This window comes from Budorcas taxicolor, chromosome 8 (assembly GCF_023091745.1).
Source record: "Budorcas taxicolor isolate Tak-1 chromosome 8, Takin1.1, whole genome shotgun sequence".
Taxonomy (NCBI): Eukaryota; Metazoa; Chordata; class Mammalia; order Artiodactyla; family Bovidae; genus Budorcas; species Budorcas taxicolor.
The window spans coordinates 35,676,514-35,748,602 of NC_068917.1; positions in this window are offsets into that span (position 1 = coordinate 35,676,514).

Sequence of the window (72,089 nt, forward strand, 5' to 3'; positions counted from 1 at the left end):
GTCTGTAAAGCTTTTGATTTCTCCTTCATATTTGAATGAGATCCTTGCTGGGTACAGTAATCTGGGCTGTAGGTTATTTTCTTTTGTCACTTTAAGTATGTCCTGCCATTCCCTCCTGGCCTGAAGAGTTTCTGTTGAAAGATCAGCTATTATCCTTATGGGAATCCCCTTGTGTGTTATTTGTTGTTTTTCCCTTGCTGCTTTTAATATTTGTTGTTTGTGTTTGATCTTTGTTAATTTGATTAATATGTGTCTTGGGGTGTTTCACCGTGTGTTTATCTTGTTTGGGACTCTCTGGTTTGGACTTGGGTGATTATTTCCTTCCCCATTTCAGGGAATTTTTCAACTATTATCTCCTCAAGTATTTTCTCATGGTCTTTCTTTTTGTCTTCTTCTTCTGGGACTCCTATGATTAGAATGTTGGGGCACTTAACACTGTCCTGGAGGTTTCTGAGATTGTCCTCATTTCTTTTAATTCATTTTTCTTTTTTCCTCTCTGGTTCATTGATTTCTACTATTCTATCTTCTACTTGACTCCTTTATTCTACTATTTGTTGCCTCCAGTGTGTTTTTGATCTCATTTATTGCATTATTCATTATATACTGACACTTTTTTATTTCTTCTAGGTCCTTGTTAAACCTTTCTTGCATCTTCTCAATCCTTGTCTCCAGGCTATTTATCTGTGATTCCATTTTGGTTTCAAGATTTTGGATCATTTTCACTATCATTATTCAGAATTTTTTATCAAGTAGATTCCCTATCTCTTCCTCTTTTGTTTGGTTTGATTGGCTTTTATCCTGTTCCTTTACCTGCTGGGTATTCCTCTGTCTCTTCATCTTGTTTATATTGCTGAGTTGGGGGTGGCCTTTCTGTATTCTGGCAGTTTGTGGATTTCTCTTTATTGTGGAGTTTCCTCACTGTGGGTGGGGTTGTACAAGTGGCTTATCAAGGTTTCCTGGTTTTGGAAGCTTGTGTCAGTGTTCTGGTGGGTGGAGCTGGATTTCTTCTTGCTGGAGTGCAATGAATTTTCCAGTAATGAGTAATGAGCTCTCACTGGGTTTGGAGTGACTTTGGGCAGCCTGTATATTGAAGCTCAGGGCTGTGTTCCTGTGTTGCTGGCAAATTTGCATGGTATGTATTGCTCTGGAACTTGTTGGCCCTTGGGTGGTACTTGGTTTCAGTGTAAGTATGGAGGCATTTGATGAGCTCCTATGGATTAATGTTCCCTGGAGTCAGGAGTTCTCTTGTGTTCTCAGGATTTGGACTTAAGCCTCCTGCTTCTAGTTTTCAGTCTTATTTTTACAGTAGCCTCAAGACTTCTCCATCTCCTTTTGAAAACAACGGGCTGCTTTTCTGGGTGCCTGATGTCCTCTGCCAGCATTCAGAAGTTCTTTTGTGCAATTTACTCTGTGATTAAATGTTCTTTTGTTGAATATGTTGGGGAAAAAGTGGTTTCCCCGTCCTATTCCTCTGCCATCTTCACATGGATTCAAACGAATGTTAACTAAGATATAAGAATAAGTTCTGACTCTTTGAACTAGCTAAACCTCATAGTTGAGAACTCCTAAAATATGAAATTTACCATTGTTTATTTCTAAAAATAAGTATTACAAAGATGCTCTAGCACTCTCAAATAAATTAAGGAAGAATAGCAAATAAATCAATTCTCAACTCCATTCCATGAATACTTTTATAGAGTACTTCTGAGGTTTTAAAACACACAAAAAAATAATAAGACAAATATTCCCACAATTTTGATGGTTGTAAAGTATTAATATAGCATGAAATATTATGTAGAAGTTAAATTTAGTTCAGAAAAAGATGGTCTATAGGAATTCCACATTAGATGAATAATAGCACTACTATGCATACACCCTGAAGAAGCCATAATTGAAAAAGACACATGTACTCCAGTGTTCACTGTAACATTATTTACAATAGCTGGGACAGGCAAGCAACCTAGATGTCCTTAGAGAGATGAATGGAAACAGACACTGTGGTACACATATACAATGGAATATTCAGTCAGTCAGTCAGTTCAGTAGATTAGTCATGTCCAACTCTTTGCAACCCCAAGAATCGCAGCACACCAGGCCTCCCTGTCTATCACCAACTCCCGGAGTTCACTCAGATTCATGTCCATCGACTCAGTGATGCCATCCAGATATCTCATTCTATCGTCCCCTTCTCCTCCTGCCCCCAATCCCTCCAGCATCAAAGTCTTTTCCAATGAGTCAACTCTTCGCATGAGGTGGCCAAAGTACTGGAGTTTCAGCTTTAGCATCATTCCTTCCGAAGAAATCCCAGGGTTGACCTTCTTCAGAATGGACTGGTTGGATCTCCTTGCAGTCCAAGACTCTCAAGAGTCTTCTCCAGCAGCACAGTTCAAACACATCAATTCTTCAGCACTCAGCCTTCTTCACAGTCCAACTGTGACATCCATATATGACCAATGGAAAAACCATAGCCTTGACTAGACGGACCTTTGTTGGCAAAGTAATGTCTCTGCTTTTCAATATGCTATCTAGGTTGGTCATAACTTTTCTTCCAAGGAGGAAGCGTCTTTTAATTTCATGGCTGCAATCACCATCTGCAGTGTTTTGGAGTGCAAAAAAAAATAAAGTTTGACACTGTTTGCACCGTTTCCCCATCTATTTCCCATGAAGTGATAGGAACAGATGCAATGATCTTCGTTTTCTGAATGTTGAGCTTTAAGCCAACTTTTTCACTCTCCTCTTTCACTTTCATCAAGAGGCTTTTTAGTTCCTCTTCAATTTCTGCCATAAGGGTGGTGTCATCTGCATATCTGAGCTTATTGATATTTCTCCCGGCAATCTTGATTCCAGCTTATGTTTCTTCCAGTCCAGTGTTTCTCATGATGTACTCTGCATATAAGTTAAATAAGTAGGGTGACTATATACAGCCTTGATGTACTCCTTTTCCTATTTGGAACCAGTCTGTTGTTCCATATCCAGTTCTAACTGTTGCTTCCTGACCTGCATACAGGTTTCTCAAGAGGCAGGTGAGGTGGTCTGGTATTCCCATCTCTCTCAGAATTTTCCACAGTTTATTGGAATCCACACAGTCAAAGGTTTTGGGATAGTCAATAAAGCAGAAGTAGATATTTTTCTGGAACTCTCTTGCTTTTTCCAAGATCCAGCGGATGTTGGCAATTTGATCTCTGTTTCCTCTGCCTTTTCTAAAACCAGCTTGAACATCAGGAAGTTCACAGTTCACGTATTGCTGAAGCCTGGCTAGGAGAATTATGAGCATTACTTTACTAGCATGTGAGATGAGTGCAATTGTGCAATAGTTTGAGCATTCTTTGGCATTGCCTTTCCTTGGGATTGGAATGAAAACTGATCTTTTCCAGTCCTGTGGCCACTGCTGAGTTTTCCAAATGTGCTGGCATATTGAGTGCAGCACTTTCACAGCATCATCTTTCAGGATTTGAAATAGCTCAACTGGAATTCCCTCATCTCCACTAGCTTTGTTCATAGTGATGCTTTCTAAGGCCCACTCGACTTCACCTTCCAGGATGTCTGGATCTAGATTAGTGATCACACCATTCAGGTATGACCTAAATCAAATCCCTTATGATTATACAGTGGAAGTGAGAAAAAGTTTTAAGCGCCTAGATGTGATAGATAGAGTGCCTGATGAACTATGGAATGAGGTTCATGACATTGTACAAGAGACAGGGATTAAGACCATCCCCATGGAAAAGAAATGCAAAACAGCAAAATGGCTGTCTAGGGGGCCTTACAAATAGCTGTGAAAAGAAGAGAGGCGAAAAGCAAAGAAGCAAAGGAAAGATATAAGCATCTGAATGCAGAGTTCCAGAGAATAGCAAGAAGAGATAAGAAAACCTTCTTCAGCGATCAATGAAAAGAAATAGAGGAAAAGAGCAGAATGGGAAAGACTAGAGATCTCTTCAAGAAAATTAGAGATACCAAGGGACCATTTCATGCAAAGATGGTCTTGATAAAGGACAGAAATAGTATGGAACTAACAGAAGCAGAAGATATTAAGAAGAGGTGGCAAGAATACACAGAAGAACAGTACAAAAAAGATCTTCACGACCTGGGTAATCACAATGGTGTGATCACTCATCTAGAGTCAGACAATGGAATATAACTCAGCTACAAAAAGAAATACATTTGAATTGGTTCTAACGAGGTAGATGAACTTCGAGCCTATTATTCAGAGTGAAGTAGTTCAGACAGAGGAAAAACAAATAATGCATATTAACACATATGTATGGAATCTAGAAAATGGGTGCTGATGAATCTATTTGCAGAGCAGCAATGGAGATGCAGGCACAGAGAATAGACATGTGGACACGATGGGGAAAGGAGAGGGAGGGTCAAATTGAGACAGTAGCATTGAAACATATACACTGCCATACGTCAAGTTGATAGCCAATGGGAATTTGGTTTATAACACAGGGAGCTCAAACCTGGTGCTCTGTGACAACCTAGAGGGTTGGGATGGGCTGGTATATGGGAGGAAATATACCTATGGCTGATCAGTATACCTATGGCTGATTCATGCTGATCATGGCAGAAACCAACACAATATTGTAGAGCAATGAAAACTAAACTTTTTAAAATTTGGAAAATAATAATTATGGGTGTCAGGAAAAACTTGATATGTGAAAAAGAAACCAAAGGGAGAAACCTGACAGGAGCTTAGAAAGGAAGAAAGAAATAAGAAGATATTTCAAAAATTTTACAGTGGTGAGGGAGAGCGAACTTACTTGAAAAGATAACAACACTTGATAATTGAAAAGTCACTAAAGAACATAGTCTATACAAAATAATTTTGGATATAATGAGAAATATTATGTGGAAAGACTTAAATGTTGATTATGGAACTAACACAGGAATTTTTATATGATACTAGATGCTTTGAAGGGTAAATTATTTCACCAGAGTTAACAATGAAAAAAAAAATGATGAACTTTGGAAGAATTATTAACTCTTCAGTTCAGTTCCGTTGTTCAGCGGGGTCTGACTCTTTGCAACTCCATGCACTGCAGCACACCGGGCCTCCCTGTCCATCACCAACTCCTGGAGTTTACTCAAACTCATGTCCATTAAGCTGGTGATGCCATACAACCATCTCATCCTCTGTCATCTCCTTCTCCCCTGCCCTCAATCCTTCTCAGCATCAGGGTCTTTTCAAATGAGTCAACTCTTCGCATCAGGTGACCAAAGTACTGAGTTTCAGCTTCAACATCAGTCCTTCCAATGAACATCCAGTACTGATCTTCTTTAGGATGGACTGGTTGGATCTCCTTGCAGTCCAAGGAACTTTCAAGAGTTGTCTCCAACACCACAGTTCAAAAGCATCAATTCTTCAGGACTCAGCTTTTCTTATAGTCCAACTCTCACATTCCTACATGACTACTGGAAAAAAAAAAAAAAAAAATGCCTTGACTAGACGGAAGGGAAAGTAATGTCTCTGCTCTTTAATATGCTGTCTAGTTTGGTCATAACTTTTCTTCGAAAGAGCAAGCATCTTTTTATTTCATGGCTGCAATCACCATCTGCAGTGATTTGGGAGCCAAGAAAATAAAGTTTGCAACTGTTTCCACTGCTTCTCCATCTATTTGCATGAAGTGATGGGACCGGATGCCAAGATTTTTGTTTTCTGAATGTTGAGCTTTAGGCCAACATTGTCACTCTCCTCTTTCACTTTCATCAAGAGGCTTGTTAGTTCTTCACTTTCTGACATAAGGGTGGTATCATGTGCACATCTGTGGTTATTGATATTTCTCCCAGCAATCTTCCATGTCCAGTTCTAACTGTTGCTTCTTGACCTGCATACAGATTTCTCAAGAGGCAGGTCAGGTGGTCTGGTATTCCCATCTCTTGAAGAATTTTCCATAGTTTATTGTGATCCACACAGTCAAAGGCTTTGGCACAGTCAATAAAAAGAAATAAATGTTTTTCTGAAACTCTTACTTTTTCGATGATCCTGCAGATGTTGGCATTTGATCTCTGGTTCCTCTGCCTTTTCTAAAACCAGCTTGAACAACTGGAAGTTCATGGTTCATGTATTGCTGAAGACTCTCTTGGAAATATTTGAGCATTAGTTTGCTAGCATGTAAAATAAGTGCAACTGTGTGGTAGTCTGAGCATTCTCTGCCATTGCCTTTCTTAGAGATTTGTATGAAAACTGACCTTTTCCAGTTCCGTGGGCACTGCTGAGTTTTCCAAATTTGTTGGCATATGAGTGCAGCACTTTCACAGCATCATCTTTTAAGATTTGATATAGCTCAGCAGGAATTCCATCACCTACACTAGCTTTGTTCATAGCGATGGTTCCTAATGACTTCACATTCTAGGATGTCTAGCTCTAGTAGAGTAATCATATTATCATGATTATCTGGGTCACGAAGATCTTTTTTTCTACAGTTCTTTGTGTATTTTTGCCACCTCTTCTTAATATATTCTGCTTCTGTTGGGTCCATACCATTTCTGTCCTTTATTGAGCCCATCTTTGCATGAAATGTTCCCTTGGTATCTCTAATTTTCTTGAAGAGATCTCGAAACTTTCCTATTCTATTGTTTTCCTCTATTTCTTTGCAATGATCACCGAGGAAGGCTTTCTTATCTCTTATTGTTATTCTTTGGAACTCTGCATTCAGATGCTTATATTTTTCCTTTCTTCCTTTGCTTTTGGCTTCTCTTTTCACAGCTATTTGTAAGGCCTCCTCCGACAGCCATTTTGCTTTTTTGCACTTCTTTTTCTTAGGGATGGTCTTGATCACTGTCTCATGTACAATGTCACAAATGTCTGTCCATAGTACATCAGGCACTCTTTCTATTAGATCTAGTCCCTTAAATCTATTTCTCACTTCCACTGTACAATCATTAGGGATTTGATTTAGGTCATACCTGAATGATCTTTGGCTCCATCCCTTCATTCTATCTGGAGTTATTTCTCCACTGATCTCCAGGAGCATATTGGGCACCTAATGACCTGGGAGTTAGGAACCTAGAATGTCAGGCCCATGAATCAAGGCAAATTGGAAGTGGTCAAACAAGAGATGGCAAGGGTGAACGTCGACATTCTAGGGATCAGCGAATTAAAATGGACGGAAATGGGTGAATTTAACTCAGATGACCATTATATCTACTACTGCGGGCAGGAATTCATCAGAAGAAATGGAGTAGCCATTACGGTCAACAAAAGAGTCTGAAATGCAGTACTTGGATGCAATCTCAAAGACGACAGAATGATCTCTGTTCGTCTCCAAGGCAAACCATTCAACATCACAGTTATCCAAGTCTATGCCCCAACCAGTAATGCTGAAGAAGCTGAAGTTGAATGATTTTATGAAGACCTACAAGACCTTTTATAACTAACACCCAAAAAAAGATGTCCTTTTCATTATAGGGGAATGGAATGCAAAAGTAGGAAGTCAAGAAACACCTGGAGTAACAGGCAAATTTGGCCTTGGGATGCAGAATGAAGCAGAGCAAAGACTAATAGAGTTTTGCCAAGAAAATGCACTGGTCATAGCAAACACCCTCTTCCAACAACACAAGAGAAGACTCTACACATGGACTTCACCAGATGGTCAATACTAAAATCAGATTGATTATATTCTTTGCAGCCAAAGATGGAGAAGCTCTATACAGTCAACATAAAGAAGACCAAGAGCTGTTAGTGGCTCAGATCATAAACTCCTTATTACCAAATTCAGACTCAAATTGAAGAAAGTAGGGAAAACTGCTAGACCATTCAGGTATGACCTAAATCAAATCCCTTATGATTATACAGTGGAAGTGAGAAATAGATTAAAGGGCCTAGATCTGATAGATAGAGTGCCTGATGAACTATGGAATGAGGTTTGTGACATTGTACAGGTGACAGGGATTAAGACCATCCCCGTGGAAAAGAAATGCAAAAAAGCAAAATGGCTGTCTGGGGAGGCCTTACAAATAGCTGTGAAAAGAAGAGAGACAAAAAGCAAAGGAGGAAAGGAAAGATAGAAGCATCTGAATGCAGAGTTCCAGAGAATAGCAAGAAAAGATAAGAAAGCCTTCTTCAGTGATCAATGCAAAGAAATAGAGGAAAAGAACAGAATGGGAAAGACTAGAGATCTCTTCAAGAAAATTAGAGATACCAAGGGAACATTTCATGCAAAGATGGGCTCAATAAAGGACAGAAATGGTATGAACCTAACAGAAGCAGAGAATATTAAGAGGAGGTGGCAAGAATACATGGAAGAACTGTACAAAAAAGATCTTCACGACCCAGATAATCATGATGATGTGATCACTCATCTAGAGCCAGACATCCTGGAATGTGAAGTCAAGTGGGCCTTAGAAAGCATCACTACGAACAAAGCTAGTGGAGGTGATGGAATTCTAGTTGAGCTGTTTCAAATCCTGAAAGATGATGCTGTGAAAGTGCTGCACTCAATATGCCAGCAAATTTGGAAAACTCAGCAGTGGCCACAGGACTGGAAAAGATCAGTTTTCATTCCAATCCCAAAGAAAGGCAATACCAAAGAATGCTCGAACTATCGCACAGTTGCACTCATCTCACATGCTAGTAAAGTAATGCTCAAAATTCTCCAAGCCAGGCTTCAGCAATACGTGAACCATGAGCTTCTTATTAATTCTTAGCTACCTTATTAATCTTATTAATCCTTAGCTAACTTAAAATACTATATATTTACTCATATTAAAATTACTTTTAATCCCAAGGAGGAACACACTGAGACACATAATAACCAAACTGACAGAAATAAAAAGACAGAGATAAAATATTCAAAGCAACAAGGGGAAAATGACAAATAACATACAAGGGAACTCCCATCAGGCTATCATCTGATTTCTCAACCGAAACTCCTCAAGCTAGAAGGGAATGGCATGATATATTTAAATTGATGAAAAGGAAGAACCTAGGACCAAAAATACTCTACCCAGACGGTACTCCATCAGATTTGATGGCGCAATCAAAATCTTTCTAGACAAGCAAATGAGAATTCAGCACAATCAAACCAGCTTCACAACAAATGCTAAATTAAATTATCTAGGCAGGAAACAAGAGAAAGACCTAGCTACAGAAAATAAACCCAAAACAACTGAGAGAATAGTAATAGTATCATACATATCAATGATTAGCTTAAATGTAAATGGGTTAAATGCACCAAGGAAAAGACATAGCCTGGCTGAGCAGATGAAAATGTATATGTATGCGCTTCCATTTACCATGTCACTCTGCTTGACTCACCCAAACTAAATGCAATTATTTAATATTGTTCCTATATATTTTATCTTATTCCACTCATGTTCCCATTATGGCTTCCTCTGGCTATTGATTGTGAAAACTGATAAACACCTTTCATTATTGTGATTATGTAACTATTACTCACTTAATATCATTGTATCATGATTAGGCAACAGAAATAATTCTACATCTCTAAAACTACCATTTAATAGAAAACCATGTTATCACTTTTTAAAATCCAGATGCATATCAGAGTTATCTTGGAACTTATTTTTTGAAAAATAAAAATGCCCAGATATTGCTTTTGTTTTACCAGAACTCAAGATATAATTCTAATGAACAGCCATGTTTAAAAACAACTGGACTATATGAGCATCTTTTACTTTTATCTAGTTTGTTTCACTCTTTCTATTTCATATTCAGTGCTCCCATGTCATCCAGTTTATTTTTTGATTTTCTTTCTCAAGCCTTTTATCAAGCGTAGTAGAAAATCTCTTGTACATATATCAGTCCAATTCAGTTCAGTCGCTCAGTCGTGTCCAATGCTTTGCGACCCCATGAATCGCAGCACGCCAGGCCTCCCTGTCTATCACCAACTCCCGGAGTTCACTCAGACTCACGTCCATTGAGTCGGTGATGCCATCCAGCCATCTCATCCTCTGTCGTCCCCTTCTCCTCCTGCGCCCAATCCCTCCCAGCATCAGAATCTTTTCAAATGAGTCAACTCTTCACATGAGGTGGCCAAAGTACTGGAGTTTCAGCTGTAGCATCATTCCCTCCAAAGAAATCCCAGGGCATATATAAATATGTGTAATACATATATTTTAGAAAACTTATGAATTTTTGCCTAAAAATAGTATGACATTCTGATTCTATTTGAGTTCATATAAGTAGAATGCTAGATTTCTAACTTAAAAGAAAAAGATACCCAACAAGCAACAAAGGTTTACTGTTTAGCACAGGGATAGTCAATATCTTGAAAAAACCTAGAATAGATAATAATTTCAAAAATAATATGTGTTTATGTATAACTGAATGATAAAAAGAAATTTAGTAATGTTTATCTTTTTGCCAGTTTTCCTCAGTGTCCTATGGGTATCTGATAACATTTGAGATATAAAATTTTAAATATATTTTTGTAGGATATATAATAGAAATTTATTATATTTAAATTATTAATGACATCAATTCAAGATGCTTCTATTATTTTTTCTGCACTTGATATCCTCAAAGAACTGTTAATATGTCTCACTATGATTATATATTTTTTCTTTCCCCTTATATTGCTTCTGATTTTTGCTTTATGTATCTTTGTTTCCTTGTTGCTAAGCATGAGTTGTTTTATGATGTCTATCTTCTTTGTCAATTGTAACTTTTATCAGTAAAAATATTCATCTTTGTTTCATTTATTAAAAGCTATTCCCTTTTTCTGAGAATGACCCATTGCAAACTGAGATTTGTAATACTTAATCCTGTGTACTGAAGCTTTGGTAAGAGAAAAACTATTAATAGATTTAGAAGGCTCATTACTTGTCAGTGTAGTTGCAATTTGGTGGAAAAGATGACCCATTTGTATGAGAGAAGCAAACTTGTAAATGATCTAGAGTTAAGCAGCAAATGAACAGGAAAAAATAATATTTTTAACATTCTCTTCTTCAGCTGCAGAAATTTAGAATGAGTTCATATTTACAGTAAATGCTCTAGTTATATTGACAAAAGCAAAGTATTAGACAAGAAGATCAATTTGACATAAGAAAAATTGTTGAAGGCACAGATTTCCTTTCACCTTGCATTTCTACAGTTCATTAAGTTTAAACACTAAACAAATCTCAGATTTTAATATAAATGTTATTTCTGCACGTAGTCTTTCAAAGTTATATCATGCATTACATTTAAAATGCTTTCAATTTGACTGTAATTGGTTTACTTAGACACAGCTGAGCACGTAAAGCTCTAAGTTTTTTTCTCAATCAGTTGACGGAAGCTTTGTTCCCATTTCTTGTATTATATAGCTGGTTTGCAATATGTCTTAAACTTACATGTACAGGACATAATTAAAACATGAATAAGAGAAAATCTACCATAATAATATGAATAGAGCCAGTTGCTTACGTTTCTTAAAATTTAATACTTAGTATTAGGAATATTTAGAATTAGGGATGTTCATCTTTTGGCAAAATATGATTGGTCTGTAAAATTTTAATATATTATACAGCATAACTCTCCTTAGACACCAAGTAATTTTTAAATGAGAATTTCTTCTACAAGAGGATGCTAAACATGCTGTCAGTGACTTGATGTGATTTTTAAAAAACAGGGAATTTTTATTCTTCCATTTTTCCATATTTTTAGGAAAGTTTCCCATTTTCCTTAAAAAAAAAAAATCACTATTTAAACTATATTTAAATTAACAAGTTCTTGGTAAAAATGAGAGCAGTTGTTACCTTTCCAATGTTTACTATTAGCTGATGCAGTTAAATATTAATGAGAACTTTGCTGTTCCTGAAATATATATTCCATATCAAAAGAGCAAACAGTTATATAAAATGGTTAGTAAAATTTGAGAACAAAAATAATACATTCCAAAATACAGTAACTCTGTGAAAATATTTGTTTTATATGAAATTAAATTCAAACCTCAGTATGTATTTGTCCCTAATTATCAACTGCAAGGGGCTTCCCTCATAGCTCAGTTGGTAAAGAATCCACCTGCATTCAGGAGACCATGGTTCCATTCCTGAGTCAGGAAGATTCACTGGAGAAGGGACAGGCTACCCATTCCATCATTCTTGGGCTTCCCTTGTGGCTCAACTGGTAAAGAATCTGCCTGCAATGCTGGAGACCTGGGTTTGATCCCTGGATTGGGAAGATTCCCCTGGAGAAGGGAAAAGCTGCCCATTCCAGTATTCTGGCCTGGACAATTCCATGGACTGTATAGTTCACTTTAATTATTTATAGAGTATATTCATTGCTTTTTTTTCCACTGTTAAAATTCTTTTGTTACTTCATTAATGTTTAGGTGAAAGACTATTAATTTTACTTGCAAAGAGTTTTACAAAAAATAGAATTACGTTTTTCCAGTTAAGAAAATTAATGTTATTTATAGTCTTACAGATACTTAGAAAATAAAAGTCTCCCAAAATGGGTCTGTACTTATGCTCTGATTTCTGAGTTTACTTATTTCATATGTTAAAGTCAATATCAATTATGCTAATACAAGTTTTAGCACTCCCTTCTGTGTTTTACATACTTCAGCACTCACCCTGACTACACTGACATTTTCTCCATCACAAGGAACTATGCATTACTGAATAAAACCTTTTCCTGATGAAGCTTTAAATTTTTTTTTTTTCTATTTGGATATTTTACCCTCAGTTGTAGACAAAAAGAACAATCTTAAAAAGTTGCTTGAGAATAAGCTGTAGCATTTTTAAATTTATTTTATTAAAACTATAATTTTGGAAAAAATAAAATAAAACTATAATTTTGGAAATGTGTGCTGATGTCCCATTTGTATCATCTGGATCACTGATGTTTCAAATTTTCTAAATGAGTAACTCTCACTCTGAAAGTAATTACCATAACTTTCCTCTTTGACAAATCACTTTCTTAAATTTCACCAATTCTTATGTGCTGTACAGGCAGATTTAAATGTGAATGTGGGACACATGTTCACCAACCTTTGACAAATGTTCAGCTCTATATTACAGCTTGCATTTTGATGGTCAAGTCTGTATCCAAGGTGAACTACCTTGGATCTCCTTGACCTTGGCTCTTCAGAGTGACAGAAGACAAAGACCTTAGATGTGAAAGTGGAGAATCTGTCAAAAGTAATGCCTATTTTGTTTTGCATTCATATTGTGATAGTAAACCATGGAGTGAAAAATGTACCCTCACTTGTGCTCATAATTCATCAGATTCCTAAATTATAGATCTCAGCATAGAAAAGGCTAAATAAAATATTGTTTCCACAGTTTTATATGACAGAAATTATGATTTGCTAACTGCTTCTCTAAAATATAATTTGTTTATATTCATTTTATTATAAAATAGTCATAAAAGTATAAGGATAAGAAAAATTCAGTATCATTCTTATCATGAAGATTTCCTATCGTTAAAAATATGTATCAAAAATTTAAATACAAACATGTAATGGAAATTACTTGATTTTATAGTGAACTGGTTTAAAAGGTTATGATACATTCATACAATATAATAAAGTGGGTATTTGACAGCATGAGAAATAGAATTATTTTTACGTGTAAAATACTATCATTAAGTGACAATATTGACATAGGAAATAAAGTATTTACATGAACATTAATATATTTTTAAATAATGAATACAAGAAATTTAATATGCTCACATTTGAGGAAAGGATGTTGGAGGAAAGAAGACTTTTTAATTTCATTCTAAGCATCTCTATTTTGCTATGAATTTTAAGAGACATGTAAATATCACTTATTAAGAAAACTGAAAGATTACACCTAAAACATTAGGATAAGATAAATTTTGTTTTACTTTTTAAATATTCTAAATTTAAATATCAATACACACCCTACAATATATAGTAAATTAAAAATTAAACAACCTCATGTCTTTTCATTTGTCATTAAAAAAGTAAAATTTTAATGTAACATTGCCACTAGCAATGTTATTTTAGTTTACTAAAGATTTTGTTTTAATGATAAATCCTGTTTCTGGAAAAAATATAATTGAATCATTTACTATAATATCTGTTGTAGATGTAGCAAACAAAACAATAAGATAATATCTTCGTGAACTGTAGGTTATTTGCCCTTTTCATAGTTTTCTCTATATATACATGAAATGGAAGGAGACCTTTTACATAAAAATTGTACTAGAAAATGGTTAAAGCTATTGTATATAAAGTTTTAATGTCAGATGGCACCAGTGGTAAAAACCCGAGCTGCCGCTACAGGAGATGGAAGAGATGTGGGTTCAATCCCTGGGTCGGGAAGATCCCCTGGAGGAGCGTATGTTAACCTACACCAGTATTCTTGCCTGGAGAATCTTATGGACAGAGGATCCTGGTGGGCTCTGTTCTAAAGAGTTGCAAAGAGTTGAACATGATTGAAGTGACTTAGTACATGTATAAATTAGGGTATTGATTTTTACTAGTGACAGTTTTAAATATAATGCTGAAAGTAAAACTTTTCAAAACTTAAAATTTTTAGTTGTAGAATTGTAGGTACTGTGACATAATATGGCCAAAATCCTACACTTAAATAGATGCCTTTTATTTTTTAATAAAAACTTATGTTAAATGTACAAGTTGATGAAACATTTTGGTGTGCAAGGTAACGTATTTATAAACTGTCCTTGTCTAACATTAACTTATTTACTAATACAGGATAAATTGAGAGAATAAAATACAATTTTCTTGAATTCAATAATTTAAAAATGACAACACAATGACAATAATGACATCTAACACTAAGTACTTCAATATGCCAACTTCTAACTGTGGAAAATTCAGAAAGAGATGGGAATACCAGACCACCTGGCCTGCCTCTTGAGAAACCTGCATGAAGGTCAGGAAGCAACAAGTAGCACTGCACATGGAACAACAGACTGGTTCCAAATAGTAAAAGGAATACGACAAGGCTGTATACTGTCACCCTGCTTATTTAACCTATATGCAGAATACATCATGAGAAACGCTGGGCTGAAAGAAGCACAAGCTGGAATCAAGATTGCTGGGAGAAATATCAATAATCTCAGATATGCAGATGACATCACCCTTATGGCAGAAAGTGAAGAACTAAAGAGTCTCTTGATGAAAGTGGAAGAGGAGAGTGAAAAAAATTGACTTAAAGCTCAAATTTCAGAAAACTAAGATCATGGCATCTGGTCCCATCACTTCATGGGAAATAGATGGGGAAACAATGCAAATAGTGACAGACTTTATTTTGGGGGGCTCCAAAATCACTGGAGATGGTGACTGCAGCCATGAAAGTAAAAGACGCTTACTCCTTGGAAGAAAAGTTATGACCAACCTAGGCAGCATATTGAAAAGTGGAGACATTACTTTGCCAACAAAGGTCCATCTAGTCAAGGCTATGGTTTTTCCAGTGGTCATGTATGGATGTGAGAGTTGGATTGTGAAGAAAGCTGAGCACCAAAGAACTGATGCTTTTGAACTGTGGTGTTGGAGAAGACTCTTGAGAGTCCCTTGGACTGCGAGGAGATCCAACCAGTCCATCCTAAGGGAGATCCGTCCTGGGTGTTCATTGGAAGGACTGATGTTGAAGCTGAAGCTCCAATACTTTGATAACTTGATGCGAAGAGCTGACTCATTTGAAAAGACCCTGATGCTGGGAAGGATTGTGGGCAGGAGGAGAAAGGGACAACAGAGGATGAGATGGTTGGATGGCATCACTGAATCAATGGACATGGGTTTGGGTGAACTCTGGCAGTTGGTGATGGATAAGGAGGCCTAGCATGCTGCAGTTCACGGGGTCACAAAAAGTCAGACATGACTGAGCAACTGAACTGAAGTGTTGTGTGTGGATTAATCTATTTAACTGCCAAAATCTCAAGATGATTCTAGGAGTTAGATACCTTTTTTATATTTGCGCCTCATTGAGATTAGTTTCTCTGTATTTTTATTTTTTACAGCAGATAAAGAAAATAAGTCCCAAGTAGTTAAATTAATTTCTAATTAATTCCAAAAGAAAAGTAGCAATCATAATACAAGTATAGTTCAAAAATACATGTCCTTTACTAAACTGTACTGAAATGCAAAAAACATAAATCATGTTGCATTTTCAAAATAGAACCTATAAAGAAGTCTAACTTCAGTATAGTGTATTTTTTTTCTAAATTCCAATTTTCTACTGTCCTTAATTCAGATCAGTTCAGTTCAGTCACTTGGTCATGTCTGACTCTTTGTGACCCCATGGATCACAGCACACCAGGCCTCCTGTACATCACCAACTCCCAGAGTTCACTCAAACTCATGTCCATCGAGTCGGTGATGCCACCCAGCCATCCTCTCCTCTGTCATCCCCATCTCCTCCTGCCCCCAATCCCTCCCAGCATCAGAGTCTTTTCCAATGAGTCAACTCTTTGCATGAGGTGGCCAAAGTACTGAGTTTCAGCCTCAGCATCAGTCCTTCCAATGAACACCCAAGACTGATCTCCTGAACACCCAGTTCTGATCTCCTTTAGAATGGACCAGTTGGATCTCCTTGCAGTCCAAGGGACTCTCAAGAGTCTTCTCCACTATAGTTCAAAAGCATCAATTCTTCAGCGCTCAGCTTTCTTCACAGTCCAACTCTCACATCCATACATGACCACTGGAAGAACCATAGGCTTGACTAGACGGACCTTTGTTGGCAAAGTAATGTCTCTGCTTTTCAATATGCAATCTAGGATGGTAATAACTTTCCTTCCAAGGAGTAAGCATCTTTTAATTTCATGGCTGCAATCACCATCTGCAGTGATTTTGGAGCCCAAAAAAATAAAGTCTGACACCGCTTCCACAGTTTCCCCATCTATTTCCCATGAAGTGATGGGACCAGATGCTATGATCTTCGTTTTCTGAATGTTGAGCTTTAAGCCAACTTTTTCACTCTCCTCTTTCACTTTCATCAAGAGGCTTTTTAGTACTTCACTTTCTGCTATAAGGGTGGTGTCATCTGGATATCTGAGGTTATTGATATTTCTCCTGGCAATCTTGATTCCAGCTTGTGCTTCTTCCAGCCCAGCGTTTCTCATGATGTACTCTTCATATAAGTTAAATAAGCAGGGTGACAATATACAGCCCTGACGTACTCCTTTTCCTATTTAGAACCAGTCTGCTGTTCCATGTCCAGTTCTAACTGTTGCTTCCTGACCTACATATAGGTTTCTCAAGAGGCAGGTCAGGTGGTCTGGTATTCCCATCTTTCTCAGAATTTTCCACAGTTTATTGTGATCCACACAGTCAAAGGCTTTGGCATAGTCAATAAAGTAGAAATAGATGTTTTTTTCTGGAACTCTCTTGCTTTTTCCATAATCCAGCGGATGTTGGCAATTTGATCTCTGTTTGCTCTGCCTTTTCTAAAACCAGCTTGAACATCTGGAAGTTCACAGTTCACATATTGCTGAAGCCTGGCTTGGAGAATTTTGTGCATTACTTTACTAGCGTGTGAGATGAGTGCAATTGTGCAGTAGTTTGAGCATTCCTTGGCATTGCCCTTCTTTGGGATTGGAATGACAACTGACAGTTTCCAGTCCTGTGGCCACTGCTGAGTTTTCTAAATTTGCTGGCATATTGAGTGCAGCAATTTCACAGCATCATCTTTCAGGATTTGAAATAGCTCAACTGGAATTCTATCACCTTCACTAGCTTTGTTCGTAGTGATGCTTTCTAAGACCCACTTGACTTCAAAGTCCAGGATGTCTGGCTCTAGATGAGTGATCACACCATCGTGATTACCTGGGTCGTGAAGATCTTTTTTTGTACAGTTTTCCATGCATTCTTGCCACCTCTTCTTAATATCTTCTGCTTCTGTTCTATTCACATTATGTATTTTGTTTTTTATAGTCTTCCCTGCTACTGCTACTGCTTCTCAGTCACTTCAGTCATGTCCGACTCTGTGTGACCCAATAGACGGCAGCCCACAAGGCTTCCTCGTCCCTGGGATTCTCCAGGCAAGAACACTGGAGTGGGTTGCCATTTTCTTCTCCAATGCATGAAAGTGAAAGGTGAAGGTGAAGTTGCTCAGTCGTGTCCGATTCTTAGCGACCCCATGGACTGCAGCCTACCAGGCTCCTCCATCCATGGGATTTTCCAGGAAAGATTACTGGAGTGGGGTGCCATTGCCTTCTCCGAAACTTCCCTAGAATTACCTTTAATATAAAACACCTTTTCACCTATATCAAGTGCAGATCAGAAATAATTGCTGTTTCTTTTTAAAATGCCACTATTATAGTGTCTATTTTATCAGATAGGCATTTTTAAAGTTCTACTTTAGCTGTTTTTGCAGGGATTTTTGAATTGGAAAGGCAGGAGAAGAAAGCCCTGGTATGGTAACCAGAAAGAGGTAATAGTAACATGAACTATGTTAGTGTCAGTGATAGCACAAATGATGTAACTGTAAAGGGTGGCATAGGGACTTCCCTGGAATTCTACTGGTTAAGACTCTGTGCTTCCACTACAGGGGGCACAGGTCAGATCCCTGGTCAGGGAACTATGATCCCACATGCCACATGGTGCAGCCAAAGAATAAATAAAAATTGATGCAAAGAAAATCCAGATGAATAAAAATAAATTAAAGGAATGGCATAGATGACTGGTTTTGGGTAACATTCATGTAATCAGAGCACAAAAAATAGGTGACAAGGCCACCGGTCAGTGATGAATATTATTTTGTGAATATGCATCAGACCTTCATGAACAAGTGACCACTCTAAAGATAATACAAGATTGGAGACTTAGGAGTGAGTTTATGTGATAGATTTAGGAGTGGCAAGAGACAATATTCAAATGAGTGGCAAGAGACAATATTCAGGTGGATTATACTGGCAAGAAAATAGACTCAAGAAGAAAAAGATGGCTTTATAAAGATATGAGTGCCAGCAATATTTAAAGGCTATCATATAGAATTGTGTACCTTATGAAATTATCCTTTGAAAGTGAAGGAAAAATAAACATTTTCTGAAGCAAATATTGATCGTATTGTCACTTGACCTGCCTTACAAGGCATGTTAAAAGTGCATTCTTTAAAGAGAAGGAATATATTAGAGGTCAAAAATCTGGTTCTACATAAAAAAGGAATATTGAAGAATTCAATTCCTTCAAAAAATTGAAGGAATATGTACAAGTTCTATAAAGCTTTAATATTTTTCTTATTAATTGAAAAGCTCTCAGGCAACCATGGAAGTAAAGTAGAAAGCCTTAACAGAAAGACAACTTGCAAATCCCCAAATATATGGAGGGTAAACAACATACTTCTAAATTAACATCTGTCAAAAATAAGTTTCAAGAGAAATTTTAGAACACATTGAAATAAAAGTAAATGAATATATTATTTATCAAGATTTATAGAATTTAGGAAAAAAGCAGTTCTTATGGGGAAATTTTTACTATTGAATGCACAGTATCAGGAAAGAAGAAAGATACAGTAATCAAAATTTCTAACTTAAAACTAGAAAAACAAATAAAAAATAAGCATGGGAAAATTAATAAGAATTAGAATAGAAATCAATGAAACTGAAAACAGTGAGTCAAAACAGAAAAATCAACAAAGCAAATCTTATTCTATAAAAAGATGAATAAAATGAATAATTATTTTCAGATAGATTTTTAGAAAAGGATTTAGAATATTAAAATAAGAAATGAAAACGGGCAAATAACTATAGGTCCTATCATGAATAAAATGACAGCAATAATCCTGTGAACAGGGCTATGTTCATCAATTTGATAACCTACAAGAAATGGACTAATTCCTTGGAGAAAAATTTGCTGAAACTCACAGAATAATTAGGCAACTTGAATTGCAGCCTACTATCTACTGAAAAAGTTCAGTCAAAACCAACTTTCCAAATGAAAAGCAACAGACCACCCATATTGGTTCACTGGTGATTTCTAACAAAATTTTAGGGAAGTATTTATACTAATTGTCCACAATCTCTTTTAGAAGATAGGTGCAGATATAATACTTCCTATCTCATTCAACAAGGCCAGTACTATTCTAATACAGAAACACACTCCCCCCAAAAATTACAAGAAAAGATTATTATAGACCATTGTCTCTCTTCATGAGATGAAAAAAATTGACAAAAGTGCGATGCAACAAAATATTAGCAGATGAAATCTAAAAAGAGATAAAAATAATTATACACCAAAACCAACCAGGATTTATCAAGCTATGCAAAGTTGGTTCAACATTTGAACATAAATCAATCTAATCTTTTATACAACAGAATATAAAAATCACATTATATTAACAGAAAAAAATTTGCAAAAATAATAAAATTTATAGTAGAAACTATCAGTGAAATAAAAATAGAGTGAAACATTCACATCTTGATAAAGACTAGTCTCAAAAAAAACATGGTGTGAAACTCAAAGCTTTTCCACTAAGATCAGATACAACATGCTTTCTCTTACCACTCCTTTTCAGCGTCATACTGGAAGTCCTTCAGTATAATACAATAAGGCAAGATAAGAAAACATATATATATACTGAGAAGGAAGTATATATATATACTGAGAAGGAAGACAAAGTTGTCTTATTTGTAGGTGACATGATTTTCTACATATAAAACATTTCTTTCTTTTAGACAAAGAAACTCTTGGAATTAATAAATGATTATTACAAAGTCGAAGAAATAGATGGTTAATATATGAAAATGAATTGCTTTCCTATATATTAACAGTGAACAAGCAGAAATTGAAAGGATAAGTTTTTTTACATAAGCACTCATCAGTCGTGCCCGACTCTCTGTGACCCTATGGATAGTAGCCTACACCAAGCTCCTCTGTCCATGGGATTTTCAAGGCAAGAGAACTGAAATGGGTTGCCATTTCCTTCTCTATGGAATCTTTCCAACCCAGGGAGTGAACTCAGGTCTCTCACATTGTAGACAGATGCTTTATCATCTGAGCCACCAGGGAAGTCCCAAAAATAGCACACTTAAGGATAAAACAAAATATATAGAAGTTTTCTGTGAAAGAAACTGTAAAATGGTGATGAATGCTATCAAATATATAAATGGAGAGATACTCTATGCTCACAAGTAGGAAGATTCCAAGTTATCAAGATGTCAACTCTTTCCAGATTGATATATATAGATCGTTGCAATCCCAATCAAAATCACTGCGTGTTATTATATGGATATCGACAAACTATTTCTAAAGTTTATATGAAAATGCAAAAGACCCTGAATAGCTAATACAATTTCGAATGAATAGAACAAAATTAGAAGAATGATACTACCCAATATTAAGACTTACTAGGAAGTTCATCAAGACCGAATGGTATTTACAAATGAATAGACAAATAGATCAATTAATAAAATAGCTCCAAAATAGACTCACATATAGTCAAGTGATCTTTGACAAATGGGCAAAGGTAATACATAGCAAAAGACAGCATCTTCAACAAATAGAACAACTGAATATTCACATGTGAAATGAAGAATTCAGACATAGACCTTACACCTTTCAAAAATTAACTCATAATGGAAAATCTATATAAAACAGAGACTTAAATTGAAAATGCAAAACGACAGACTTTTAGATGATAACACAGGAGAAAAGTAGATGGCTTTGAGTATGATGACAGTCTTAGATATATCTGAGACAAAATTCATGGGGGAAATGCTGATAAGCTCTACCTCATTATAACTAAAGGCTTTTTCCTCTGCAAAAGATGGTATTAAAAGAATGAGAAGACAAGACACAGAATGGGAGAAAATATTTGCAAAGACACATCTGATACAGGACACTATCCAAAACACACCAAGAACTCATAAAGTTCTCAACAATAAGAAAACAATCTGATTAAAAAATGGGCCCCAAACCTAAAATAACTCAAACAATATATGAAGCTGGCAAATAAACATATGAAAAGATGCTGCACCTATGACAACTGGAAATATACATTAAAGCAACACTAAGACACCATTATGTAAACTTCAGAATGGCCAAAATGTGGAAACCTGACTTCACAGAAGGCTGGTGAGGATGTGACATGATAGGAACTGTCACTCATTACTGATGAAAATGCAAAATTGCACAGCCACTTTGGAAGACAGTTTAGTGGTTTCTTATAAAACTAAATGTACAAATACTATATGACATAGCAGTAGTTCCCCTTGGTATTTACACAAAGGAATTATGCCTATGCATATGGCTGTGAAAGCATGTTTATAAACAGCTATTTTGGATAATTGCCAAAACTGTAAAGCAAACAAGATGTACTTCTCTAGGTGTATGGATAAACTAGTACATCTAGACAATGGCCTGTTACTCAGTGCTAAAAAGTAAGGAGCTATAGAGCCATGAAAAGGCAAGGAAGAACCATTAATACTTGTTAATAAGTGAAAGAAGCAAATTTGAAGGTTACATATTATATGATTCCAACTATATAGCATTTTGGAAAAGGCAAAACTATAAAATGACCAGTGGTTACCATGGGTCAGGGAAGAGGGAATAAATGACTTGGCATAGCAGAGAAGATTAGAGCAGTGCAAATATTCTATGATATTATATTGATGAACATATGTCATTATACTTTTGAACAAATTTATTGAATGTACAATAAAAGTAAATATTTAGGTAAAGTATAGACTTAGGTTGATTCTGATGTGTCAATATAAGTTCATCTTTGGTGAAAAATGTTTCATTCTGGTGGGTGATTTTGATAATTGGAGTATCTCTGCAAATATAAAGGTAGAGAGCATATGAGAATACTCTTTATGCTCCATTGTTTTATTGTAAACTAAAACCATTGTATAAAGATTTTTAAAAGCTGCTTAATATATTGGAACATTTTGCTTGATCAGAGTTTTAAAATAAAGAAATAACAGGCCCAAAGTGTCCACCACAATAGCACATTCATAAAATTATTTGCAGTTTTCAAACCCTTCTAAGAAAATGAACTTTAAACAATCTGCAGTTTCCTGAGTTGCACTATAAGGTAATCTGCAGATAAAACCCATGCGAGTTCCATTCTCCTTTAAAAGAAGTTGTCCTAGTGTAAAATAACCCTGTGTTTTCTTTTGATAATATGTTCTTTCTATAAAAATCTTTCATTTAGTATAGCCCCTCAGAGCACCCCTCTAGTTACCAGACAGGATACTGCTGGATTCATAAATTACCTAATAAAGCAAACTACTTCTTCAAATTTACTCAGCAGAATTTTGCTTTTTAGACAATAGCTACAAGATAAATATCTGTAAAACTTAAAACTATAAGATGTAAGCTCTATACCAAAACTATAAAAAAATCATATAAGAAATGTACCTAATATAAAAAACTAAAACGATTGACGTAAATTGTGTAAAAAGACATGTGATCCCAAAGAACAACCAATATGAATCTGATATAATTATATTACTATCAGTCAAGTATGTCTTAAGGCAAAAACAAAACCAAAACTTTGAAGATAATCACAATGTAATAATAAAGTTTCTATGGAATCAAAGATTTGATCATTTCAAAATACTATGTCACTAAGGCCTTATATAGAATGAAAACTTCATAGAAATATAAGGAGAAATTGATAAATTTACCAACAGTAATATACTAAACTGAAAAATAAGAAAAGAGAGACAATGAATAGAAAGTTAGCAATAAATGTTAGATACACTTTTCATGGAAAAATCCAAAGAATGAAATTATCCTAAAGAATATAAAATAAATTGATTATAAAAATAAGTATGTTTTTGGATTAATGAATCCAAATCTCTATTGATTCAATTAAATTTCAAACAAATTTCAGTTTTTTCTTAGTCTTATAGAATATTAGGAAGGTAAATTTACCTGTCCAGATATAGTGACATATCCAAAGCTATGGCAATTAACATGCTACGATATACACCTTAGACCCATATATCAAAACAGAAATGTGTTTATGTAGCTAAAGTAGATAAAAATTTAAACCTAAAAGCAGTCCTTTAAATTGTCTGAAGACAATATAAAGAATTATATTTGTGACTTTGAAGAAAGGATAACAGATTTATCATGATTTATTTAAAATTTTATTGATAACATTTTAAAAAGAGGAAAAAAAACCCATCCAAAGCTACATGTTGGTATGATTTTTCTACACACTTAGCTAGAAAAAATTAGTGTCCAGAAAATACAGTAAACTCCAAGTGAACATTAAATGATAAATATTATCATTCTTTACCCAAAAACATACTTTTTGGCCAATCCATTGGAAAAAAGGGCTAAATTCATGACAAGCACTGGAAACAAGAGTATCCTTGCTATTAGCAAGTCAGGAAAATGCAAACTGAAAGAATAAGTTTAAATATTGTATTTCTTATAGATATGAAAATTTCAGTATATATTAAGAACTGACAAGATTGCAGAGATAAGTTAATCCATTCTTAATGTTAAAGGCCAACCTTTCTGGAAAACTGCTTGGACTTGCTTAGTAAAATTTATCCTATTCATAACCTCAGTTCAGTTCAGTCACTCAGGCATGTCCGACTCTTTGTGACCCCATGGACTGCAGCACGCCAGGATTCCCTGTCCATCATCAACTCCCAGAGCTTGCTCAAACTCATGTCCTTCAAGCTGGGGATGCCATCCAACCATCTTATCCTCTGCCGTCCCCTTCTCCTCCTGCCTTCAGTCTTTCCCAGCATCAGGGTCTTTTCCAATGAGTCAGTTCTTCCTTGATGTCCTTGCAGTCCAAGGGACTCTCATATCCTAAACTTGCCTTATTTCTAATGGGATTGTTTGTAATAACCAGAAATTCTAAAATAAAAAGAAATTCTAAAAACCTACTAATAGTTATTAAGGGTGGAAAGGAAACATAGTTGTTAGACACATTCTAAGCTAGCAAAATAAAAAAAAAGTGAAATACCTGTAAGCATGAATACATCTAAAAATATAAGAAAAAGGAACTCAAAGTATACTATAGCATGCTCTGTATGTAAAGTTCATAAAATTGTAACTAATAAATAACAGCCTTTTTAGGAATGCAAACATGGTGATAAGAACTCCAAACTTCTTAAATTAATTTTTTTTTTTAATAATACAGGACTTCCCTGGTGGTTAAGAACCTGTTAGCCAATCCTGGGGCCACTGGTTTGATCCCTGTTCCGGGAAGATTCCACATGCAGCAGAGCAACTAAGCCCATGAGCCACAACTACTGAAGCCTGCCTAGAGCCTGTGCTCTGAACAAGAGAAGCCACCACAATGAGAAGCTTGTGCACCACAAAGAAGAGTCGCCCTCACTCTCTGCAACTAGACAAAGCCTTTGCACAATCAAACATAATAAATAAAATAGTATAAATAGAAGTCTTGACCATATCTAAAAACAAATCCTGACCTATCTTATATCAGTGAAATATGAAAATTGATACAGTAAGCTTAGAATTTTCAGTGTGGCAATTTTGAATTGTACTTTGCTTCAAAAGTTTTTTGGGAACTTATAGATCCTTTCTATGCATCAACATTGGTAACTGCATAATTGGAGCCACAATCAAATTATATTACACTGGAGAGGTAAAGATTTCACATATAGTAAGGAACATATTTGTCATTCAGGATATCATACATAGCCAAATTATCACTCATGAGTAAAGAAAGGTCTTTTGTTTTCTAATTCTCTGACTTTCCTTATGTTGTTTTAATCCTTAGTTGAACTCAGCCAAAATATCTTAAGATCAATAAGTATCCTACTGAACCTGAACATTAGATGACTGGACCAAGATTCTACAGTGGATTCAATAATGTTTAAGCCCTGAATCTACTTTTAATCCCTAGCAATAATAAATCAAATATTAATAGGAAAAAAATCATTTAAAATAAATACTGCATCAGTAAAATATACACAAAATTATATAAACTACTGATAGACACATGACTAGGCTAGTTTCACATACAGGCAGTGAGACCTAAAATTAAGATTCTTTTAAGACACAGATCATTATAGTATTGCCACACATAAAAGAATAATTCCCATATCTTTCACAGATTACAAATGGAATCCAAATGAACCAAGAATTAAAGTAATTGTTATAGGTTTAGGGAGGTAATAAGACATATACACCTTATGACAACTAACGAGGCCCAATACCATATTTAATGCTACTATTTAAATATGACATAAAGATATACATTTAGACTTATCATTTTATCTATACTAAAACTAAAAACTATATACCCATACAAAAAATTGTGAGAAGAGTCAACTTACATGGTATTCGATGATATTGCAAATTATTATCTATGTGCTGTGCTTCGTCACTCAGTCATGTCCAACTCTTTGCAACCCCATGGACTGTAACCCGCAGGCTGCTCTGTCCATGGAGATTCTCCAGTCAAGAATACTGGAGTGGGTTGCCATGCCTTACTCCAGCAGGTCTTCCCAACCCAGGGACTGAACCCAGGTCTGCTGCATCACAGGTGTATTCCTTGCCATCTGAGCCACCAGGGAAACCCTTATTATCTATAATAAGTAACAAACTCAAAAGGAAAAAAGCAAATAACAGAATAAGCACTTCACAAAAGTTGAGTATCTAGTCACTAAATATATGAAGATATATTCAACTTCATTTGTCATCAAGAAAATGCCAATTTTTATGATTATACTGCTAAATGTCAACCAAAGATTACATGAAAAAAAAACCAATATAAATCTGGTGAGGACGTAGACAAACTGAAGCCACTGCTTTGCAGCAAATATTGATATTAATGCTGAACTAACGTGAGTTTGAGTGAACTCCAGGAGTTGGTGATGGACAGGGAGGCCTGGCGTGCTGCAATTTATGGGGTCGCAAAGAGTCGGACACGACAGAGAGACTGAACTGAACTGAACGCTACCTCATGACTCAGCTTCCATTTCTAAATATATAAACAAAAATGTGTATGTATGTTCACCAATGCATATGTACAAGAATGTTCATGGAATCATGATTCATAATTACTAAAATCTGGAAACTATGGATATGCTTCTCAACAAGGGAATGGATAGATAAGTTGTGGCATATTCACAATGGAATAGCCAACAGGAATAACAATCTTTATATTTACACAAAAAACAAACAAAATATCTCATTGTCATATCTTAAACAACAAAAATGAATTTTCTTATAATTCTGGTGGCTAGAAAGTAAAAAATCAAAGTTCTGGCCGGGCTTGGTACCTAGTGGTAATCTGCTACTTCATTACAGATGACTGCTTTCTTGCTGTGTCCTTAAGTGGCTGAGACGAAGTAAGCACTTTTTAGAAGAACAGTAGTCTGATAGGATAAGAGCCTCACCTTTATGATCTCATTTAATCATAATTATCTTCTAAAAGACTGTTTCCAAATATTGTTATTTAAGGTTTCAACGTATGGCTTTTGGGATATACATACTGTTCATATGGTGCTGGAGAAGAATATTGAGAGCCCATTGGACAGTAAGGAGAACAAAACAGTCAATCCTAAAGGATATCAATCCTGAAATATTTATTGGAAGGATTGATGCTGAAGCTACAATCCTTTGGCCATCTGATGCAAAGAGTCAACTCAGTGGAAAAGACCCTGATGCTAGGAAAGACTGAAGGCAAAAGGAGAATGGGCAGCAGAGGATGAGGTGGTTGGATGGCATAACCAACTCAATGGACATGAGTTTGATCAAACTCTGGGAGATGGTGAAGGACAGAGAAGCCTGGTGTGCTACAGTCCATGGGGTCACAAAGAGTCAACAATACAGGCCATAACATGGATGCATCTCACAAAGTTCACATTTGTTAACAGAAGCAAAAGATAAGAGTATACACTGGTTGATTTTATTGATTCAGTTCAGTTCAATTCATTTCAGTCGCTCCATCCTCTCCTACCTACCCTTTGCAACCCCATGAACTGCAGCACGTCAGGCCTCCGTGTCCACAACCTGATTAAAAAATACTAAATATAGGAAGAGAAATTTATGTTATTTGAAGTCAGGGTAGTGGAGGTACTCAGTAAAGAGCTGGCCTTGACTAGCAGGAACATGAGTCTTGTTTCTGTAGCTGATAATATCTGATGTCTTAACCTGGGTTCTGGTTGCACAAGTGTGGTTGTTCAGTGACAACTGATCGAGTTACCAGTTATGCTATATGCAGATTCATTATGTATTTACTTCAGTAAAATGATTATAAACCTATTTAAGCATCTTAGTTATTTGGTGGAATAAACATATTATATATTTTAAATAAAGATATATATATATAAACATGGACACTGAAGACCGCCATTGAATAAATGGGCTTTCCTGATGGCTCAATGGGTAAATAATCTGCCTGCAATGCAGGAGCTGCAGGAGACATGGGTTTTATCCCTGCGTCAGGAAGATCCCCTTGAAGAGGAAATGGCAACCCACTCCAGTACTCTCACCTGAAAAATCCTTACCTTTATAATATGAAAAATGTAGAGGTTGAAAATGTATGAGAATAGAATTAAATAAATACAAAAATAAGGCTAATGTAGCAATTTTAATGTTAAGCAGAATGGAATAAAATGATGTAAGTATCAGTTCAGTTCAGTTGCTCAGTCATGTCCGACTCTTTGCGACCCCATGAATCGCAGCACACCAGGCCTCCCTGTCCATCACCAACTCCTGGAGTTCACTCAAACTCACATCCGTCGAGCTGGTGATGCCATCCAGCCGTCTCATCCTCTGTCGTCCCCTTCTCCTCCTGCCCTCAATCCCTTCCAGCATCAGAGTCTTTTCCAATGAGTCAACTCTTCACATGAGGTGGCCAAAGTACTGGAGTTTCAGCTTTAGCATCAATCCTTCCAATGAACACCCAGGACTGATCTCCTTTAGGATGGAACGGTTGGATCTCCTTGCAGTCCAAGGACTCTCAGGAGTCTTCTCCAACACCACAGTTCAAAAGCATCAGTTTTTCAGTGCTCAACTTTCTTCACAGTCCAACTCTCACATCCACGCATGACCACTGGAAAAACCATAGCCTTGACTAAACGGACCTTTGTTGGCAAAGTAATGTCTCTGCTTTTTAATATGATATCTAGGTTGGTCATAACTTTCCTTCCAAGGAATAAGCATCTTTTAATTTCATGGCTGCAGTCACCATCTGCAGTGATTTTGGAGCCCGGAAAAATAAAGTCAGCCACTGTTTTCATTGTTTCCCCATCTATTTGCCATGAAGTGACAGGACCAGATGCCATGATCTTAGTTTTCTGAATGTTGAGCTTTAAGCCAACTTTTTCACTCTCCTCTTTCACTTTTTGCAAGAGTATAAGTAACCATAAAAAACAGGAATATTGTTTTATATATAGCAATATATAGAGAACTTTCTTTATTTTCTACAGTTGTGATTGGAAAGCTAGAGAAGAAATTTTAATTTTTATAATCTTATTATAAAACTAACAAAATTATCTTAAAATGGTCAAATCCACTGTAGATGAATAAGAATGTAACCAAGTTATTTGACTAAATTAAATTTCAGATTGGACCTATAACTCTTGGCTTGTTAAGGACTGAAAAATAATTATTCAAGTAACTTTACTATCAACATTAATGAGATTATGCTTGCATTAGATACTAAATGTTGACTTTATGCTGCAGAACCAAGATGCTGAAAAAGTAATACCAAATACACTTTTTTAAAGTGAGGAAAAACTATTACATTCCATAAAGAAACAGAGGAAAATACATACACTTTGATTTTAGAGGAGTTTCTTTGGAAAAACTCTGAAAAAGGAAATGCTAAAGAGAACTACTCTATCAGGGACTAAGAACAGATACTTTTCTTGAGAAGGAGAAAGTCTCCTACAAATATATTCATAAGTTTTTATTCGTGAAGAATAAAAACTTGTTGGTTTTGCTATTCCAAAATCAATAAAAGTTCTTTTCAGATAATTTCATATGTCACAGAGAGTGACAGATGTAAATTTAATAGTGTTTAAAATTGTGACGTTAGCAAAGTCTGATTATTCATTTTATCAAGCTTTGGTCATAAATACATTGCATCAAATATGTAAATTTTATATATTTTTATATATGTGTGTGTGTTTACTAGATAAAGATGAGTATTTGACACAATAAAATTATTATCTAGTCTGATTAATGAAAGCTAGACATTATGAGATGTTTTTCATATTTCATAGTTTATGCACCATAGGGGCTTCCCTGGTAGCTCAGCTGGTAAAGAATCTGCCTGCAATGCAGGAGACCCCGGTTCAAGTACTGGTCCAGAAGATCCCCTGGAGAAGAGTTAGGCTACCCACTCCAGTATTCTTGGGCTTCCCTGGTGGCTCAGTCTGTAAAGAAACTACCAGCAATGCAGGAGATTCTGGTTTGTTCCCGGATGGGGAGGATCCCCTTGAGAAAGGAATGACAACCCCCTCTAGTATTCTTGCCTGGAGAATCCCCATGCACAGAGAAGCCTGCCTGGCAGGTTACAGTCTATGGTGTTGCAAAGAGTTGGACACTAGTGAGTGACTAAGCACAGCACACATACCATATACCTAAATACCTAATATATTTATGTATATAATTTTTCCAAGGGACATTTTAAATTCTTTAAAACACAATTATTTTTGTTTCAGATTTGACTTTAGCATTTTATTTCATAAATACAATGATAGTTATACCAAACAAACATTCACAGACATAGATATTCCTTCATCTGTGCCAAGGCTCTTCTGTGCATGCTTTGGTTTCATTCATAATTATTTTAACAGGATTGCAGTTGTGTATATATGTTGAATTTTAGTCAGTGAAGAGTGTTACAATTTCATCTTTAGCTGGGGCAAGTGCCTAGAAAAATGGTTAAATCTAAAATATAAGGATTAAAGTATACATGTGTTATCTAGTGATAAAGATATTTACCAAAAGAAGTATTTAGAGAGTTAACCTTTGGGATATAGGTGTATATAGAAGGGAAGCAAGAGCAATGGTAAAACTTAACGTCTCTATACTTTTGGCACAATAAAAGTTAATTTGAAGTAACACGAGGAAACAAATCTATATCAATTATAAGATGTATGTTACATCTTTGTTGATTTGTGAGTCAAATATTATGATCATAATAAATAAATGTTGATGAACAAAGCCATAACGTGTGAAGAGCTCATCTTCTATTACCTCAACTTACCTTCATGAGTATTCTAAATAGTTTCATTTTGTCACAAGTTTGTATTTTTTCCTTTTCTTATGGCCAAGATGTGTTTTATTTTTTAAATTTGCTAAGAAAGTAGATCTTAAATATTTTTTTAGCAAACAAATGTCTTAGTCAAGCTGTATACATTAGACTTACACAAATTTGTATGTCAATTATACCTCAGTAAAGCTTGAAAAAGAAAAATAAAGACAGTAGACTGGGAAAAAATGCATTTTTTCTTATATGTACACTGATGCTGATCAGATCATGGGAGACTTGATTTTGTTAGCCAAAATAAAGAAATTTGATGAATTACACAGTTGACCTTTGAACAACACATGGATCCACTTACAAGCAGATTTTCCCCCACTACTGAATACTATATTATTGCACAATCTTTGGTTGCTTGAGTTTAGGATGCAGAACTTCAATTAAAGAGGAACTGTATACTGAAAGGGTGAACAATAAATTATACACAAATTTTCAACTTCATGGAGTTTCAGGGCCCATAACTCCCATGTTGTTCAAGGGTTAACTGTATTTTTAATAGAAGTCAGTCAAGATAGCAGACAATCAATATGTAATATAGATAATCTGTCCTATATGTGAGGTCTACTCTTTCAGGAAGGAAAATATGTGCAATATACCTACAGATCCTGCAGAACCAGTGTGATATTCTGTTTCTCCCAGTTTTTCTTCTGACAACTTCCCCTTTTGTTTCAGTGATTATGATCAAGTTAGGATGATTTTGAAGTTCCCCTTCTTATAAGATAGTGCTGCATCTCTTTTTTAGGTTAATACTCAGAAAGCAAAAATTTCAAATTTTTTTTTTTTTTTTTTTTTAATGGGAGTTTAGGGCTTCCCTAGTGGCTCACTGGCAAAGAATCCACCTGCCAGTGCTGGAAACATGGGTTCAATCCCTGGTCCAGGAGGATCCCACATGCCACAGAGCAGCTAAGTCCATGAAGCACAACTACTGAGAGTGTGCTCTAAAGCCCAGAACCTCAACTACTGAGCCCACGTGCTGCAGCTACTGGAGCCCACTGCACTCTGGAGCCCAATGTCTGCAACAAAAGAAGCTACTGTAACAAGAAACCCTCCCCACTGGAACGAACAGAAGCCCCCACTCTACAACTACAGAAAAGCACACGCAGCGACAAAGACCTGATACAGCCAAAATAAACATAAATAAATAAAATGTAAAAACATGGCAGTTTCCTTACTGAGCCTTATAGAATCATTAATAAGTTATTGTCACTTTTCTCAATTAGCTATCACTCTGGATTCAGTTTTCATCATTTACAAACAAATCTCACTATTTTTCAATTTAATTTTTTTTTTTTATAAAATTCTCATGCCTGGCTTTATTTCAGTAGTTTTATTCTTTGTGATTTTATTAATGCCTATGCACCCTCTCTATTTATGTTAATACTTCTTAATGACATTTTAAGTAATTTCCAACAAAACTCAGGACATCATTGTCAGCTCAGGCCTCTCTGGTTCAGTGAAAAATATACTTACTAATTTTGGGGGGGAAGAAAACACAAATAATTATACCACAGCTTGATGTACCACCTGTTCTTAATTAACTTCAGTCAGTTCAGTTCAGTTGCTCAGTCGTGTCCAACTCTTCACGACCCCATGAATTGCAGCACGCCAGGCCTCCCTGTCCATCACCAACTACTGGAGTTCACTCAGACTCACATCCAAGTCAGTGATGCCATCCAGCCATCTCATCCTCAGTCGTCCCCTTCTCCTCCTGCCCCCAATCCCTCCCAGCATCAGAGTCTTCTCCAATGAGTCAACTCTTCGCATGAGGTGGTTAAATTACTGGAGTTTCAGCTTTAGCATCATTCCTTCCAAAGAAATCCCAGGGCTGATCTCCTTCAGAATGGACTGGTTGGATCTCCTTGCAGTCCAAGGGACTCTCAAGAGTCTTCTCCAACACCACAGTTCAAAAGCATCAATTCTTCGGCGCTCAGCCTTCTTCACAGTCCGACTCTCACATCCATACATGACTACTGGAAAAACCATATCCTTGACAAGATGGACCATAGTTGGCAAAGTAATGTCTCTGCTTTTGAATATGCTATCTAGGTTGGCCATAACTTTTCTTCCAAGGAGTAAGCGTCTTTTAATTTCATGGCTGCAGTTATCATCTGCAGTGATTTTGGAGCCCCCAAAAATAAAGTCTGACACTGTTTCCACTGTTTCCCCATCTATTTCCGATGAAGTGATGGGACCGGATGTCATGATCTTCGTTTTCTGAATGTTGAGCTTTAAGCCAACTTTTTCACTCTCCACTTTCACTTTCGTCAAGAGGCTTTTTAGTTCCTCTTCACTTTCTGCATAAGAGTGGTGTCTGTCATCTGCATATCTGAGGTTATTGATATATCTCCCGGCAATCTTGATTTCAGCTTGTGCTGCTTCCAGTCCAGCGTTTCTCATGATGTACTCTGCATATAAGTTAAATAAGCAGGGTAACAATATACAGCCTTGACGTACTCCTTTTCCTATTTAGAACCAGTCTGTTTTTCCATGTCCAATTCTAACTGTTGCTTCCTGACCTGCATACAGATTTCTCAAGAGGCAGGTCAGGTAGTCTGGTATTCCCATCTCTTTCATAATTTTCCACAGTTTATTGTGATCCACACAGTCAAAGGCTTTGGCATAGTCAATAAAGTAGAAATAGATGTTTTTTTGGAACTCTCTTGCTTTTTCCATGATCCAGTGGATGTTGGCAATTTGATCACTGGTTCCTCTGCCTTTTCTAAAACCAGCTTGAACATCAAGAAGTTCATGGTTCACGTACTGTTGAAGCCTGGCTTGGAGAATTTTGAGCATTAATTTACTAGCGCGCAGTAGTTTGAGCATTCTTTGACATTGCATTTCTTTGGGATTGAAATGAAAACTGATCTTTTCCAGTCCTGTGGCCACTGTTGAGTTTTCCAAATTTGCTGGTATATTGAGTGCAGCACTTTCACAGCATCATCTTTCAGGATTTGAAATAGCTCAACTGGAATTCCATCACCTCCACTAGCTTTGTTTGTTGTGATGCTTTCTAAGGCCCACTTGACTTCACATTTCAGGATGTCTGGCTCTATATGTGTGATCACACCATCGTGATTAACCAGGTCATGAAGATCTTTTTTGTACAGTTCTTCTGTGTATTCTTTCCACCTCTTCTTAATATCTTCTGCTTCTGTTAGGTCCATACCATTTCTGTCATTTATCGAGCCCATCTTTGCATGAGATGTTCCCTTGGTATCTCTAATTTTCTTGAAGAGATCTCTAGTCTTTCCCATTCTGCTCTTTTCCTCTATTTCTTTGCATTGATCGCTGAAGAAGGCTTTCTTATCTCTTCTTGCTATTCTTTGGAACTCTGCATTCAGATGCTTATATCTTTCCTTTTCTCTTTGCTTTTCACTTCTCTTCTTTTCACAGCTATTTGTAAGGCCTCCCCAGACAGCCATTTTGCTTTTATGCATTTCTTTCCATGGGGATGGTCTTGATCCCTGTCTCCTGTACAATGTCACGAACCTCAATCCATAGTTCATCAGGCACTCTATCTATCAGATCTAGGCCCTTAAACCTGTTTCTCACTTCCACTGTATAATCATAAGGGATTTGATTTAGGTCATATCTGAATGGTCCCGCGGTTTTCCCTACTTTCTTCAATTTAAGTCTGAATTTGGCAGTAAGGAGTTCATGATCTGAGCCACAGTCAGCTCCCGGTCTTGTTTTTGCTGACTGTATAGAGCTTCTCCATCTTTGGCTGCAAAGAACATAATCAATCTGATTTCGATGTTGATCGTCTGGTGACGTCCATGAGTAGAGTCTTCTCTTGTGTTGTTGGAAGATGGTGTTTGCTATGACCAGTGCATTTTCTTGGCAAAACTCTATTAGTCTTTGCCCTGCTTCATTCCGCATTCCAAGGCCAAATTTGCCTGTTACTCCACGTGTTTCTTGACTTCCTATTTTTGCATTCCAGTCCCCTATAATGAAATGACATCTTTTTCGGTTGTTAGTTCTACAAGCGCTTATAGGTCTTCATAGAACCATTCAACTTCAGCTTCTTCAGCATTACTGGTTGGGGCATAGACTTGGATAACTGCGATATTGAATGGTTTGCCTTGGAAACGAACAGAGATCATTCTGTCGTTTTTGAGATTGCATCCAAGTACTGCATTTCAGATTCTTTTGTTGACCATGATGGCTATTCCATTTCTTCTGAGGGATCCCTGCCCAGAGTAGTAGATATAATGGTCATCTGAGTTAAATTCACCCATTCCAGTCCATTTTAGTTCGCTGATTCCTAGAATGTCTACATTCACTCTTGCCATCCCTTATTTGACCACTTCCAATTTGCCTTGATTCATGGACTGACATTCCAGGTTTCTATGCAATATTGCTCTTTACAGCATCTGACCTTGCTTCTATCACCAGTCACATCCACAGCTGGGTATTGTTTTTGCTTTGGCTCCATCCCTTCATTCTTTCTGGAGTTATTTCTCCACTGATCTCCAGTAGCATATGGGGCACCTACTGACCTGGGGAGTTCCTCGTTCAGTATCCTATGATTTTGCCTTTTCATACTGTTCACGGGGTTCTCAAGGCAAGAAAACTGAAGTGGTTTGCCATTCCCTTCTCCAGTGGACCACATTCTGTCAGACCTCTCCACCATGACCCGCCCATCTTGGGTTGCCCCACGGGCATGGCTTAGTTTCATTGAGTTAGACAAGGCTGTGGTCCTAGTGTGATTAGATTGACTAGTTTTCTGTGAGTATGGTTTCAGTGTGTCTGCCCTCTGATGTCCTCTTGCAATACCTACCATCTTACTTGGGTTTCTCTTAACTTGGGCATGGGGTATCTCTTCACGGTTGCTCCAGCAAAGTACAGCTGCTGCTATATTAACTTGAATAGAAGTGATACATTCATTTCCTCCCTCCTTCTCTCATATTTCATCTTTCCTCTAATTTAAAAACTAAAAAAAAAAAAAATATCTTGGAATTATATGACTATGTGTGGGCTATTTTTTTAATTTTCTCATCTTAAGTTATTAATATTTTAGTTTAATGAAGTCTGTTGTGTCCAACATTTTTTAAAACAAAATTTGTCATGTCTAAAGAAACCTGTGAATAATAACTTTCATGTCAATGACACAATCACGAATATTTTGAATGAGAAACAGTTTACATGATTCCCCCCCGGGACTGTAATGGTGGACGTCCCAGGTAGCTCAGCTGATAAAGAACCCGTCTGCAATGCAGGAGATTCTGGTTCCATTCTTGGGTCAGGAAGCTCCCTTGGAGAAGGGATAAGCTATCCACTCCAGTATTCTTGGGCTTCCCTGATGGCTCAGATGGCAAAGAATCTGTGTGCAATGCTGGAGACCTGGGTTTGATCCCAGGGTTGGGAAGATTGTCTAGAGGAACACAGGGCAACCCACTCCACTATTTTAGCCTGGAGAATCTCCATGGACAGAGGAACCTGGTGGGTTACAGTCATGACTGAGTAACTAAACACACACACATATAATGGTGACAAAGACGGAAAGCATTTCTAGTCTTGAATTGTATTCTTTGAGACCATTTGAACTGTGACATAAAAGGGAAATATCACTTCAGGAATTCAAAATAACACAAAATATCTGGAGATATATCGGAAGGCATATTTGACATTTCTCATATGCATCCTATTTAAAGGCAGTCAGAATAAAGTGGAGACATAGTGTGTATTAAGACAAATAGTGAGTATCAGATGTGTATAAAATTCCACTAGAAATGCCAAGAAATTTGTAAGTATGGAGGAGTGAAAAGATGAAATTCAAACTTAAGTGTAGTTTTTCAATTAAATTATTAAAATTGTCTATTTAAACCATCAGTATCAACTTTACATTGAAAATCATATGCAAGCATGTGTCATAGCCTTCATATTATCTAGTTACCAATAACTGTAATGAATATATATTTAGATTAAATCTGAAAGTGAAAGTGAAGTTGCTCAGTTGTGTTCGACTCTTTGAGACCCCATGGACACCAGGCTCCTCTGTCCATGGGGTTTTCTAGGCAAGAGTACTCGAGTGGGTTGCCATTTCCTTCTTCAGGGAATCTTCCTGACCCAGGGATCAAACCCAGGTCTCCCACATTGTAGACAGACGCTTTACCATCTGCGCCACCAGGGAAGTCCCAGATTAAATCTAATTAGATAAAATTACATAAAATGTTAGATAAAATCTAATTACAACTATAATAAATATATACTTGAATATTATCTTAAGATTAAAGCAAATTTAATGAATCATTTTCCTAGTCTTTCATAGAGTTCATCCAACTATACATGTCAGGTGTTCTGAAAAGTCACTTCTGGACCACTCAATTTTTGCTATAAAGTACATATAATCAATTGGGAAATTATTATCAATTTTATTATTTCATTTAAAAACAAATCTAAAATGAAGAGGCATTGCTTAAAGCACAGTTGAATAAGGCAGATAAAGCCTTTTACTTTTTCTAAATCCTGACCATAAATCTTGCCTTTGAATTACCAAATTTGCCACCCATGTACTCTGGAATATTGTGATTAATAAATTCAGGAAAATTATTTATAGTCCAGGAGCTGAAAACAAGATATAGAAAATAGTATATTTGAGTGAAGGAGGTAGAAAAAATGATGTCCTAGATCCTCCTTTCAAACAAATTAGTAAAAGGCGACCACATTTTACTAAAGATTAATCAAGTTACACACTCCTCTCCCTTGGGGAGGTTATGTTAAGACGACAGTCAATGGAAATTTCTTGCTGTTTAAGCTTTGAATATGGGGTGGAAATCAGTGGTCTTTCCAACTCTGAACAACATTCTTTTAGTATCTCTGTCCAAATAGCCAATCTGTATAAAAATTTGTTGATTTTAGAAGAGGAAAGCATTTATTCAGAGTTCACATTTCAAGTCTTCTGGTGCTATTCTACCAATCTCCACTGTGTTTTTAAAGTACAATCACTTTTAATAACGTAAGATGGGAAACTTAAAAAATCCAAAGAAGAGGCTTTTTACTAAGATTTTGAGTGTTTAAATTTCTATAAAATTTGCCTTTTCTTATGTGTATGTGTGTAAGAGGCTCATTTCAATATACACTTATTTCCCAGAAATCCTTAAATTCTCTGTTTTAAATACTAATATATTACAGGTGAAATAGGAAGGGAAGTAAAATGTATGATCATGGTCCTCTACTAATTTCAAATTATTTCCTATCTCTCAGATTATATTCATTTCTCAAAAATAATAAAAATGATGAATAAGGTGATAAACCAGAGTTCTGAGCTTTGGTCCTCTGGCTCCCATGGTAATTTATATATGTATTTTAATAAAATTTAATAGTTTAAAAAGTTTATGAAGCAAGCCTAGAACTTGTCAAGCTATTCTAACAACAAATAAGTTGAACAAACCAAAAATCAACAACTGTCTTTAGATTCTTAAGAGATGAGAGGTCACAGGGGAAACAACTGCCCACAAAATTGGAGAGACAGGCAAATAGAGAATCACAACTTACCATAAAAGAAACATCCCATCAGCAGGACACCAGAACAACAATTGACAAATAGCTCGATGATCAGAGTGGACTGCTCTAAAAGTTAAAATATTCACTGGGTATTCTCCACACTTTGACTTTTACCTCATGTAGCTCTAACCAGGTTCCCACAGTGGATACGCAAAAAATCCTCTCATGTGTCCAGTATAGAGAGGGGAAAGGAAATCATTTTAAATACTCCAAGGAATTCTGTTCTTAATAAATCAGCCTTCAGGAGAAACTAACAAACCTGTGCCTAACCCACTGAGGTATTATCAGATCCTAACTAATTCAGAAGAAGGGAAATATCCAACTACAAGCAGGCAACCTTCCACATAGAAAACAGAAATATTCAACGTCAGCTTCCTCTAGCATCCTGTCCTACTGAAGAAAAGAATGAACTCTTAATCACATGTGAAGTGTATAGTCCATAGCATAAATTCACTAAGAGCCTGAAACCTAATCACAAGAAAATAGAGTATTTTCCATTCTTACAGCTCATTACTACATTACTAAATCACACTACAGAAGTTACTTTTACATGGTACATCATGTATAGCTTTCAAGAAATAATTACAAACCATACCAAAAGGCAACACTGCAATTTGAGGAGACTAAGCATTAGAATCTGACATGGTGTGGACATTGCTATTATCAGACCAGGAATTTAGGACAACTATAATAACTAATGGCTCTAATGAGAGAGATGATAATCATAAGAAAGAACGAAAATGAAATGCTAGAGATTCAAGAATGACAAATACCTGCAACAAAAATGGCAAATGCCTTTGTGGGTCTTTTTATCAGAATGGACACAGCAGAGGTAAGTATTCTGACCTTGAGCATATCCCAACAGAAACCTTCAAAAGTGAAAAAGACAAAAGAGATTGAAAAAAGAATAGCATATTGGAGAAGAATAGGACATTACAAATGTGTAACATTCAAATAAAAGGAATCTTATAAAAAGAGAGAAAGAAAAAAGAAATAATATTTGAGGGGATACCTTGGTGGTCCAGTGGTTAGGACTCTGCTCTTTCACTGCAAGAGGCATGGGTTCTATTCCTGGTCAGGGAAATAAGATCTCACATGTTTTGGTGTGCCCCGTCTCCACCCCCCCCCCCTCAAAAAAAGTAAATGGAAAGCGGAGTAGAGATGTCTTAACACTAATCAAATGAAAGTGGGAATAGCTATATTAAGATACAGCCAACTTCTAAGAAAGAATATTTATCAGAAAACAATGGTGCACACATTTAGTTTTTATATGCAGCAAACAAGTGTGTCAAAATATGTGAGGTAAAAACTTGATATTTAGAACATCAAAGACAAAGAGATGAATCTACTATTACAGTGGAAACTTAACACCACCTATTAAAAAGGGACAGATTCCGCAGGCAGAGTATCAGTAAGGACATGGTTTAACTCAGTAACAATGTCATAATGGAAGTCTATAGGCTACTCCATCCAACAGTATAATAGACACTCTTAAGTTCACATGGATCATTAACCAAGATAGCACAGTATGACCCACAAAACACATCTCAACACCTTTAAAAGATATCATAAAATGTCTGCTCTTAGACAACCATGAAATTAAAACTAGATCAATAACAAAAAGATGCACTGAAAAATCTCAAATACTTGAAGATTACACAGTACACTTCTAAGTAACATATGGGTCAAAGGAGAAATATTTAGAGAAATTTTTAAAAATTTAGCTAAGTAAAAATGAAAGTACAACTTATAAAAATTTAAAGAATATAATGGAAGCAGAGTTTACATGGACATTTATGACACTGAATGTGTATATGACATAGGAGGAAAGGTCTAAAAATCAATCACCTAAGTTTAATCTTAGAACTAGAAAAAGATCAAATTAAATCCAAAATAAGAAATAATTTATAAGAATTAGAGCATAAATCAATGAAATTTAAAACAGAAAGTGAATAGAGAAATATCAATGAAGCAAGGTTGAGTTCTTAAGAATTTTTTATAAAATTAATAACAGTATAGGCAGACTAGGTTAAAGAGCACAAATTACTGATATCAGAAAGAAAAAAAAGAGACAGACATAACAGGTCCCACAGAATTAAATTTGAATTAAAGGGTAAAAAGGAATACTATGAACAATTCTGTACTCACATATTTGACAACCTCGTTTAAATGGATCAATTCCTTGAAAAACACAATCTTATAAAACTCATAGAAAAAGAAATAGGCAGTCTCAATTGGACTCTACCTATTAAATAAATTGGGTCAGTAACAAATAACCTTCCAAAACAGAAAGTACCAGGCCCAGATTGGCTCACTTGTGAATTTTACCAACCATTTAAAAATGAATTATCAGTTCTCTATGTTTTTCTGAGGGTAGAAGCAGAGGGAATACTTCATATCTCATCTGATGAAGCCAGCACTAATCTTATACATTAAAAACAAAGATAAAAACAAGAGCAGTAAGTACAGGACAATACCTCTTATAAATACAGATGCAAAAAAAACTCCAAAAAAAAAAAAAAAAAGTTAGTAAATCAAATCTAAAACAATTAAAAATATATATATACGCCACAACCAAGCGGGACTTATACCAAGTTTCCAAGGCTAGTTCAACATTCAAAAGAAAAAGAAATCAGTATAATCCATTACATCAATAGGCTAAAGAAGGAAAAGCACATGATGATATGTACAGATATAGAAGCATTTGAAAAAATCCAATGCTAATGCAAAATACAACTCAAACTAGGAACAGAGGAGACATTTCTAAACTTGAATATCTATAATACTTATTAAAAATTCCTTCAGTTTACATCATAGTTAATGGTGATAAGCTCAAAATTTCCTATTAACTTTGAGAACTAAGCAAGGAAATTCTCTCTCATGGCTTTCCAACAGCATGCTGGAGTCTAACTAATCCAGTAATAAGAAATGAAAGATATAGATATTGCGATGGAAGAAATGAAATGCTTTTAATTTAGAAAACATGTTTATTTACATAGAATATAAGAATCAACAGAGAAACTACTGGAACTAGTAAACGATGTTAGCAAGACCGCAGGGTATAATTTTAATAAAGACAATTCAGTCACTTCATATTATCAGTGATCAAGTGGAATTTCAAATTAAAAAATACAGTGCCACTTACACTGGCATTCCACAAATAGAATGCGTATGGATAAATCAAACAAATATGCACAAGATCTATATGAGAAGAACTAGAAAAGTCTGTTGAAATGAAGAGTTAAATAAATAGAGCCATATTATATGTTTGTGAATAGGAAGACGTTATCAATATGTCAATTCCTCCCCTTTTTACCTATGGATTCACTTCCAACCAAATTCCCAGAAAGTTATTTCATGGATAACAGAAAACTGAGCCTAACATATATATGGAGAGGTAAAAAGTGTTCAGTTCAATTCAGTTGCTCAGTCGTGTCCGGCTCTTTGCGACCCCATGAATTGCAGCACACCAGGCCTCCCTGCCCATCACCAACTCCCGGAGTTCACTCAGACTCACGTCCATCGAGTCAGTGATGCCATCCAGCCATCTCATCCTCTGTCGTCTCCTTCTTCTCCTGCCCTCAATTCCTCCCAGCCTCAAAGTCTTTTCCAATGAGTCAACTCTTCGCATGAGGTGGCCAAAGTACTGGAGTTTCAGCCTTAGCATCATTCCTTCCAAAGAAATCCCAGGGTTGATCTCCTTCAGAATAGACTGGTTGGATCTCCTGGCAGTCCAAGGGACTCTCAAGAGTCTTCTCCAACACCACAGTTCAAAAGCATCAATTCTTCAGCACTCAGCCTTCTTCACAGTCCAACTCTCACATCCATACATGACTACAGGAAAAACCATAGCCTTGAAGAGGATAGTAAAATTGGAGGACTGATACTACTCAATTTCGAAAGTTAATATAAAACTGCTGTGATCAAGGCAGTTTGTTATTGGTGAAAGAATAAAGAAATTATTGGAACAGAATAAAGAGTAGAAATAGATTCACCTCAAGTATTGTGAATTTATTTAAGATTTTCTTCCAGTTTATTGAGATATAATTGACATATCACTGTGTAAGTTTAAGATGTATAGCATAATGGTAGTCAACTAATCTGTGACAAAGAAACAAAAGAAATAAAATGGAGCAAGTGCAGTTTTTTCAACAAATGGTGCTACAAAAACTGAGCAACCACAAAGAAAGGAAAGATTCCAGACATAGGCTATAATTTTATACCTTTCAAAAGGGTTAACAATACTGAATTGTAGACCCAGCCACATAAAAAAATGAGAGTTCCAGAAAAACATCTACTTATGCTTTATTGATTATGCCAAAGCCTTTGACTGTGTAGACCACAACAAACTGTGGAAAATTCTGAAAGAGATGGGAATATCAGACCACCTGATCTGCCTCCTGAGAAGTCTGTATGCAGGTCAAGAAGGAACAGTTAGAATCGGACATGGGACAACAGACTGGTTCCAAACTGGGAAAGGAGTACATCAAGGCTGTATATTGTCACCCTGATTATTTAAATGATATGCAGAGTACATCATGTGAAATGCCAGCCTGGATGAAGCACAAGCTGGAATCAAAATTGGTGGGAGAAGTATCGATAACCTCGGATAGTCATATGACACCACACTTATAGCAGAAAGTAAAGAGGAACTAAAGAGCCTGTTGGTGAAAGTGAAAGAGGAGAGTGGAAAAGCTGGCTTAAAACTCAATATTCAAAAAACTAAGATCATGACATCTGGTCCTATCACTCCATGGCAAATGGAGAAACACTGGAAACAGTAACAGACTTTATTTTCTTGGGCTCCAAAATCACTGCAGATGGTGACTGAAGCCATGAAATTAAAAGATACTTGCTCCTTGAAAGAAAAGCTATGGTCAACCTAGAAAGCATAAAGCAGAGATATTACTTTGCCAACAAGGTCCGTCTAGTGAAAGTTATGGTTTTTACAGTAGTCATGTATGGATGTGAGAGCTGGACTATAACCTGAGTGCTGAAGAATTGATGCTTTTGAACTGTGGTGTTGGAGAAGACTCTTGAGAGTCCCTTGGACTACAATGAGATCCAACCAGTCCATCCTAAAGGAAATCAGTTCTGAATATTCATTGGAAGGACTGATGCTGAAGCTGAAACTCCAATACTTTGGCCACCTGATGCGGAGAACTGACTCATTGGAAAAAACCCTAATGCTAGGAAAGACTGAAGGCAGTAGGGAAAGAGGATGTTGGAGGATGAGATGGTTGGATGCCATCACTGACTCGATGGACATGAGTTTGAGCAAGCTCTGGGAGTTGGTGATGGACAGGGAAGCCTGGTGTGCTGCAGTCCATGGTGTCACAAAGAGTCAGACATTACTGAGCAACTGGACTGAACTGAGACCAATCCATGAAAGAATTCAAAGTTTGATTTCACTAAAATAAAAATTTCTGCTGTACAAAACACACTGTCAAAAGAATCTAAAGATAAGCCTCAGACTTAAGGAAAATATGTGTGAAATACACATCTGATAAACAGCTATTATCCAAAGTATACCAAAATAACTTATAAAGCTCAATGATAAGAAAACAAACAATCCAATTAAAGCATGGGCCAAATGGCTAAACAGACTCTTCACCAAAGATATACAGATGACAAACAAGCATATGAAAATATCTCCACAGAATATGTTATCAGGGAAAGGCAAACTAAAGCAGTGAGAAATTACTATGCATCTATGACAATGGCCAAAACTAAAATACTAATGCCACCAAATGTTGACAGGGATACGGAGCATTGAGAACTCTCACTCAGTGCTCATGGGCATGCAGAATGGCACAGTCACTTTGGAAGACAGCTGGGCAATTTTAAAAAAATAAAAACATTCTCTTGAGAGTCTACAATTGCAACCCTTGGTATTTATGCAAACGGGTCGAAAGCATATGTCCATACTGAAATCTGCACATGAAAATTTATTTCCACTTTATACATAATTGCCAAACTGTGGAAGTCACCAAGATATTTTTAGGCAGGTAATAAATAGCTTCTTTTTACCACTTAATAATATTCTATTAAGCCATTGAAAGATACAGAATAACCTTAAATGTGTATTAGTAAGTGAAGGAAACCAATTTGAAATGCCTAGACAATCTTAATTCCAGTTATTTGCCTAACTAGAAAAGGAAAAGCTATGGAGACAATGAAAAAAAACAGTGGTTTCCAAGGTTTGGGGATAGGGTAGGATAAATAAGCTAACAAATAATTTTTAAGGCACTTAAACACTCTGTAAGATAACAGTGCTGGATACATGTCATTATACATGTGTACAAACCCGTGGAATATACAACACCAAGAATGAACCCTAATGTCAACTAAGACTCTAGGTGATAAGGATGTGCAAAGTAGGATCAATATCAAAAAATATACTACTCTGACAAAGGATATTGATAATGGTGGAGGCTAACCTATGGAGGCAGAGGGTAAATGGGAAATCTATCTGCCAGTCAATTTTGCTGTGAAGCTAAAAATGTTATAAAAACACTTCATTTTTTAAAAGTTTATGATGAGTCACTGTTTGCATATATGAATAGGCAATTTTGTACAATTAAAGGTACTAAAGCAATAACTAAGATCATATAATTATCATTATCTTACCCTTATTGCTAAATTCAGACTTAAATTGAAAAAGTGGGGAAAACCACTAAACCATTCAAGTATGACCTAAATCAAATCCTTTATGATTATACAGAGGAAGTGATGAATAGATTCAAGAGATTACATCTGTTAGAGAGAGTGCCTAATGAACAATGGATGGAGGTTCATGAAATTGTACAGGAGACAGGGATCAAGATCATCCCCAAGAAAAAGAAATGCAAAAAAGCAAAATGGCTGTCTGAGGAGGCCTTACAAATAGCTGTGAAAAGAACAGAAGCGAAAAGCAAAGGAGAAAAGGAAAGATATACCCATTTGAATTCAGAGTTCCAAAGAATAGCAAGGAGAGATAAGAAAGCCTTCCTCAGTGATCAGTGCAAAGAAATAGAGGAAAATAACAGAATGGGAAAGACTAGAGATTTCTTCAAGAAAATTAGAGATACCAAAGGAACATTTCATGCAAAGATGGGGTCAATAAAGGACAGAAATTGTATGGATGTAATAGAAGTATAAGATATTAAGAAGAGGTGGCAAGAATACACAGAAGAACTGTACAAAAAAGATCTTTACGACCCAGATAATCACGATGGTGTGCTCACTCACCTGGAGCCAGACATTCTGGAATGTGAAGTCAAGTGGGCCTTGGAAAGCATCACTACGAACAAAGCTAGTGGAGGTGATGGAATTTCAGTGGAGCTATTTCAAATCCTGAAAGATGATACATGAAAGTGCTGCACTCAATATGCCAGCAAATTTGGAAAACTCAGCAGTGGCCACTGGACTGGAAATGGTCAGTTTTCATTCCAATCCCAAAGAAAGGCAATGCCAAAGAATGCCAAACTACCACACAATTACACTCATCTCACACTTTAGTAAAGTAATGCTCAAAATTCTTCAAACCAGACTTCAGCAATATGTGAACTGTTGTTCAAGCTGATTTTAGAAAAGGCAGAGGAACCAGAGATCAAATTGCCAACATTGCTGGATCATTGAAAAAGCAAGAGGGTTTCAGAAACATCTATTTCTGTTTTATTAACTATGCCAAAGCCTTTGACCATGGATCATAATAAACTGTGGAAAATTCTGAAAGAAATGGGAATACCAGATCACCTGACCTGCCTCTTGAGAAACCTATATGTAGGTAAGGAAGCAACAGTTAGAACTGGACATGGAACAACAGACTGGTTCCAAATAGGAAAAAGAGTACATTGAGGCTATATATTGTCACCCTGCTTCTTTAACTTATATGCAGAGTACATCATGAGAAACGCTGGGCTGGAGGAAGCAAAGCACAAGCTGGAATCAAGATTGCTGGGAGAAATATCAATAACCTCAGATATGCAGATGACACCACCCTTATGGCAGAAAGTGAAGAAGAACTAAAAAGCCTCTTGATGAAAGTGAAACAAGAGAGTGAAAGAGTTGGCTTAAAGCTCAACATTCAGAAAACTAGGATAATGGCATCTGGTCCCATCACTTGACGGCAAATAGATGGGGAAACAGTGGAAACAGTGTCAGACTTTATTTTCGGGGGCCCCAAAATCATTGCAGATGGTGATTGCAGCCATGAAACTAAAAGATGCTTACTCCTTGGAAGGAAAGTTATGGCCAACCTAGATAGTATATTAAAAAGCAGAGACATTACTTTGCCAGCAAAGGTCCATCTAGTCAAGGCTATGGTTTTTCCAGTAGTCATGTATGGATGTGAGAGCTGAACTGTGAAGAAGGCTGAGTGCCGAAGAACTGATGCTTTTGAACTGTGGTGTTGGAGAAGACTCTTGAGAGTCCCTTGGATTGCAAGAAGATCCAACTGGTCCATTCTATAGGAGATCAGTCCTGGGTGTTCATTGGAAGGATTGATGCTATAGCTGAAACTCCAATACTTTGGCCACCTCATGCGAAGAGTTGACTCATTGGAAAAGATGCTGATGCTGGGAGGATTGTGGCCAGGAAGAGAAGGGGATGACAGAGGATGAGATGGCTGGATGGCATCACCGTTTTGATGGACATGAGTTTGAGTGAACTCTGGGAGTTGGTGGTGGACAGGGAGGCCTGGTGTGCTGCGATTCATGGGGTTGCAAAGAGTCAGACACGACTGAGCGACTGAAGTAAGCTGAACTGAACTGAAAGCAGCAACGACATGCAGAATTCTGTATTAAGAAATTTAAAAAAATAGTTTTATTTGACTCTTCCCTCTCATCATTATTAATCCCTGAAGAATACAAATGCCAGATTTATTGTCCATCTATTACATTTAGAACTGCATGTCTCATATAACAGTGTTTGCAAATGTCTTTATTTTCCCAGAATTGCTTTTAAATCAGAAAGTGTTTCATTAATAGTTTGCATGTGTTTCATTAACTATTAATTAGTTGCAGCACCACTGTGATGAAGATTAATTAAGAAAATGATCCAGCATTATTTCTCATATATACTCTATCTGATATCCTAATTTTATTCTGTCATAATATTTTTCAGAGCATTGTGTCTGGCTTCTCTCTCTACTGGGTTACTCAGTCCCTATCTTCAATAGTGGGATGTATCTATGGAAAAGACTGGCACTTCCCACATGGCACAGTGGTAAAGAATCCACCTGCCAGTGCAGGAGATGTGGGTTCGATCCCTAGGTCAGGAAGATCCCCTGGAGAAGGAAATGGCAACCCACTCCACTATTTTTGCCTGGGAAATCCCATGGACACAGCAGCCTGGGGGGCTACAGTCCATCAAGTCACAAAGAGTCTGACACAAGTTTGTGACTAAAAAACAAATGCTTTAGATTAAATATGACATGGAGCAAGGGATATTATGGAGACTGCTTAATTCATGTTTGTTTATTTAGTATATATGTAGGTGTCAGTTGACTGCTATTCACCTTACCAGTAAGAAAGGATTGTAATTGTAAGAAGCCATAAATGAGAACTATTTTTAAAGCTAAAGTTAGTCTACAAATAATTATGTGCACAGGGGAATGATCACTTTTCCCATGCTTAAAGCACTATACTACTATAAGATAATATCGTTACATGTTTTTTTTTGTCTTGTGTTTTTGTTTGATTTTAAGTACTTGCACAGAGAGAAACACACATTTTAAAAAATTTACAAATTTATGAAAACAGAATTTATTTTCTCTAGATGAAATGTATGTACACTTTGCCAAAAATATTCATGGATTTAGAACTGAAAACACATGAGATTTTATTGCAGTTCAACCTCCAATATCTCATTACCTTAGATATGTCATTCGATCATTTTGTTGTAATTGTCTTTGTTTCCAATATAACCTCAGTTACTTCTAAGAGTTGCTGAGTAGATTGAATGGGAATAACTTTGCAAGCGTTTTTAAAGTAAATAACATACTGATGGGTGATCCCATGCATATTGTTAACAAGTTACTTTTATGGTAGCTTTAAGTTCATAATTGGTCTTATTCAAGTTCATAGTGTTGATGAGGTAGTAAAAATTGCTCTAGAAAACACCAGGAAAAAGAAATAGCTTATGCACTAATGAGTTTTAGCCATGTACCAAGCTACTTTAATTGGTTTTACTGTTTAGGAGAAATCCTTTTCTTAATGATCCCTTTAAGCATCTTATAAATATAAGGAAATTCCCCTCGTGTAGACTTTTCAAGCTAGAGCATTATGCAGTCCTAATGAGCATATTTCTTCTATGTTTTCCTTCTGATTTTACTGAAGACTTAACACTCCTTTAAGGTCAACACGATTTCTGATAATGTGTAACCAGCTGCTTTGTTTAGTGTCATTTAATTGGTAGCTTTCCTCTATCATCAATCTTTCTATGAGGACATTCAACTTAATACAGCCATTTTAATTTAGAAAAAAGTTTGTAAAAGTTCTTGTGTCAAACAACACATATGATTTACTGATGGCCTATATTCCCCTTATGGATTAGGATTTAAATGTTTTGTTAAAAAACACATGCACTAGAGGTAAAAATTAGGTTGTAATCCACATATGGACTGCAGCCTTCCAGGCTCCTCCGCCCATGGGATTTTCCAGGCAAGAGTACTAGAGTGGGATGCCATTGCCTTCTCCATGCTTAGAATATAGAAAGTGAATAATAAAATACATAGATGTATATCTTAAAACCATTGCATAAAGAGCAAAAGGCACAAAGGAGTAATCTCCAAAATATACAAGCAGTTCATGCAGCTTAGTATAAAACTAACTAACTAAATAAATAAATGGGCAGAAGACCTAAGCAGACATTTTTCCAAAGAAGACATGCTGCTGTGCTGCTGCTGCTAAGTCGCTTCAGCCGTGTCTGACTCTGTGCAAACCCATAGAGGGCAGCCTACAAGGCTCCTCTGCCCATGGGATTTTCTAGGCAAGAGTACTGGAGTGGGTTACCTTTGCCTTCTCTGCAAAGAAGACATACAGATGGCCAATAAAAACATGAAAAAGTGTTCACACCACTCATTATTAGAGAAACACAAATCAAAACTTCAATGAGCTATCACCTCATACCAGTCAGAATGACCATCATCAAAAAACCTACAAATAAACAAATGCTGGAGAGAATGTGGTAAAAACGGAACCCTCTTGCACTGTGCATGGGAATGCTAACTGATGCAGCCACTATGGAAAACACTATGGAGATTTCTTTAAAAACTAGGAATAAATCTACCATAAGGCCCAGTGATCCCACTACTTGGCATAAACCCTGAGAAAACCAGAATTCAAAAAGACGCAGGTACCCTAATGTTCACTGCAACACTATTTACAAAAGCCAGGATATGGAAGCAATTTAGATTTCCCTTGACAGATTAATGCATAAAGAAGTTGTGGTACATATATACAATATAATATTACTCCACCATAGAAAGGAACAAATGTGAGTCAACTGAATTGATGTGGATGAACCTAGGGCCCGTTATACAGATGAAGTAAGTCAGAAAGAGAAAAACATATATTAACACATATATATGGAATTTAGAAAAGCAGTGTTGATGAACCTGTTGGTAAGGCAGGAATAGAGACACTGACATAGAGAACAGATTTGTGGACACAGCGGGGTAAGGAGAGGATGGGATGAATTGAGAAAGCAGCATTGAAACATATACATTACCATGTGTAAAACAGACAGCTAGTAGGCAGTTATTGTAAAACACAGGAAGGTCAACCAGGTGCTATGTGACAACTCAGAGGGGATGGATAATGTGTGGGGTTGGAAGGAAGGGGCATATGTATACTTATAGCTGATTCACATTGTAGTGTGAACCCAACGTGAGAAACCAATACAACATTGTAAAGCAATTAGCCTCCAGTTAACAATAAGTTAGTACATGATTTAATACTGTATTGATTAGGTAGTGTTCAGTTCAGTTACTCAGTCGTGTCCAATTCTTTGTGACCTCACGAACTGCAGCACACCAGGTTTCCCTGTCCATCACCAACTGCCAGAGCCTACCCAAACCCATATCCGTTGAGTCGATGATGCCATCCAACCATCTCATCCTCTGTCGTCCCCTTCTCCTCCTGCCCTCAATCTTTCCCAGCATCCGGGTCTTTTCAAATGAGTCAGCTGTTCATATCAGGTGGCCAAAGTATTGGAGTTTCAGCTTCAACATCAGTCCTTCCAATGAACACACAGGACTGATCTCCCTTAGGATGGACTGGTTGGATCTCCTTGCAGTCCAAGGGACTCTCAAGAGTCTTCTCCAACACCACAATTCAAAAGCATCAACCCTTCGGCGCTCTACTTTCTTTATAGTCCAACTCTCACATCCACACATGACCACTGGAAAAACCATAGCCCTGACTAGATGGACCTTTGTTGACAAAGTAATGTCTCTGCCTTTTAATATGCTCTCTAGGTTGGTCATAACTTTCCTTCCAAGGAGTAAGCATCTTTTAATTTCATGGCTGCAATCATCATCTAAATATGATTATTTTAAAGCATATAATAAAGACTAATCTTATAAAACAAAAAAAAAGGGGGAAAAGCAAAATCTAAATCATAAAAACGGGGATTAGAGGATGGTAGGAAGTAGAACACTATGTCTACTCACGAATTTAGACTTTGAATTCAGTGTGCACATGTTCATTTTTGTGTTAATTTTAGCTTTTCTTAATTCCTGGATCTCGATGTATGACCTATATTTGTGGGATAAATGATTTTAAGGGGAACTTTAAGTAAGTTTGAAATTTAGATCTGGTTTTCTTGATAGGCAGGGGAAAATGGAATCATGATGAATACATGTGCTACTTTTACATGAGAAAAAGGAAAAATATAAACTGCTTTTACTTCATATAATTAATGCGGACTGTTAGAGAAATCAGAATTGTAGACCAGACTTAGTTTTGTGTATCTGTGTATTAGGCAGTTCATCACTGGCTGAAGTCTTTTCGAGTCTTGTTTTGGCTTCCAGGGAAACTGACTAAATTTCTCTTGTAGCTAATTTAGTAACTGCATCAAGATAATGGTTTGAGTACTTTACCTGAACACAGAGAGTCAACATGTGTCTGATTACACTCTACTGGTATTGAGAAAGGTCATCGAATTAAGTGACTGAGTGGTAGAGAAAAACTAGAAATTTGTGCCATTTATTGTTTGATTTATATTTCCCAAAAGAAAAATAAAAGTCTCTTCAAGAATAAAATTTCATCCTAAGGCAATTCTGCTATCTAATTTGAACTTATTTCCTAACATCATAGTAAAGGGTCATTGTAACCTCTGATGACTTGTACATAACCTAGAAAGTTACATTTCCACATCATTAAATTCCTATCTGGTAATAAACTAATTTAACCAAATGTAATTCACACACTTTCTAGACCTAATTACTTTACCAGAACAATCTGTAGATATAAACACCTGCAGTGCCATAATTAGAAAAAATATCAACTAATTCAGTACAAGTAATTTCCCCTTCATTAACACAGTAAATGCCTTTGTTAACTAATCATAGTGTGACTTAAAGCACTTTAAAAAATATATTAATACTGTAACATTTATCCTACCCAGGGCCCTAAATCTTATGTTATCAGGTAGGCCAAAAGGTTCATTTGGGTATTTCTGTAAGATGCTACTCCAATATTTAGGAGTGTAAGTTGTGTATGTTAGCTTAGAAATATGTGGAAGCAGCAGGTAGCTAACACTGCACCCGTTAACTTTTAAATGGTTGCCCTAATCATAAAGTGAACACATATGAATGGGTAGTAACGTGGGGGTGATTATGGAAATGTAACTTTGATTTCCCAATAAAAAAATAATTTGATATTTTATTTATTCTGACATCAATAATTACATCAGCTGCTTTAGTTATAACATGGCAATTAAGCTTAGGCAACATTTCTAAGAAGCAGTTATCAGAAAACTCAGATAAAGTAGTATTTTTAGCATTATGGAAAGAAGGCATTTTCCTATTAGATTTTCTCCATTCAGTGTTTGCTTTTAATCCAGAAGCCTGATCTTTCAATACAACTGTAAATTGGAGTCTGATTTGACTTGTCTGTAAAAGCGACCACCTACTGTACCCAGAGGCTCTTTGCTACATTCTATGAGGGGCAAAGAATGGGAAAGAGAAGCTAGTTTTTTTGTATTTATTGGTGTGATACATTTATGCAAAATATTTGTCCTTTAGATAGCCTTTTGGGAAGCTATGGGATAACACATTTTGTATTACTAAAAAAAAAAACCTCAATTTATTTAAAATGGAAAGACTATTTTATCTGATTAAAAAATTGTCACCACTTCAGTATCAAGTGTGATAAAGTTCTGGGAATGCCATTTACATTTCTAAGTGACTTTCCCACCTGGAAAATGAGAATTGTTCTAGCAAGCGGCTTGCTTACAAGACGGTTTGCAAGGAAAATCCATGATAATGGGAGTGTGAAAATATTGACAAAACATTCTTTCTATGTATGTATCTACATACCTATCATCTATTTACCTACCTCAACTGATGGTTCCAGTCAAACCATTAACTTGCTGTTTCTTTACATATCAATAATTTATAAGATATATACCCTCAAAATAAAATTTCACAGTCACCCTGACAGCAAGGATGTAAGAAAATGTTCATTCTTATTGTACGTCAGTTCTTTCTAGCTAAAATTTTTCTCATTTAAAAGACTGGTATAACAAACTCCCTGGACACAATGTGCCACTAACTCTTTTTGCCTGCTGGCTAGAGAATAACTTAGCTATATATAGAAAAAATAACTGTGCTAGCCTTCTACTCAGAAAAATTGCAAAGTCAGGAAATGGGTTTCCTGACTTAGAGAGCATAATGAAAGTAAAGTGTAACTATTATATGTTATATATGAAATATATATGAAATATTTTTCAAGATCAGTAACTTTGATATCAAAGTACTTTTATACATAATGCAATATATACATAATGTAATATTTCATTTGCTCTTCATAGCAGTACTCTAAAGATATGGCTTAGTGGTGTACTAAATAACCTGCTAGTAATTTATTAGTAGTAAATTATGAAATGATGACTTTAAGCAATCTAATTCGAAAAATCTATGCTTTGCCCATTACACCTTGCTGTCTTCTATCATACATTTGAAAATTTGTATAAAATCTTATGGTATGTACATTTACCTCCTCACAAATACTGGGTTGACACAGGAGGTGTATAAGTAAGTACATATACAGACATACCCAAACTCATCCAGATTTGTTAAATTTCAAACGACTGAAATTCAAGGTTACATTTAAATTAATCAGTGTGTAATGATACACAAAATATTTAAGAACATGACAGGTTTTTACGTTAGTTGAAAGATAATCCATGTATCCATAAAGATAACAACCGTATTTTAAGTATAAAATTTTCCTTTTTGCTAAATATGCTAAATTTTCCTTTTTTATTAATTATTATAACATAGTAAGAAGCATCAAAACTACTTTTAAATAAGTTCAATATACTTTTTAGCAAGTAGCACAATCTTCAATTACATGGAATTTTTAAAATACTGCAATTCACTGAGATAATGTTCTGCCTTTAGCCATAAAATTAATGATGCCTGGCTTAAATAAAGAAAAAGAAGTAAAGAAAAACTAAAAATATACTGAGCTCTGAGATAATGCTTCCAAGCAATTGTGGATATCAATGAAGATAGTCCTTGCAACTTAAAGACATTTTATTTCTGTTGACAGAGATGGCTAATGCTCTTCAGCATACTTTCTCCCCAAGCCCCCTATATGAAGAGATACACACTGTGATCTAACTAAAGAGAGCATAATATACTGAACACACTAAGACAATATTTTCTACAATTACTATTTTCCAGGTATTAGATCCAGATAGACTTACACCTACATCAAAATCCTATGACATGACACTCAATATTTTGTTGAGATATTTACATACCTTTTAGTTCTCTATTTAACTGATGGGATAGCAGTGTTTTAATATTATTCTTTGTTTTGGAATACAGAACAAATGAGACCAGTTTAGTATTATTTAACAAATTTTAATTTTAAATCAAACAAAAACATTGCCACACTATCATTTATGGATTACACTATGGATTCTTCAGATGTTGGTATGGATTTTTTTGATAATGTTTTCAGGTATCTTATTAGAATTAATTAACCATTTACTATGAACCAGGAGATTTAAATTAGGCTTTTTTTCTTTTGTGATTGTACAATGATCTTATAGCAGGAATGCAACTGTTGAAGTATAAGGAGGAAAGATCTGGGGGCAAGAAAATCCTCACACACAGCTACATGTATCAGTTAAGTCTTTCCCAACAGCAGGGATATTTAACATATGAGACCACTACTGCATGTAGAAATTCTGTGAAATAAGGTGGAAATGAATTCACTCTGTCATTTTTTCCATATACATTTTGTGAGATCTTAAAAAAAAAAAACACACACACAAATTTTAATATTTGATGTTTTGAGGACAAGACACTTCATCTTTCCTAATCATCTAAATAAATAAATTTACTTGTTGCCAGATAAAGTGAAAGAAAGTGAAAGTGAAGTCGCTCAGTTGTGTTCGACTCTTAGCGACCCCATGGACTGCAGCCCACCAGGCTCCTCCATCCATGGGATTTTCCAGGCAAGAGTACTGGTTGAGCTCCAAAGCACTCTTCATTTCTCCTTTCCCTTTATATAACTTTACAAGAAAAATGAAATGTGAGAATTCTGAGATTAGTTATGAACTGATCTATTCTTAGAATACCTACTATTTTTACTTTTGATAATTATTTATACTTTTGATAATTCCTTTACTAAGTTTGGATTAGAAGTTCATCTACCCTATTCTTTCCATTATCTCTAATCCAAAGTGATGTTCAAGATTTCCAGGTACTAAAAACACAAGTATAATTTATTATATCCCCCTCTTTTAGTTGAAAAATCAGCAGATCTATGAGTTTCTACTTAAAGAACATCATATAACCAACTGTCTAATGCTTGATTGTTTTCTATGATAGTATCAATTAGTGGTTGAAATGCTTATAGTTGGATAACTACAAATGTAGGATAAATCAACTTACATGGTCAGATTCTTTTCAATGAACTCTTCCAAAATATCCTTTATTATTGAATAAAAAAGAATGGACATTATCTGAGGAATTTCTGACTTTGGTCTTCCAAGGAATGATGCTTGTCATTTAATTACAGTATTTTTTACCTTTAATTCAAAGTTTAGTTTTTGCCTTGTGTTTCTGGTTGTGCAAACACACATAGTTCCTAACAAATTTTCCAACTGTTTCTAAAATACTTTACATTCCTTCTTACTTAGGAATGTAATGTTTTTGCTTATTTGGGTGGGACACTGATATAATAAAGGAGGAGGTTTGTTGGGGAATTTCAGTTCTAGTTATGATAGCTTATCTTTTGAATTAAGCTTTCTATTATAAAACAAAATAAAAGTTAAAAATTTAAAAAGGCAGTAGTGAGCAGTAACTGAAGGATATATGACTCTTGAAACAATAGGTATTTTTGTGTGGAGGTAAGATTCAGTCAGTTCATAGGAACATCAGAGAATAAAGCTCTAAAAAGAATACATTGACCTCTTGGAATGAGGAATAAAAGGAGAAATTTGATGTGGAGGCTGAGGCTTTGAAGGAGGAATCCCATGGTGGGAGCCTGAAAATGTGCATAGAAGTAATTTTCTACATCTAAAAATCTCCAAACTCCTCATATGTTCAGAAAGAAACTGCAAGGAAACTCCTTTATAAAAGGAGGTGGAGAGCTAAAATGTAAGGCAGACAGAGTTTAGAATTCAAGTCCCAGATACTACAATGTATAATTTAAAATTAAGGTTTTCATACCCCCAAGGCAAATCATTCAATATCATGGTAATCCAAGTCTATGCCCCAACCAGTAATGCTGAAGAAGCTAAAGTTGAACAGTTCTAAGAAGACCTACAAGACCTTTTAGAAGTAGCACCCAAAAAGAGATGTCCTTTTTATAGGGGACTGGAGCGCAAAAGTAGGAAGTCAAGAAACACCTGGAGTAACAGGCAAATTTGGTCTTGGAGTAAAGAATGAATCAGGGCAAAGAGAAGAGAAAATGCACTGGTCATAGGAAATACCCTCTTCCAACAATACAAGAGAAGACTCTACACATGGACACCACCAGATGGCAAAACACCAAAACCAGATTGATTTTATTCTTTGCAGCCAAAAATGGAGACACTCTATACAGTCAGCAAAAACAAGACTAGGAGCTGACTGTGGCTCACATCATGAACTCATTATTGCCAAATTCAGACTTAAATTGAAGAAAGTGGGGAAAACCGCTAGACCATTCAGGTATGACCTAAATCAAATCCCTTATGATTATACAGTGGAAGTGAGACATAGATTTAAGGGACTTAGACCTGATAGAGTGCCTGATGAACTCTGGACGAAAGTTCGTGACATTGTTCGTGACAGGAGACAGGGATCAAGACCATACCCAAGAAAAAGAAATGCAAAAAAGCAAAATGGCTGTCTGAGGAGGCCTTACAAATAGCTGTGAGAAGAAAAGAAGTAAAACGTAAAGGAGAAAAGGAAAGATATAAGCATCTGAATGCAGAGTTCCAAAGAATAGCAAGGAGAGATAAGAAAGCCTTCCTCAGTGATCAATGCAAAGAAATAGATGAAAAAAACAGAATGGGAAAGACTAGAGATCTCTTCAAGAAAGTTAGAGATAGCAAGGGATCTTTTCATGAAAGATGGGCTTAATAAAGGGCAGAAATTGTATGGACTTGACAGAAGCAGAAGATATTAAGAAGAGGTGGCAATAATACACAGAAGAATTGTACAAAATAGATCTTCACGACCCAGATATTCACAATGGTGTGATCACTCACCTAGAGCCAGACATCTTGGAATGTGAAGTAAAGTGGGCCTTAGGAAGCATCACTATGAACAAACCTAGTGGAGGTGATGGAATTCCAGTGAGCTAATTCAAATCCTGAAAGATGCTGCTGTGAAAGTGCTGCACTCAATATGCCAGCAAATTTGGAAAACTCAGCAGTGGCCACAGAAGTGGAAAAGGTCAGTTTTCATTCCAATCCCAAAGAAAGGCAATGTCAAAGAATGCTCAAACTACTGCACAATTGCACTTATCTCACATGCTAGAAAAGTAATGCTCAAAATTCTCCAAGCCAGGCTTCAGCAATACGTGAACCGTGAACTTGCAGATGTTCAAGCTGGCTTTAGAAAAGGCAGATAAACCAGAAATCAAATTGCCAACATCCACTGGATCATCAAAACAGCAATATTACAGAAAAACATCTATTTCTGCTTTATTGACTGCTACAAAAGCTTTGACTGTGTGGATCACAATAAACTGTGTAAAATACTGAAAGAGATGGGAATACCAGACCACCTGACCTGCCTCTTGAGAAATCTGTATGCAGGTCAGGAAGTAACAGAACTAGACATGGAACAACAGACTGGTTCCAAATAGGAAAAGGAGTACGTCAAGGCTGTATATTGTCACCCTGTTTATTTAATTTTTATGAAGAGTACATCATGAGAAACACTGGGTTGGAGGAAGCACAAGCTGAAATCAAGATTCCTGGGAGATATATTAATAACCTCAGATATGCAGATGACACCACCCTTATAGCAGAACGTGAAGAAGAACTAAAAACCCTATTGATGAAAGTGAAACAAAAAGAGTTAAAAAGTTGGCCTAAATCTCAACATTCAGAAAATGAAGATCATGGCATCCGGTCCCATCACTTCATGGGAAATAGATGGGAAAACAGTGGAAACAGTGTCAGACTTTATTTTGGGGGGCTCCAAAATTACTGCAGATTGTGATTGCAGCCATGAAATTAAAAGATGCTTACTCCTTGGAAGGAAAGTTATGACCAACCTAGATGGCATATTAAAAATCAGAGACATTGCTTTGTCAACAAAGGTTCATCTAGTCAATACTATGGTTTTTCCATTAATCATGTACGATGTGAGAGTTGGACTATAAAGAAAGCTGAGCGCCAAAGAATTAATGCTTTTGAACTGTGTTGGAGAAGACTCTTGAGAGTCCCATGGACTGCAAGGAGATCCAACCAGTCCATCCTAAAGGAAATCAGTCCTGGGTGTTCATTGGAAAGACTGATGTTAAAGGTGAAAGTCCAATATTTTGGCCACCTGATGTGAAGAGCTGACTGATTTGAAAAGACCCTGATGTTCGGAAAGATTAGAAGGCAGGAGGAAAAGGGGATGATGGAGGATGATTTGGTTGGGTGGCATCACTGACTCAATGGACATGAGTTTGGGTAAATTCCAGGAGTTTGTGATGGACAGGGAGTCCTGGCATGCTGCAGTTCATGGGTTTGCAAAGTGTTGGACATGACTGAACAACTGAACTGAGCTGAATAAAATATAGGAAGAATGAATTTTAAAATGAAGAATTTTGGTAAAGAATTAGTATAAAAAATAAGCTTGACATTCCTGAGTTACAAAACAGTATTTAAGACCACCATTTTATTGAGTGGTTTTAATTATATCTCAGATATGGCAAAATAGAATTAAATAGATTAATATAATAGAAATTTAAGCACAAAGAGTTAAGGATAAAAAAACTCAGCAAAGATTGAAAGACAGATGGCATACTGTCAGAATTTGTAATATGTGTAAAGAAAGAATATACAGAATGAAGCAAAATGGTTGCTTGAAAAGGGTACAAGAAAATTTTATAAAATGTATGGAAGAGAGAAACCCACAGATTTCATAAATTCAATAAACTTTGAGCAAATCAATCTCTCACACACACACTACCCATGATTAAATTGCAGAAAATGGTGTGTTAGAGAAATTAATTAATATGTAGTGTCAGCACAATATAATATTTAATATTACGTATCTGAAGTAATATGTTATTGAAGTTGTAATATCCATATGCATATAAAGAAATACATTGATGCTTGGCATAAATAGAATGTGGTCCAATATTATAATACTAACATGATGGCATTTACTATTATTATATACTAAAAGTGTATTAAAAATCTTTTAAGTCATCAGAGAATATAGGTGGTAAAGACACTGCCAGGAGTGTGGATGTTGATATTCCTCTGAGAAATTATCAACAAACCCAGATATGTGTATGACACTACTGTAATGGCAGAAAGCAAAAGGAAACTAAAGAAGCTCCTGATGAGGATGAAAGAGGGGAGTGAAAAGGCTGGATTAATTCTAAATATTAAAAAAAAAAAAAAAAACAACTAAGTTCATGGCATCCAGTCTCAGTCTCATCATTTCAGAGCAAATAGAAGGGGAAAAAATGGAAGTAATGACAGATTTCCTTTTCTTGTGCTCTTAAAATCACTGCAGATGGTGACTGCAGCCACGAAATTAGAAGACAATTGCTTCTTAGTAGGAAATCAATGACAAACCTAGACAGTATATTAAAAAGCAAAGACATCACTTTGCCAACAAAGTGATATAGTCAAAACTATGGTCTTTCCAGTAGTCTTGTACAGTTGTGAGAGCTGGACCATGAAGAAGGCAGAGTGGTGAAGAATTGATGCTTTCAAACTGTGGTGCTGGAGAAGACTCTTGTGAGTCCCCTGGACAGTGAGGAGATCAAACCAGTCAATCTTAAAGAAAATCAATCCTGAATATTCATTGGAAGGATTGACGCTGAAGCTGAACCTCCAACACTATGGCCACCTGAGGCGAAGAGCCAACTCAATGGAAAATACCCTAATGCTGGGAAAGATTGAGGCAGGAAGAGAAGAGGATGACAGAGGATGAAATGGTTGCATGGTGTCACTGATGCAATGGACATAAACTTGGGCTAACTATGGCAGATGATGAGGGACAGGGAAGCCTGGCATCCTGCAGTCCATAGGATCACGAAGTGTTGGACACGACTTGGCAAATGAATAACAAAGATATATTCTTTTCATATTAACAGTAATAGAATTGATGGCTAAGTTTTCAACAAAAATATGGAAGCCAAAAAGACCAGAGAAGTCCAAGAGGAAATTCCTTAAGTCTTAAAATTGTATTGGGGGTGTAATAAAATGATTAAGTGTACAAAATTGAAAATAGAAATTAGGAAAAAAAGCAGAATCACATTTTAATTTCTAAAATTTTAAAACATGCAAACACTTCTATATGAGATAATTTATTTTTCAGAAATGAAACATTCACAACAAAATCATGTGGGGAAGATTTTAAAAAACAGATTATTTGGTCAATGTCAATAAATGAAACTGCTAAAAACACTGATCAAAAGTAATAAAGAAAAAGGAGATATGTAAGATATTTCAAACATCACAAGATATTAAAGGTTTATGGCCATGATGTTGGCTACCTAGATTTTAAACACCTGAAAAATATAACATATCAGAAATAATGGAGTAAAGTATTTAAGGAGTCCTGAGTCAGGTAAAGTAGTATTTGAATTTTTTAATTTTCTCCTCAAGAAAACATCAATTATTACACCTACTTTGTAAAAGCCTATCAAGATATTTTCCAAACCATATTTTGGTATTCATATGCACCATTTCTCTATTTGGGCAAATAATTTTTTCACTCTATCACCATGATTTAATAAAGCTTACTAAAGAAAATCTTACTAAATATAAAGAAATGTAACTTTCAAATGCATATCATAGATTTAGTCAATGAAAATTACCTTCCATGCAATTTGTGAGCACTGTATAAAATGATTTGGCCAAGAAACCCGTATTCCAGTATTAGAACTCCACTGCCTAGGGGTGTTACAGAGGAAAGATCGTAGCTTCTCAGGGTTTCAGCTCACTCTTTTACAGTGTAGTGATTTGACTAAATGCATATATTTTCAGATGCTACTATGAATTCATGTTCTATTACATACAGATGGAAGGCAATGAAGTTATTTACAAGATTATCATATTTATTACTTATTGATTGTTCACATTAAAATACATACTTTATCAGATATATTGGATATGTTTCTCTATCTGCTCAAAATACTGTAAATCTATTTTTAAGAAAAACATTACAGTTGGGAAGTTCATGAGCTTATGATGCTAATTTTGGTCATTATATATCATACAAGTTAAACAAGAGAATTTGTCTTGCTTATGGAATTAGTTCTGGCTCATTATATCACATTAAGTTTCTTGAAGAAACCTACCTAACAGAGATACAAGCACTAAAAGCACAGCTGCATAAAATTTTTGTTTCTATGAGCATCCCAATTAAATGTGAAATCTGGGATTAAGATATTAAAACAGAAATCATTTTGTAAAAAATATATCACATAATCTAAATGCTTTCTACTTTGAAAACTACTCCAAACTTTCCCAAGCTCAAAGTTAGAATTGTTACCAAGCAGATAGATGAACTATTACCTATGATGGTTCTCATATAGCAAGCATTTGCCTTCCTTTAGGAGCATTGTATCTAGCTTTAAAACAGAAATTGGCCAGTTGAACTGGTAGACAGTACCTTGAACTATGCACATCCCCTTTCCATCTCAGTTTTGTTGATAACATTCTGAGTCGTGTCGCTAGTCTCTCTGTGGATTAGGAAAAAATATCCCACAAGACAGATTCAGTCCTGGCTACAGTTGTTATGTATTCTCATACAACCTTCTCTAATATATGTAGAGTGGCATCTACAGTGTAACAGTGGCAGCTCTTAGTTATACAGATAGGAAAGAACAGGGCTCTCCAAATGTAGATGTGCAAAAATAGACTGCATTCAAAGCTTTCATATTTCAATAGTCATTTGGATATAAATTGAGCATAACGTATCTCCTACTGTGAGATATAGTACTGAATAATGAGTAAAAAAAACAACAATTTTGTTGAAATACACAGCATTTTCATGCTTAACACTGACAAAAAATCATTATATGATTTACATGTATTTGTATTAAATGTTGTACTTTTTATACTTGTAATCAATATTGTATTATTCAATATTCAATTGAATATTCAATGTTAAATGAAAAATTTTAAAAATCACTAAATTACATATTATGTTCACTTTCTTCAAATTATGATTAATTTCTCATAAATTTTGAAAATTTTGAATCATTGCTTCCACAAATAAGTTGGTAACTTGAACAAGTAAATTTTAGGCTTGGTGTTGGGTGGGTAAATGTCAAAGTTTATATTCTAATACATTTGTTAAGACTGTTTTTTTGTGACTTAACATGTGATCTAGCCTTGGGACCATTCCATGTGTGACTGAAGAGAATAGGTATTATTCTGTTGTTGGGTGCGAAGTTCTGCTTGTGTTTTTTAGGTCTATATAGTGCTATTCACTTTTACTTGAATGTTCTATTTATTACTGAACATAGGGTAGTTTTCTACTATTATTGTACTGCATCTTTTGGCAATACCAACTTAGTTTATTGTTATGTAACATGGGAGAGATATTTTTAATGTTAACAATTCATTCCTATAGTAAATGGTAATAAGATGCACAACTTTTTATTTTCCTTTACCCCATCAGAATGACACTTCCTATTGAAGACTAATTGTGAATAAATGCTATAAATAATTCCCAAAACTCTAAATGACATTATATTCTTAAACTTCAAGTTTTCAAAAGTAAATAGACTGCTTATCTTTTACATTTTAGAGAATCATATCACAAACATATTGGCAATAACTTGACAGGAAGAGCAAATTCTCAGGCTATTGAATGAAAACATAATTTATGTTTTTGTTATCATTACATCAGTCCTAGGTAAATGTCTCTTCCTTTCTCTCATCTCCTTTTTGCTCCCCTCAACAACTATATTATTACTATATTCTAGCAATATTTCCACTAAAAATATTGAGAAAACACATAAGCAGCAAGTCTAGGAAATATCAAATCACAAATTTTAAAATATTTTCTTTCTTCTTTGCCACCCTCTCCATGGATATTATACTTCATTTATTAAGGACATATATCTTTTAATGACACATTGAAATTGTGTAATGGGATGTTTGGTTTAGTGCATAAATATACTCTCAAAAAACATGTCAGTTAGAATGGTGAGAAATGGTGTTCCCTTAAGGCTACTGAAAACATGATTTTAAATGAAGTGTGACAACAGCTCAAATACTGAAAGCTCTCAAAAAATACACAATTTAAAAATGAATTGCCATAGAAAAATAATGTTACTTAAATAGGGGTATTCCATTAGAAAGCAAAGGCTTAGGCATCAAGGTGAAAGACAAATTACCTAGAGCAATATTTTTGTGTTTTTTTTTTTTCCTCCAATGCAATTTCCAGATACAATCATACAGGTTTTAGTGTTAAGCTTTAAAGATCTTATTGGATAATAAAATTTAGCTGAAAAATGTTCAGAAATCACTACTGAAGATTTCATATTCAAAGTAGCATTGATATGGTAACATATATAAAAAAGTGCTCTGAGACAGAAACAATACTATTAGGAGATATATGTTGCCCAGTGAGGTGAGAGTAAGTACTGGGTAGCTTTTATATACAATTCACAGGTTTGTAAGGTTTCCAGCTGAACTGTGGTTAAGTAAAGCAAATTGATAAAATAAGAAGGAAGGTTTAAAGGCAAAAAGAGTAAAACTATCTATATGCAGAATAAATTGTTAAGGGATACACAAAAAGATGTAAAATATGAAGTAAAAACAGTAACTTCAGGGGGAGGAGTAATAATGCAGGGTTGATAAAAAGTATCTGAATTTAAGTCAATATTCCAAAATAATTATATATGTATATGTATATTAATATATATCGAGAGATATTGCTACATATAAACCTCATGGTAATAAAAAATAATACATGCATGCAAAAAAGAGAAAGGAATTGGAGCATAACATTAAACATAGTGAAATAAGGGAGAAGAGCAAAGAAAAACAAAGGAAAAAAAGGAACTATAAAAGCAATCCCAAAACAATTAATAAAATGGAAATAAGTACATACTCATCAATAATTACTTTAGAAGTAAATGGACGAAGTGCTCCAATAAAAAAACAGAGTGGCTGAATGATATAAAAATAAAACATATATATATATATATATATATTCTATACAATAGAGTCACTTCAGATCTAAAGACACTAAAAATGAGAGGATGAAAAAAGTGTATTTCATGCACATGGAATTCAAAATAAAGTCAGGGCAGCAATACTTATATCAAACAAAATAGACTTTAAAACAAAGAGTGTAATGAGATAATAAAATATTTTACATAATGATAAATGAATCAATCTAAGAATATATAACCATTATAAATATATATGCAACCAATATAGCAGCAACTAAATACAGACATAAAGTGAAAAAACTTGGCAGTAACCCAATAGTAGAAGAATTTAGCACCCCAACCCCCTTATATCAGTGGATAGATTACCCAGAAAAATAAATAAATAAATAAGGAAACACCGGCCTTACATGATAAATTAGACAAAACAGACATATATATATATATATATATATATATATATATATATATGCTGCTGCTACTGCTAAGTCGCTTCAGTAGTGTCCGACTCTGTGTGACCCATAGACAGCCTCCTACCAGGCTCCTCTGTCCCTGGGATTCTCCAGGCAAGAACACCGGAGTGGGTTGCCATTTCCTTCTCCAATGCATGAAAGTGAAAAGAGAAAGTGAAGTCACTCAGTCATGTCCAACTCTTAGCAACCTTATGGACTGCAGTCTACCAGGCTCCTCTGTCCAGGGGATTTTCCAGGCAAGAGTACTGGAGTGGGGGTGCCATTGCCTTTATATATATATTTATATAAAGACAGACAGTCAGTTCAGTCACTCAGTCTTAACTCTTTGCAACCCCATGAATCGCAGCACACCAGGCCTCCCTGTCCATCACCAACTCCCGGAGTTTACTCAATCTCATGTCCATCGAATCGGTGATGCCATCCAGCCATCTAATCCTCTGTCATCCACTTCTCCTCCTGCCCCCAATCCCGCCCAGCATCAGGGTCTTTTCCAATGAGTCAACTCTTCACATGAGGTGGCCAAAGTATTGAAGTTTCAGCTTTAGCATCAGTCCTTCCAGTAGACTCCTTTTTTCCTAGTGCACATCAACATTCTCCAGGATAGATCACATACAGGGCCACAAAACAAACTCAGTATGTTTAAAACAATTGAAATCATCAAACATCTATTCTGATCACAGAAATAGGAGACTAGAAATCAACTACAATTTTAAAAAATACCTGCAGAAACCACAAACATTTGGAGACTAATATGCTACTTAACTTGAAGAAATCAAAGATGAAAAATACAATACCTAGGGACAAATAAAAATGAAAACAGGTGATGGAACAAGATGGCAGAGGAGTAGGTGAATGTGGAGTATCTCTCTCTCCACAGATAAATCAGGAATACACCTTCAGACATAGAAGTGCACGCAAAACACCACCTGAGAGCATACAGGAGTACCTAACCAGTGGAAAAGAATATATAGACCCATGAAAAACTCGGTGGGACAAAGGAACTGGGGGAAAAACAGGAGTGTTAGTAGGACTAAACCTGCCCTCAGTGGGTGTAGGAACTGAAGCAGGGGTCCAAACCCCACATTGGGCAATTGTCTGAGTTAGAGGAGAAACATTTAAGGCTGAGAGTGAAACAGCTGATCTGTGGCAGCCTAAATGGAATGAGAATCAGACAGTCCTTGCTGCAGCCATACATGTCCCGGACAGGAAGGCTGGTACCCTGGAAGGCTCAGCAGCTGGGAGCTGGAGTTTAGAGATTGTGGAGCAATCCCAGGGCAAGGGCTGCTGTTGACTGCAGAGAGACAGATTGAGGGGATAGTGGTGGGAAAGGCCTGTGGAGGAAAGCCGGCCAGCCATGAAAGCAAGGCGATATTGCTGAGTCATGTCTAGGGGGTGGAGCCATCACCATAGCCTCTCCCTCCCTATTTGCCAGCATCTACAGTTCAATAATAGAGAGGCTGGCCCATCAAACCTAATGCACTACAGAGTAGGACCCCACCCAAGGTGCCCCTTATATGCCTGATGCACCAGTCTACAGAATAGGACCCCAGCCAGGGGAGGCCCTCTATGTGCCTAACACGCTGAACAACAGAGAAGGACCCGAAGCAAGGGATCCCTCTAAGTGCCTGAATGGGCAGAGCTATGGATGACCCCAAACCTTCCCACCAGCTATACAAGCTTCAGATTAAATCCACACAATCATCTAGGCTGGCCAAAGAGGCCTTCTGACTGTCAGCTACAAGAGGCTTGGAAAAAAGACGCTGATAGCGCCATAACTCCTGTGGCTGTGGCAGTCCATGTCCCTGCACACTTGGTGCTACCAGAGTCCCTGTAAGCCAAGCAGCTATGCTGCCTTTACACTCAACTCTCACTGGGGCAGAGCTGTCACAGGCAAAAAAACTTGCATCTATGATGCTAAAGCTGAAACTCCAATACTTTGGCCACCTCATGTGAACAGTTGACTCATTGGAAAAGACTCTGATGCTGGGAGGGATTGGGAGCAGGAGGAGAAGGAGACGACAGAGGATGAGATGGCTGATGGCATCACCAACTCGATGCACATGAGTCTGAACTCCGGGAGTTGGTGATGGACAGGGTGGCCTGGCGTTCTGTGATCCACGGGGTCGCAAAGAGTCAGACACAACTGAGCAACTGAACTGAACTAGACTGTGGCCTGCCAGGCTACTCTGTCAGGGATGGGGTTTCTCCAGGCAAGAATACTGGATCATATTGGTAAATAATGTTTGCCATACCCTTCTTGAGCACTATATTTTCTGCTACCCTAGCCACCAACTGCCTTGTGTGCCTGATGCTGACAGAACCCCTGCGACCCAAGCAGCTACACCACCTCCACACCTGGCCCTCACAAGGGCAAACCCAAGGTCTCCAGGGCAGCCTCAGGATCAAACCCCAATGGATGACCCACACGTAGAGGTAGAAATAAAATGACAATTGAAACGAGGCAGTGTGGCTAAGAAAAAGACCCAAAACCTTCCCACCAGCTGTACAAACTGCAGATTAAATACATACAATCAACTGTGCAGACTGTCGTCTATGGAATACATAAAAGGTCATTGAAAGCTCCCACAAAAGAAAACGCACTAGTTCTGATAGCTGTGGACATTGGAGGCAAGAACATATAGGAGTAGGACCAGATTAGAATATGAGCTGCCCCCATAGCAGGTCCAGAGATAGACACAGTGTTGGAGGGTATCCTAGGGAGGTAAGGTGGACTGTGGCTCCCAGCTAGAGAAAGGACTCTAACAGCACTGACTCAAGAAAAATTATTCCTATGTTTTGACTTATTCTGTAGATTCTTTTGGGTTGTTTTTTTTTTCCTCCCCCCCCCCCCCCCCCCCCGTTGTAGCTGTTTATTTTATTGGCACTATGAAATCCAATTAAGCTTTTGAGTTTTTTTGGTTTTTTCCTCAGTCATGTTTTTTACTGTTGGCATAAACCTCTGCCTCAATGTAGGGCTTCTGATGTTCTGTGGAGTTTTCCTTTTAATTTTTTAAACCTATTATTTTTTCTACATGTGTTCCCTTGTTTGCTTTTCCTACTGTTCTTTTCTCCTTGTAGTTAATCTTTAACATATATAAATCTTCTTTATCTACCTATATTTAACATTGCATATCTATTCTTTCTTTCTTTCTTCCTTTCTCTTATTTCCTCTCAACATATTTGTTTGTTTTAATTCCATTGCTTTATTCCCCAGTTGGCACCTTGCTTTAGTTTTGTTTTCCAGTTTGTGCTTTAGTCAGCTTTGTTCTGGTAGATATAGTTTTTGGTTCCTTTTATTCACTCATCAATCTATTGTACTTTACATTTGTTGGACTGTTTTGACTTTGCTTATGGGTGTATATGTATATGTGTATATTCAGTAACACTTTTTATTGTTGTTATAAATATCTGCCTCTACTTTGGGCTTTTGCATTTCTATGGAGATTTCCTTTTTTTTTTTTAACCATTTTTTTTCTTCTGTTTTTTTCTTTTCACTTTTTTATAATTTTAATTTTTAATTCTTTAAACTTATTATATTTTTTCTACTTTTATTCCTTTGTTCCCTTTCCTACTATTCTTTCCCCTTGCTGTTAATCTTTAATGTATATAAATGTATATAAATCTTTAATGTATATATATCTTTAATGTATGCAAATCTTTTTCATCTACCTCTATTTAACTTAGCATATCTATTCCTTCTCTTTTTTCGTTCTTTACTTCCCTCTCAACAAATTTGTTAATTTTGTTTCATTGCTTTTTTCCCCACTTGGTACCTTGCTTTAGTTTTGTGTTCCAGTTTGTGCTTTAGTTAGTTTTGTTCTTAACTGATAAATATAATTGTATATTTCCTTGTTCACCATGTCAATATACTGTAATTTATTTTTGTTGGACTGTTTGGACATTGTTAATAAGTGTATATGTATATGTGTGTATTCCATTATTTTTATTATTTGTCTGATTTTTTTAACTGCCGTTTGTCTGGGGTTCAACTTTGGTTCCTCATTTTGTATATTTGTTTTAACCTCACTTAATGCCATAACAAAACACTTGTGAAATTTTCTTTCCTGACCAGAGATCAAGCCCTAGGCCTCTGGAGTCAGAACACTGACTCAAAGACCCCAGACTACCAGAGAACTAACTGTAGGGAGTATCAAATAGTGAGAACTCACACAAAAGAAACCACCTGAATACAAGACACAGCATCAACCAACCACCAGTAGCACCCTATACAGGACACCTCATCTAAACAACAAACAAAACAAAAATACAAACAAAATCAGCAGACAGAATTACTACCTCACTCAGCCTTGCCCATCAGAAGAAAAACAAACAAACAAACGAAGCTCAGCATAAATCTCACCCTATACGAAGCTTACAGAAACCACTGGAGCAATCTTCAGAGGGCAGAAACCAAAAGGAAGAATTCAACCTTCTTCAAGGAAAGAATTCAACTTTCCTGGAAGCATGTGAAAAGGAGATATCAAACACAATAAGTTAAAAAAAAATAATGAAAAGGCAGAGAAATACTACATAAATGAAGGAACAAACTAGAAACAGAAGTCCAAATAAATGAAGAGTAAATAGGCAAACTACCTGAAAAAGATTTCAGAATAATGACAGTAAAGATGATCAAAAGCCTTGAAAAGAAAATGGAGAAAAGGCAAGAATCAATTAACAAAGACCTATAAGAATTAAACAATAAACATAAAGAGACAAACACAATTACTGAAATTAAAAATACTCTAGAAGAAATCAATAGCAGAATACCTGAAGCAGAAGAAGAAACCAGGGAACTGGAAGATAAAATGGTGGACATGACTTATACAGAACAGAATAAAGTAAAAAGAATGAAAATAACTGAGGACAGTCTCAAAGAACTCTGGGTCAATATCAAATGCACCAACATTAGAATTATAGGGGTACCAAAAGAAGAGTAAAGAAAGGGTATGAGAAAATTTTTGAAGAAATTATAGTTGAAAATCTCACCAACATGGAAAAGGAAATCGTCAATCAAGTCCAAGAGGTACAAAGAGTTCCATACAGGATGAATACGAGGAGAAACATGCCAAGACACAAGCTAATCCAATTAGCAAAGATTAAACACAAAGGAAAACATTAAAATCAGCAAGGGAGAAGCAACAAGTATCATAAAGGGAAACCCCATATGCTTAACAGCTAATCTTTCAGCAGAAAATCTGTATACCAGAAGGGAATGGCAGGATATATTTAAAGTACTAAAAGGGAAAAATCTACAGTTAAGATTATTGTACTCAGCAAAGATCTCATTCAAAACTGATGGAGAAATAAAAAGTTTTTCAGACAAACAAAAATTAAGAGAATTCAGTATCACCAAACCAGCTTTACAACAAATGTATTTCTTGACTATATAAGTCTGTTTAACAAGAGAAGAAATAGGTCTACAAAATCAACCCCAAACAATTAAGAAAATGGCAATAGGAATATATATATCAATAATTACTTTAAATGTAAATGGATTAAATGCTCCAACCAGCAAACAGACTGATTGAATGGGTAAACAAAACAAAACAAAACAAAACAAGACCCATATATATGCTGTCTACAAGAAACCCACTTCAGACCTAAAGTCACATAAAGATTGAAACTGAGAGGATGGAAAAGTATGTTTCATGCAAACAGGAAGCAAAAGAAAGCTGGAGTAGCAATCCTCATATCAGACAAAATAGACCTTAACATAATGAATATTACAAGAGATAAGGAAGGACATTACATAATGATCAAGGGATCAGTCCAAGAGGAAGATATGACAATTGTGAATACCTATGCACCCAACATTGGAGCACCTCAATACATAAGACACACACTAACAGACATAAAAGGAGAAATTGACAGTAACACAATAATAGTAGGATACTTTAACACCTCACTCACACCAAAGGACAGATCATCAAAACAAAATTAATAAGGAAACACAAATGTTAAATGATACATTAAATCAGATGGATTCCATTGATATCTTCAGGACTCTCTACCCAAATGCAGAAGAATACAACTTCTTCTTAAGTGGACATGGAACATTCACCAGGATAGACCACATCTTGTGTCAAAATTCAAACCTCTGTAAATTTAAGAAAATTGAAATCGTATCAAGCATCTTCTCTGACCACAATGCTGTGAGATTAGATATCAATTACAAGAAAAAAAAATAGTAAGAAACACAAACACATGGAGATAAATAACCAACAGATTAGTGAAAAAATCAAAAGGAAAATAAAAAAGTTTCAAAAAAAATGACAATGAAAACATGACAACTCAAAACATATGGGATGGAGCAAAAGCAGTTCAAAGGGGGAAGTTTAGAGAAATACAATCCTACCTTAGGAAACAAGAAAAATATCAAATAGACAACCTAACTTTACACCTAAAACAACTGGAAAAAGAACAAAAAAGCCCCATGTGAGTTCAGTTCAGTTCAGTTGCTCAGTCGTGTCCGGCTCTTTGCAACCCCATGAACTGCAGCACGCCAGGCCTCCCTGTCCATCACCGTCTCCCGGAGTTCACTCAGACTCATGTCCATCGAGTCAGTGATGCCATCCAGCCATCTCATCCTGGGTCGTCCCCTTTTCCTCCTGCCCTCAATTCCTCCCAGCATCAGAGTCTTTTCCAATGAGTTAACTCTTCACATGAGGTGGCCAAAGTACTGAGTTTCAGCTTTAGCATCATTCCTTCCAAAGAACACCCAGGACTGATCTCCTTTAGAATGGACTGGTTGGATCTCCTTGCAGTCCAAGGGACTCTCAAGAGTCTTCTCCAACACCACAGTTCAAAAGCATCAATTCTTTGGCGCTCAGCTTTCTTCACAGTCCAACTCTCACATCCATACATGACCACTGGAAAAACCATAGCCTTGACTAGACGGACCTTTATTGGCAAAGTAATGTCTCTGCTTTTGAATATGCTATCTAGGTTGGTCATAACTTTCCTTCCAAGGAGTAAGCAAGTAGAATAAAATAAATTG